General features: G+C 45.4%; 2 protein-coding genes across 19 annotated transcripts in view; both read left to right on the plus strand.

Moving 5' to 3' along the window:
- Positions 1 to 4,246, plus strand: part of LOC103650987 (GABA transporter 1) — a 5,404-nt gene extending 1,158 nt beyond the window's left edge. The window contains exons 2-6 of the mRNA XM_008676585.4: positions 864 to 1,094; positions 2,519 to 2,616; positions 2,749 to 2,935; positions 3,012 to 3,142; positions 3,264 to 4,246. Coding sequence (XP_008674807.1) covers positions 864 to 1,094; positions 2,519 to 2,616; positions 2,749 to 2,935; positions 3,012 to 3,142; positions 3,264 to 3,878 — 1,262 coding nt within the window. The 3' untranslated portion in view covers positions 3,879 to 4,246. The remainder of the gene's footprint in view (positions 1 to 863; positions 1,095 to 2,518; positions 2,617 to 2,748; positions 2,936 to 3,011; positions 3,143 to 3,263) is intronic.
- Positions 4,247 to 41,594: 37,348 nt separating this feature from the next.
- On the plus strand, positions 41,595 to 54,067 carry LOC100384169 (putative 3-deoxy-D-manno-octulosonic acid transferase mitochondrial). 18 transcript variants are annotated; one of them, XR_004857010.1, is made up of 14 exons: positions 41,601 to 41,981; positions 42,075 to 42,117; positions 42,535 to 42,657; positions 42,865 to 42,984; positions 43,064 to 43,142; positions 43,292 to 43,408; positions 44,184 to 44,281; positions 49,212 to 49,302; positions 49,695 to 49,814; positions 49,907 to 49,977; positions 51,045 to 51,262; positions 51,344 to 51,414; positions 51,774 to 51,864; positions 53,799 to 54,067. XR_004857010.1 is itself a non-coding variant. In NM_001366860.1 (12 exons), the coding sequence occupies exons 1-11, from the start codon at positions 41,677 to 41,679 to the stop codon at positions 51,228 to 51,230; spliced, it is 1,353 nt and encodes a 450-aa protein (NP_001353789.1). In that variant the 5' UTR covers positions 41,595 to 41,676; the 3' UTR covers positions 51,231 to 51,262; positions 51,344 to 51,520. The 18 variants fall into 18 exon arrangements, 6 of the variants coding, with proteins under 6 accessions (NP_001353789.1, XP_035821905.1, XP_035821906.1 ...); XR_004857003.1 differs by having other exon boundaries at positions 51,024 to 51,262; positions 51,344 to 51,421; positions 51,774 to 51,872; positions 53,799 to 53,840; XR_004857005.1 differs by having other exon boundaries at positions 51,024 to 51,262; positions 51,774 to 51,872; positions 53,799 to 53,840.
- The last annotated feature ends 18,022 nt before the right edge of the window (positions 54,068 to 72,089 follow it).

Consider the following 72,089-nt stretch of genomic DNA (forward strand, 5'->3'; position numbering starts at 1 on the left):
TTATTTAGACCGCTCTTTTTTTTATCCTCGTACAATTAGCCAGCAAATAATTAACTAGCAACAATTAACCATGGTACGTTTAGAGCCTTAGCTAATAGATGTCTTTTTTTATTTATATGATCTATTAGTATCTATTAGCAAGATCAAATGCAAGCAATTTGTTAGCCTTCCGGCTAACAATTAACCAATTTATTAGTCAGTCTATTCGAAAGTTAAGTTGCTAAAATTAGTCGGTAAACTGTTTGTCACATAGATCCAACCATGCCCTTAAAAACACGAGGACCATCAGCCTCGTTGACTTGTAAGCATCATGCGCCCATGTTGCACACACACTCGACGAGCAATAATTGTGGCAGAAAATAGGTCGGGAGCCCAGGAGGAGGTTGGCAATATGCGTTAGGCCCGCTCATCAGCGCTTAATCATGCTCGCTGCACTTCGAAGAGGAAAATCTTTAAGAGCGAATCAAGTGCAGATATGCACAGGTCGAGTTGCTTGCCGCGACGATGAGGTATACACTTGACGAAGCAGGTTTCCATTTCCCCCGAAGTCTCATCTTTTGACTAGGCGCGTCACCGATTCGGTATCTGCTGCTTTTCTGGATCTTGACGAGTCCTGGTAAGGGGTGACGTGCACATTTGGAAATCAGGCGCACGTGTCGGTTCAAAGATGATTTTTTTTTCATATGTAATTATGCATACGCTTTTTTATGCGGTATATGTGTATACACGTCTGGACGTGTGATAGGCTGATAGCAGTATAGCACACGCGTACTTGACGGAAGCACCATCCAGATATTCATACGGGGGTGGGGAGGATTTTTTGAATTTTTATGCAGTGGTTAAAATTTGAAGCTTTGGTGCAGGTTCGTGGCTGCACTGCGGGTACCACTTGACGACGTCGATCGTGGCCCCGGCGCTGCTGAGCCTGCCGTTCGCGTTCGCGTCGCTGGGGTGGGCGGCGGGGACGATCTGCCTCGTCATCGCCGCGGCCGTCACCTTCTACTCCTACAACCTCATCTCGCTCGTCCTGGAGCACCACGCGCGGCAGGGCCGCCGGCAGCTCCGCTTCAGGGACATGGCCACGGACATACTAGGTCAGCTTTTTAACTCTACTACTTCTATCTACTACCACTGCATGCCCAGAATGCCACTTCTCCGTGTCGCACATCGGATTCAATTCGAGTATTGTAACAGGCAGCTGCATGAAGCCTGTCAATGGAAGCCGTTAATTGAGTGACAAGTACGGGTTGGGACGAATAATGTATGATCACGAGACTGCGATAGACTGACCGTAGACTGTCATTGTCGCCGCGCCCATTGGCGGCCAGAATTCTAGGGTCCAGCTAAGATGCAAATTGACAGTCACAAGATAGCATTGGTCGTTGATAGTTGCACTTAGCGACGTGCCGACCAAAGGACGAATGCGGCATCAAGGAGCGAGTAGCAAAATTGCACACACACAAAAGCGAGTAGCATTGGGCTAGTTTGGAAACCCCAATTTCTCACGGGATTCTCATTTTCCCAAGAGAAATTAGTTCATTTTTCCTTGGGAAAATGAGAATCCCGTGGGAAATTGGGGTTTCCAAACTAGGCCTAATAAGCTAGCAGATAGGGCAACGGTGCTCGTAGCCGACTAGACTACAGTTCATGCATACACAGTACAGGGAGGCGCAGACTTTCTATACGAGGCACTCACGCAGCAGCGCTAAATACGTAGTGCATCTCTAGATCCGTTTCTTACTACCAATCGTCCTGCCCCGTGATACTTCCAAGCACGTGGTCAACGACTAGGACAGCAGTTCGGTCAAGGAAAGGTAGAGGCGGCAGTCTCCTGTCGGCACAGCGGCTTCCAATAATTGACGAGCCTAGTAGATGTGGCCAGCAAGCCAAAATACTAGTAGTACGTACGTAGATAAACGCCAGGACGTGGACATCACAGAAAACTCAAACTGTTTCCACGAGACAGGGGCACGTTCTATGGGCGCATGGAACGTAGTAGGCCAAAGCTTCTCTACTGACAGTTTTGTCCGGGGTCCCATGGAACGTACCACTTCAGAGCTGAGATCTTCAGTCGTTGGAGGATGAGAGATTTGCAGCGGAAAACCAGCACTGACTTGACTTTTTCAAACCTGGAAGCATCTCTACGTGCCATCAGATAGGACGACCAGTCAGTAGTGCCAGATATACGTGTTGGGAGAAGAAAAAATATCACCAGTCGATCGCCAGAAATCAAACACGTAGGGGGTGTTAATCACTCCATCAAAAATGTGGTGGTGCATCATGGATCCATTCCTTAAATTTGGTGGGATGACCTCATTCCTCATATTAATACTAACTAACTATAAGAAATGAGGTGATGATGGATCAACTCATTCCATTCCACAAACCAAACAAAAAAAAGTGAGGAGTAAGAAGATGATGGACTAGCTCATTCCTCAAACCAAACAGTCTAGTAAGCTTTTCGGCGAAACCCGTTCAGTCACTGACATCCGATGAACTCTAATTATGCTGAATGAAGGTCCTGGATGGGGCAAATACTATATTGGGCCGATCCAGTTCCTGGTGTGTTTCGGAGCAGTCGTCGGGTGCACTCTCCTGGCCGGACAGAGCATGAAGGTACGTACCGCTCCAACTCTACTCACGTCGTCACAGCAAGCTCTGGAGAATGGGGTGAACATCCACAGAGCACGTACGTGATCGAGCATGACTCATCCGCGTCGTCATGCGTTCCTGCTGCTCCAATTCCAGGCAATCTACCTGCTAGCCAACCCCGGCGGCACGATCAAGCTGTACGTGTTCGTGGCCATCTTCGGCGTCTTCATGATGATCCTGGCGCAGCTGCCGTCCTTCCACTCGCTCCGCCACGTCAACCTCGTCTCCCTGCTGCTCTGCCTCGCCTACAGCTTCTGCGCCGTCGCCGGCTCCATATACCTAGGTACTGATAGTTCCCGGACCAGCAGTTCATCAGCTAGACCAAAGGACTACTCCATCTCAGGTAACATGCATGACAGGAAACTCCGATAAGGCGCCCCCAAAGGACTACTCCATCTCAGGTGACGCCCAGAACCGTGTGTTCGGCGTCTTCAACGCCATCGCTATCATCGCCACCACGTATGGCAACGGCATCATCCCAGAGATACAGGTGCCCATGCCCTGATCATCCCTAGCTATATAGCCTCTGGTCGCAGTCGTAACAGCTTTCGGTAACGATGGTCGACTTTGCCATGTAAAAATTAATTGTAATGTGTGCCCTGCCCCCTCAGGCAACAGTGGCGGCGCCGGTGACGGGGAAGATGTTCCGGGGGCTGTGCCTGTGCTACGCGGTGGTGGTCACGACCTTCTTCAGCGTGGCCATCTCGGGGTACTGGGCGGTCGGCAACCAGGCGCAGGGCATCCTGCTGAGCAACTTCATGGTGGACGGCGCGGCCGTGATCCCCAAGGGCCTCCTCCTCGTCACCCAGCTCTTCACGCTGCTGCAGCTCTCGGCGGTGGGCGTGGTGTACCTGCAGCCCACCAACGAGGTCCTGGAGGGCCTCTTCTCGGACGCCAAGCAGGGTCAGTACGCGGCGCGGAACGTGGTGCCGCGCCTCGTGTCGCGCACGGTGGCCGTCGCGCTGGCCACCACCGTCGCGGCCATGCTGCCCTTCTTCGGGGACATGAACTCGCTCATCGGCGCCTTCGGTTTCCTGCCGCTCGACTTCGCCGTGCCAGCTCTCTTCTACAACGTCACCTTCAAGCCGTCCAAGAAGGGATTCGTGTTCTGGCTCAACAAGACTATCGCCGTCGTCTTCTCGGGGCTCGCCGTCATCGCGTCCGTCGCGGCGGTGCGGCAGATTGCCTTGGACGCCAAAACTTACAAGCTTTTCGCCAACGTGTGAGGAGAGCCCAAACTCAAGCAACTACAAACGCCCTAGATGTTTTTGTGGTGAGCGTTTTGTGGTGGTGTACGATCTACGATGGTACGAACACGCGAAAAAAAGTGTTTTCCTGCTTGGCTAAGTAAGCTAAGAACTAGTATAATACCCCGACGGCATACGAATCATATTTCTAAAAAAATCTATATATTAAAGCTGGGCGCTAAGGGTATGTTTGTTTCCGCTTATAGATTATATAATCTGGATTATAATCTAAATTATATAATATAGATTATAATCTAGATATATTATAATCTATATGTAGTTGTTTGGTAGTTTAGATTATATAAATGTAGATTATTTATAAAGACAACAATATCCTTGTTTATTTATTTGAGGTGAGAAAAGAAGGATGTCATATATTGTAATTTATATTTATATAACCATGGGTAGTGGGTCTTTTGCCAAAATAATCTCAAATAAGCTAGACTTGAGGAGATTATGAGATTATCATAATCTGGACTTTATATTATATAATCTGAACCCATAATCTAGTTGTTTGTTTACCTATTGAATTATTTGCGCTGGATTATATAATCCGAAACAAACAGGGCCTAAGGGCCTGGCCTGTTTGTTTACCCCCAGATTATATAATCTGGATTAAATAATCCTAAGAGGCAAACAGTCCAGCTTATTTGCCGAGATTATATAATCTAACCCCTTGGATTATGATAATCCATAAGCAAGTGAGGAGGTGCTTATTTCAGATTATTTTTTTCCCACTTCCCCACTACCCTTTCAAGTTTCCTAGAAATTACCCACCATTGCCATTATAATCCACCGAATCGTTTTTGCGCCTATTGGATCGGAGAAGCCCGCCGCCCAACAGAAACACGCCGCCCAGCCCCCACCCTCCGCGCGATCCCGCCCGCGGCACAGGATCTCGCCGCCTAGCACTGCCCGCGGCACAGAATCCCGCCCGCCGCTCCGACGCAGACCCGCGCGGTCGACGTACGACGGGGGCAGCCGAATCCGCCGCAAATCAGGGCGTCATGCAGGGTGAGGGCTCCCATGCGCCGCCCGGTGGTCAGATCAGGGGCGCCATGCACGGTGAGGGCTCCCATGCGCCGTGCGGGTCAGCATCACGAGATCAAGGACGCGCAAGTCAGGAACTGGACAACGCAGCGCAGGGACGCGCCGGTCGTGGCACTAGTTCTGTGAAATGTGGTGTGAAACGTGGTGTGATATGCGGTAGTATGTGATTTCGACATGAGGTTCACTTTTATTGTTGCGGGATGGCCGGGTTCTGCACATGATATGAGGGTGTTCAATAATGCTCTAACAAAATATGCCACTATTTTTCCACATCCTCCACCAGGTATCATATTGTTTATTATATAATTTTAATTTATAAATTATTATGGTCTACTCTCATATGTCGGTGTATTTTTAGGTAAATATTATCTTGTTGACTCAGGATACCCTAATCGATCTGGATATCTAGCACCATACAAATGAACAAAATATCATTTACCTGAGTATCGAGTGGGTCCCCGACCTAGCGAAAAAAGGAGACATTTAACTATTTGCATTCATTTCTGCGTAATGTGATTGAACGCTCATTTGGTGTTTTGAAGATGAAGCGGAGAATTCTGTTACACCTACCCAGTTATCCTAAGGCCAAACAATCCAAAATAATACATGCATGTATGGCTCTTCATAATTTTATTTGTGACAGTTCTTTGGCAGATAAAGAATTTGACCGTTGTGATGAAGATGAAGATTATATGCCAATGCCATCATCTCAGCCTAGTACTAGTCAATTTGGGGATGAAGAAGGTGACATGAATGCCTTCCGTGATAATATAGCTAATGCAATATTTGCCAATGTCAATTGAATTATTTTTTTTTCAAATTATTTATGTAATAAATTATGAATACTCAGAAACGTTTGTTACATTGTTCATCTCATATATGAGTTTCAACCTAGTACAAATATAGAGGGTATTCTTGTCTTCCTCATACAAAAGAATCTTATTAACAACTCAAATAATCTGGGTAAACAAACAGGACTACTCAGATTATATAATCCAGATTATATAATCCTCCAAAAATAATCCAGATTATATATGGGGTTCACTTTTATTGTTGCGGGATGCACGGTGAGGGCTCCCATGCGCCGTGCGGGTCAGCATCACGAGATCAAGGATGCGCAAGTCAGGAACTGGACAACGCAGCGCAGGGACGCGCCGGTCGTGGCACTAGTTCTGTGAAACGTGGTGTGAAATGTGGTGTGATATGCGGTAGTATGTGATTTCGACATGAGGTTCACTTTTATTGTTGCGGGATGGCCGGGTTCTGCACATGATATGAGGGTGTTCAATAATGCTCTAACAAAATATAGTCTGAGTAGTCCTGTATGTTTACCCAGATTATTAGCACTGACATTCCTTTCGCCTCACCGAACAGCCGCGAGAGTTCTAGACGTCAAACGAGCATGCGGTGGGGACAATGAATAGAGAGAGGGCAGTGCGTCACAGGATGGGTGCAGGGGCGAGGCTATGCGCGATGGCACGAGTGAGGGTGACGCTGCGCGTGATGGCACGAGCGAGTTGCGCGTGAGAACAGACCGACAGAGCAGGCGAGGACGCAAGGGCGAGGCTGCGCCTACGACCTACACGCGAGCGAGCTGTGGACATCGAGTTTATTGCTATTTTAGTATTCGTTTTATTGGGCTTCTCTCTTCTAATACTCACACTATTATCTTCTCTATAATAGTATTCATAAGCAATCTTATCCTTCTAAATAGTACTAGTACACTTCCCGTGCGTTGCAACGACACATAAACTATTCAATAAAATGTTAGTATATAATATTGCTTAGGCAAAAATCTCATAAACAAGTAATAAAGAAACCATATGTGTAGAAACAACACTATACCATGAAAAGAACAATTCTACATTGACAACCCTTATATTGTTTTGTCACTTCATCTCGAGAAAACCATATTGATTCTAGGATCAAGTCGACCATTAACCAGTTCCATTTAGAGCGGTAGCTTTACTGGACTTCAGGTACTATTGGCACTGTCAATGTCTAGTGTCCACTCGCACACCCGGGGTACCCTCGTGGTGCTTTTGGGTAGGACGGTGTCTGTTGGAGACTTGTTCTCAAATGCTATGAATTAAGAACAAGACAACACAAAATGTTAAAGGTTAAAGCCCTTCGTCCTTCGAAGCATTATTTCTCTTAGGATATAATGATCTTCAGACGAAGGTCACGAAGGATATACCTTCATCATCGCATATATGATAATGAAAGAAGAAGAAGCATGTAAAATATAAGAGACAATATGAATAATCATATAACATTATTAACTCATCCTTTATTATATTGTCATGGATAAACAGAAATAATATAGAATTACATTTATACCTTCGGCTTGATAGAAGGAGAAAAAACAAGCGTGATGCACGAGTGAGTACAAATCAGCGTGAACAGTACGGGGGTACTGTTCATCTATTTATAAGCACAGGACGCAACATGTATGAAATTACATATATACCCTTTACAATCGATTACAATCATGACACAAACTATCATGGGTCAATCTGTCTTTTCATCTTTAAGTCGGTGCAACCCTTCGTCTTAAGGCATGTCGTTATGCCGAAGTTCCCTAGAAGGTAGCTTCGGCATTATTTCTGTGCTGATCTTCTGAAGGTGTTTCTTCTTACAGGACCTTCGGCTACGAAGCAGACCACCAACAGTAGCCCCTTCGCGGTGCCAGATCGTTTTTCGTAACGAGCTTGATCCGTGAAAAATTGTCCTATGCTTCGGAATGCCGAAGGTCCGAAAACACCTTCCCTGAGCTCGTTGCCGAGAAACGATTAAAATAATCCTAGCGCGAGATGGCCCCACCATGCAGCGGGTACACGCGATCTGGCGATTCATCTCTCACGCACTGTGGTCCACCGTTTAGTGGGTGCGGGTGACTGTTGAGCGGATACGGGCGACTTGACGATTCACCTTCACACCTGCAGCACTATATAAACAGACGGGTAGGTGTGAAGTTACCACAGCATTCATTACCATTGCACTGTTGTGCTGCTAAAAAATTTAACCATAGCCGAAGCTTTCTCATCACATTCTCAAGCAAAGCATCATTTTGATCTAGCTTCGTCATAAGAGGGAGCTTCGTCAAAAGCATAAAAATCATCAACATTTGTAAGAACTGCAAGGAATTCAACACATGATGGCTAGAGTACGTTCAACTGCTAGGGTGACCCGCGACGGAGAAGAGGCTGAAACCACAGAGACTGCTCCGATCTCTGAAGTGATGAAACAATCGGGACTGGTTATGACAGAGGGGGCTACTGATGAAGGTGCACCTACTGCTGAAGCTGAACAGGCTGACATCGAAGATGATGCTGATGAAGAAGAAGAAGATTACATCACTCTCATGCCATCCAAACCCAGTCACTTGGACTTTCGAAAATCTACCGTTTTCTGAGGCTGACATGCCCATGATGATAAAGCTGGGCTACTTCGAAGAGGCTAAGAAGAAGCTAATTCGCTTCGCCAGGGAAGAAACCACTCCGACACTGGAAAATGATGAGGTGGTAGTTTTTAGGAGTTTCTTCAGAGCGGGATTGAGTTTTCTTTTGAACGAAATGATTGGGGAAGTTTTGGAAAATTACGAAGTCTATCTTCACCAGCTGACTCCTAACGCTATCGTTAGGCTCAGCGTCTTCATTTGGGCCCTCCGAAGCCAAGGAACGGGTCCAAATGTCGAAGCCTTCTGCCGAGTACATGAGCTGCATTATCAGACGAAGGCCAGAGAAGATGGGCTTCATGAGAATTTTGGTTGTTACAACTTTGCTTACCACAAAGATATGAAGTCTCCGGTGGTTAGCTATCGCACCAAGTGGCCAACCGGTTGGAAAAATGAGTGGTTTTATGTTAAAGTCGATGAGAAGAAGAGGGAGAAGCTGAAGACGTTGGTACTGAGCCCACTGAGTTTGAGCTACGGGTTGACTAGGCCAATGTGCCGTATGGTGCCGGGGTCACCATGCCGACAAGCTGTGTCAGAATTCAGGGTGGTAGCCGAGCAGATTGGGACCAGAGACCTAGTCCAATAATATCTGGCCTATAAGGTGTTCCCGACGCTAAGTGAATCGAATATGCCGAAGCTAAAGGTGACAAAGGAGAAGAATGAACTTGTGCGACTACCTTATAGGTTCAAATTCGAGAAACAGTCAAAGGGCCATGTCAAGAATGGTTAGAAATGATTGAAACCATGTGCAACAAAATTTTGGGTAATTACACTAAAAAAGAAGATCAACTAATGACCGCAGCCTTCGGCACCCGACCGAAGCGAAGGTTGAATCGGGTGATGGATGTGAGAGCACCTAGAGGGGGTGTGTGGGGGGACATATATCCCCCGGGTCCACCAGAAGGATAAAAGACCTCACGAAAGGCCCGTGGGCCAAATAATTTGCGAAATCATCCCTTCGTGGGCCTGGGAAAGAACGCCTAGTGAAGTGGATCGATGCAAGATCAGATCGACGCAAGCCCAGACGACCCGATGAATTCGAGCAGTGATCACAACAGTGACCCGACCTTCCCGCGCAGGAGCCCCGTACATTAGAACCGAGCGAGGATGGGTCGGCTGAATTATAGGAAGATAGACTCAGTCAGTTCACTATTACTTAGGCGCACGTTGTTATCATATCCACATGTAACACCCCACGGTCGAGTATATAAGTGAAAGGGAATTAGGCTTACACCTTTTTCCTAATTGATTTTGGTGGTTGAATTGCCCAACACAAATAATTGGACTAACTAGTTTGCTCCAGTCTGTAAGTTCTACAGGTGCCAAGGTTCACAACAAACCAATAAAAAGACCAAGAAAGGGTTCAAACAAAGAGAGCAAAAGACATCCCAAAGGCACCCTGGTCTGGCGCACCAGACTGTCCGGTGCACCACCGGACAGTGTCTGGTGCACCACCGGACAATGTTCGGTGCACTAGGGCACTCGACGCTGAACTCGCTACCTTTGGGAAAATCAAAGGGCGCTCCGCTATAATTCACCGGACTGTCCGGTGAAGCACCGGACAGTGTCCGGTGTCACACCGAACTGTCCGGTGTGCCAGCGGAGCAATGGCCACTTCGCGCGCAATGGTCGACTGCAACCGCATTCAATGCGCTACAGTGCGCGCCAGAGTCAGAGCACACACAGTTGGCGCACCGGACAGTCTACAGGACCTGTCCGGTGCACCACCGGACAGCCTAGAGGCCCCACAAGTCAGAGCTCCAACGGTCGAACCCCAACGGTCTGCTGACGTGGCTGGCGCACCGGACAGTGTCCGGTGGCGCACCAGACTGTCCGGTGCGCCATGCGACAGCAGCCTTCCAACGGCCATTTTTGGTGGTTGGGGCTATAAATACCCCAACCACCCCCACATTCAATGGCATCCAAGTTCTCCACCTTCAACACATTACAATAGCTATAGCATTCAATTCTAGACACTCCAAAGAGATCAAATCCTCTCCCAAGTCTGAAATCACTCCAAATCAAATAGTGACTAGAGAGAGCGACATTTGTGTTCATTTGAGCTATTGCGCTTGGATCGCTTCTTTTCTTTCTCATTCTTCTTGTGATCAAACTCAATTGTAACCAAGGCAAGAGACACCAATTGTGTGGTGGTCCTTGCGGGAACTTCGTGTTCCGTTTGATTGAGAAGAGAAGCTCACTCGGTCTAAGTGACCGTTTGAGAGAGGGAAAGGGTTGAAAGAGACCCGGTCTTTGTGACCACCTCAACGGGGAGTAGGTTTGCAAGAACCGAACCTCGGTAAAACAAATCATCGTGTCTCGCTCTTTATTTGCTCACGATTTGTTTTGCACCCTCTCTCTCGGACTCGTTTATATTTCTAACGCTAACCCGGCTTGTAGTTGTGCTTAAGTTTACAAATTTCAGATTCGCCCTATTCACCCCCCCTCTAGGCGACTTTCAATAAGGCCTAGGGGCGCCCCTTCAAGACGATCTACCTCATTACTTAGCCATCCACCTGGCTCTCTACGTCTCCAACACTAGAGAACCTCCTTGTAACCCACCACATAAAGTACTCACGCCAGGACATAGGGTGTTACGCATCTCAAAGCGGCCCGAACCTGTACACAACTGTGCACTGCTTCTCGTGCATCCAGCACGAACCATTGAGCTACAGTCGATAACACCGTCCTGCTCCAAAAAGCACCTTGAGGGGCAACCCCGAGTGCGCGGTCAGACCCAAAACACCGACAGCTGGCGCACCAGGTAGGGGGTGTGTCATCGATCCAAGCTAGCTCAATGGCCGTTGTGACGGAACCTCCTAAGTAATTAGGCCCACCTACAGTTGTCCTTGTCCAACGGACCTCAGACAACCCTGTAGGTGCCCCTGAACTACTTGACAAGCTCGGTATCTTTCCTTACCTCACCAGGAACGTTTCACCCGTCTTGCAGACATTACAGAACATCGGAGATAAAGAAATGCGGAAGCGAATTACATAAACTTTACATTTATTTCAAAAGCAAGCTTGAGTTATGTTATTACAGACCAGACTAAAAGTGAGTGCAGAGTAGTAATATTATACAAGTCAAGGAAGGCACAAACTCCTCCTGATAAGTTTAATAAACAAAAGATCCTAAGTGGAGGACCGAGTCCTCCCGCACTTCAGTCTTGTTTGTCTTCTTTTGGAACCACCTTGGCACAGAAGCAGCAAAAGTCTGCTACTTCCTCACCTAAAAACAACGAAGGGATAAACCCTGAGTATGGGATACTCAGCAAGTCTTACCCGACTAAAGAAAAGACTCTCAAAGGTATGCTGGTTATATGGGAGTCAAGGTAAGGCTTTTCAATCATCAATGACTCTGTTTTTTGCAGAAATGCTTACTAAAGTGGATCCTTAAAAATCCAATTTTATTTGTCAAGTTAGGTAAAATTACCTGCACTAGAGTTCTTTCTACCCTAGTTCAATCACTGGTCCTGCACTAGCCAATTTCTTAACAAAAGCCCATCGTCTTTAGTGGAATGCTACGTGTAGGGTAGTGACCAAGTCTTCATAACCGCGAAGGTACGGCGATCCGAATCGATTATACTCAGCTGAGGATCTCCAATCACACGACATATGTAGCACTTAACCCTTGCATATGTCAACCCGCCACCGGGGTTCTTAAGACCGGATCAGGTTCACGCAGACCGAGAGCACAGATACACCACCGTCCAGCCTCTTGCCACGGAGGGTACACGCTACTCTCGCCACCGCTCCACGCCCATCTCGTGTTGTCTTATTCCGGCCTTAGTCTGCCCGAGGCAAGGCTTACCCATGACGAGGCATGTGACCAGTTAAAGGGTCCTCGATCAATAAGCCTACATCGACAAGGTCCTTAATCGACTCAGACGGAGACACTACACCGAGACTCTCTTCTCGTGCAAGTCACCCGCCCGGTCTCAGCTTAATCATTTCAAACCCAAAGTTTGGTACCTGGCAGAGGTACATCTTTTCCGATGTTGAACCTATCAAGGCCTTTGATAGATCCATCATCAAGTTTTATTTTCGAAAAACATCCCACCCACCTTTGCCACATCATATTTTGTAAAAACAAAACCTTTTGTTTTTCTAAAGCAAAGCTAAGCATCAAAAAGCTTTTGTAAAACAGGTGATCAAGGAAGGTAATCAAATTCAAGGAAGGTAATGCAGGAATGGTTTTATCAAGCAACTCCTATCACCTAATGCAGCAATCAAGTGAGAAAGATTTTGAAATAGCAAGGGAGGTGGCAAATGCACCGGGGCTTGCCTTCGTTCACAGGTGAATCAGGCTCAGATCCACAGATGTCAAAGTAGAAATGATTCCCGGCCTGAGGCTCCGAAGGTGGTGGTGTCTCCTCTTCGGTAACTTCGATTCCTTCCTCACGTTCTAATCATAACCATACATATGTATAAGAATGGATGCTATGGGATGCTCATGAGGATGCAAAGATAGCATAAACTTATTATTTATGTCTTGAATACAACTTTCCTTCACGGAGTTCCGGGAACTTAGGGTTTCCGGAGTCGGTAAAGGAGTTCATAGGGCAGGGGGGGGTGTTTTGGGGTTTGGTGATCAAACAAGGTCCAAATCAATTCAAACTTTACCCAAGGCTTCTAAATATTATATAACACTCATATAAAAATTTTGGGCATTTTAGGAATTACCATTTGTTTTCTAAAAATCTATAACCAACATTTTTAACCACTTTAAATACCCTAAAATTTCTTACTTACACTAAAAATCCCAAACTTATTTTTACTAAATTCTAAGGAAAATAACAAGCCTAGGAAAATTAGTTTCACAATTTTAGCATTTTTCTACATTTTTCTACACATTTCTAAAGTTTTCCTGAAAAAGAAAAGGAAAAGGGTTAAACAGAACTGGGCCGGATTCAGCCCAGCGGCCCAGGTCCAGGGAGGAAAAAGGCGCCCGCGCGCCCCGCGCCCTGGCGGTTTTGCAGAACGACCCCCGGGTCTTTATCTAACAGCGAACGAGCCCTTTCACTATTCCTGTGTGTCGCTGACCGATCACAAAAAGGCCCCTGCGTTTCTTCCTATTCCCGATTGGAAGTCCTCGACGGCGCTCGCGCACTGCCGTGCTCCGACGAGCAAGCAGACCGGCCAGAAGGGGCAACGGCTATGGTTTTTGAGCAGCAGACACCAAATTCAAGTCCTAAGGACTCTTTCCCCCCAATCAATTTCATACTTGGTGATCTGCCAAGCTCTGCCCGCGAGGACAGTGCACAGCGCGGATAGGTGTTCGTGTTCCAATCAATTCATGGCAGTTAAATTCAATTGGATGGTTTGGAAAGCATCAAGGACACACGAGAATGTTAGAACAAGCAACAGAGCAACATGAACTGACCTAATTTGGGCTGGCCACGGTGAGACTTGTTTCACGGTGGCGGAGAGCGAGGTTGGGGGAAATTCCGAATTCGAGCAGATGAGTGGATGATTGTGGCTGATTAGCGGTGGTTAGCTAGCGAACTACCCCACAGAGCTGGACACGGGCTCAATTTATAGGAAGGATGGGCGGTGGTTGCGAATTTGGACGAGACACGCGGCGGTCGGAGGTGAAGAAGAAGCACTGGCCGCGTGAGTTCGTGGCCAACGGCGTGGTAGTAACTCCGGTGAGCCACGGAGACTTCAGAGGAGGTCACGGCGACACGGTAAAAGAGTTGAGCCACGCGGCGCACGGCCGGGAGGCGGCGGTCGACGGTGAACATATCCACATCCGCCGCGGTAACGATGGTACGGTGGCCGGAGTTGTTTAATGGATGAAGTTTATCCCCGGCGGTGACCTCCAAGCGTTATCCACACGGTCCGCACGAATCACAGCAACGGATCGACCACCGGCGACGACTTACCAGCGACGAGCCCGCCGCGCTGGCAACCTGATCCACTCGGGTCTACTGTACCATGGCAATCCTCATTCAGAGCACCTGACAGCCGGAGTTGAGGGTCGATTTTCTCCAAATTTCACTTGGCGACTCACCCAAGTATCTGCATCAAAGTTGTAGTGCTACTTACCAACTACAATTCGACTATAGGGGCTACACTTATTTGAGCACTGGATCAAGGTCAAACTGGCTCTCAAACTTGGGTCTAGGCCACTGTTAGTCTGAAATTCAGACAATACTAGCCTGACAGTCCAACTTAGGTTGAGATTTTCTTCAACTTTTCCTTAACAACAATGCCCACACCTTTAAGCAAAGTTGTCCTCCTATGTTTGGCCTTCAACTTTGATGTGGTGACCTAGGGCAAAAACCCTATGCTTTTGAAAGTTACAAGGGCTCAAAGTTGTGCTCACAACACTGATTTCAGACTTAGGCTATATAGAGGTCAAGTGGTACTTTTTTGCAAATAAACCCAAAACTTAGGGTTTTGCTTTCAAGTCCACATATTTGTGAACCAAAGGACTTAAGTACTTATTTGGCTTGGTTTTTGCACTTTAGTCCAAAAGTGGACTAATTTTGCACATAAGCCCCTAGGGTTTGGTTTCAGGGTTTTCCAGGGTTCCAATTAGGGTTTCTGGTATCCCAGGGGTATAAAAGTGATTCAAGTTTATTCTTAGGGTCATTTTATGACTTTTACCCTAAAGTCTTTGGGTCTTCTTAACTTGGGTTAGGTTTTACCCCTATAATCCCTATTTAGGGTTAAGTTCCTTAACCAGGGTTCTATTTGCAAAACACTTAAAACAATACAACTTGTTTGAAATTTTTGCCTAGTGAATGCACTCTAGGTGTGTCAAACATATGCAATGCCAATGCTTATGATGCCATGCTCAAGTTTTAGTTATAGTAACACCAGGGGTGTTACAGCCGTCACCTTCCAGCACAAGATCATCCTCCGTCTCGGGTCCGTGTACTGCTTTGGAACTATCTCGTCTGTAGCGGATGAGGAGGGAACTCTGCATCGCATCGTGGATCCATCGGAGAAAAAGTCTTCCTCAAAGATCTCCAAGAAAATCGGAGCAAAGCAGGGAAAAGCACAACCTCCAGCGCTCCGAGAAAAGATCACCTTCAGCAAGCAAGGAGCCGAGGGTCCGTCTACCCGGAGAGCACCGCTGTCCACCTCTCTGACGGAAAAATGGACACGGATCACAAGGAGAAAAGAAGCGAATGAGGCCAAGGGTCGTCAAGCTGCTCTTTCTGTGCCTCCGTCCTCAAAGGAGGATAGAAAGAAGATCGTCGCGATAGCTACTCCATTCTACCCCGACGTCCTCTTCATCGGGGGAAGAGTGGAATCGAATCCTATCTCCGACAATGAACCAACTGCACCAGGAGAAGAACCTCTTCATCGGGAATCTCGCCAGCGGAGGAACAGACACCGAAATATTCGGCGACATCACAAGGCCGAAGAACGAGATTTGGCGCAGCCCGTATCACGAGACGAGGTCTCAGAAGTGGGAGAAACTCTGGAAGAACGGGTCCTCAGAGAAAGAAGGAACTCTCGACGACGTGACCGTCGGCACGCTCAAGAACAGACCGAGCAGGAAACGAGGCAACATCGGGAAAATCCACTCTTCGGACGCAACCTGAACCCCGACTTCGCCTGAGCCATGAACACGCCGAGTGAAGTCAGTGGAGTGTTGGCTCGGATAGCTGATGGCCTCCCTCGGACTCCCGACGTCGAGGGCTATTGGCGGCTGTTCACTCAAGCAGCCAACCACCTTCTACCCCTCGCTCATCCATCGAATGATCTACGACACGCCATCAACAGCCGGCGGGACGCACGGAGCTCCATCAACGCTTCGCGTGAACGACGACACGAGAACGAGATTTGTCATCGGGAAGAGTACGACCGAGATCACGGCATCCCAGCACGGAGTCAGGCCACCAGGACCGAGTCGGCCACGGCTTCAACTGGTGGCACCACCCGGGGACGGTCGAGGCACCATGACAACCACTCCCTTCCCCGGGAAAGACATCATCACCGACGACAAGAAGACAGCTCTGGAGTATCGGCGCTTACTCCATGCCTCAGGGCCATTCAATGGCCCCTAACTTCAAGGTCTCCAACGTCGACAAATGTGAACCTAAGCAGGATCCGGGAGGCTGGCTGGCCGTATACACCACCGCTGCCTGAGCCGCAGGGGCAACCGAGGATGTGATGATCGCGTACTTGCCTATTGTCCTTGGGCAAGACGTGCTGCAATGGCTGCGACACATACCCCGACACTGCATCGATGACTGGAGCAAGTTCAGTCGGTGCTTCACCGCCAACTTCCAATCCCTCTCCGACAAACCGGAGCAACCATGGGACCTCAAATCCATCAAGCGTTAGGGGGACAAAACTCTCCGGTCGTACCTCAAAAGATTCCAGACCATGAGAAATCGAATCCCCGAGGTCGCGGAAGCAGCAGTGATCGAGGACTTCTACCGGGGATCCAATGACTCGGCCTTCGTCCGAGCCATACTACAAAAGGCGCCGACCACTTCGGAGCAGCTATTTCGGGAAGCCGACCTCTACATCACCACCGATGAACGAGCTCTAGACCTCATCGGAGGAGCAAATCCTGCACCGACAGCACCGCGACGCGACACGAACCAGCAACCCGACAAACGCTGGGAGAAGAGGCCTCGTGAAGAGGTCCACGCCGCTGGACCGCCCGCCTCTCACGCCCGAGGAGGACCTCGTGGAGGCGAACGCACGCTGGACGACATCCTCGATGCCCAGTGCCCGTACCACAAGGACATGCGCCACACCCTCCGGAACTGCAGAGACTTCAAGCATTCCATGGGGAACGGCCGACCCTTCCAACCTCTACCTCCTCCCCCGCTGCGAGGAGGACCAGGAGAACCGCGACAACCCCAGCAACAGGAGGAGGGAGGAGGTGGAGCCTTCCCACGCGTTGACAGAGAAGTCAACGTCATCTTTGGTGGACACGGGTCACAGGAAAGCAAGAGACAACAAAAGCTCAACGATCGTCAGATACTGGTGGCGGCTACCGGTCCTCCCGCCCCGTACTGATGGTCTGAGCACCCAATCACCTTCACCCGGGCAGATCAGTGGCTCAACTTCGACCACCCAGGCAAGTACCCGCTCCTCATCGATCCGGTGATCCGAGAGAGCAGGGTAAAGAAGGTATTAGTGGATGGGGGAAGCAGCATCAACGTCACCTTCCCCCGGACGCTCCAAGGCTTGGGAGTTCCCCTCAAAGAGCTCCACGAGTCGGACACACCCTTCTTCGGCATCATGTCGACTGAAGGAGAATATCCGCTGGGCCACATCTACATGCTGGTCACCTTCGGAACTCCGGAAAACTACAGGACCGAGTTCCTGAGGTTCAAGGTGGCAAACTTCGACTGTGGATACAACGCCATCATCGGGAGGCCTGGATTGGCTAAGTTCATGGCCATTCTACATTATACATACATGATATTGAAGATGCCAGGACCACAAGGGATCATAACTTTGCGCGCTGACTTCCAAGGCGCCGCAGAATGTTTCCGAGTGGCCATTCAGGCGGCCCTCACCACCAAACCATCGGCGACTTCTTCCGTGCAGGCGAACTCAAAGCCTGAGGAAGACCTCGCGGTACCCGCGAATGAAGCTCAAGCCGTGACCTCTATACGACCGACTGAAGAAACCAAGAGAATCAATCTTGAGTTCGCTGACGAGCGCAAGACTGCTATCATCAGTTCCAGCCTGGATGACAAATAGGAAGGCGCGCTTGTCCAGTTTTTGCAAGACAATCGAGACGTATTCGCGTGGGAACCTGCGGATATGCCGGGAGTCCCGAGAGAACTGGCCGAGCACAAATTGAAGGTCTACCCCGAGTCAAGGCCGATCCGACAAAAATTACGTCACTTCACGCCCGACAAGAGAGAAGCCATCCGTGCTGAGCTGGCTCGCTTGGTTGCGGCTGGATTCATTAGAGAGGTGTTACATCCTGAGTGGTTAGCTAATCCCGTTCTTGTACTCAAAAAGAATAAAGTGGATTGGCACATGTGCGTCGAGTATACGGATCTCAACAAACACTGCCCGAAGGATCCCTTCGGACTTCCTAGAATAGACCAGGTGGTAGACTCAACCGCCGGATGTTCTGTGTTGTCTTTCTTGGATTGCTACTCTGGGTATTATCAGATTAGCTTGGCAAAAGAAGACGAGGAAAAAACAGCATTCATCACCCCGTTTGGAGCCTTCTGCTATACCTCCATGTCGTTCGGCCTCAAAAACGCTGGAGCGACTTATCAGGGAGCTATTTAGACATGCTTAGCCGACCACTGGGGCAAGCGTGTGGAAGCTTATGTGGATGATGTGGTGATCAAGACATAGAATTCAGAAAATTTCATTGAAGATTTACAGCTGGTCTTCAACAGTCTACGGCGATACCGATGGAAGCTTAATCCCGAAAAATGTGTCTTCGGAGTACCGGCAGGAAAGTTGCTCGGGTTCATTGTCAGCCACCGGGGAATTGAGGCCAATCCGGAAAAGATCGAGGCTATCATGAGAATGGAAGCACCACGATCACAGAAGAAAGTACAAAGACTTACCAGATGTATGGCAGCTCTGAGCAGATTCATATCAAGGCTGGGAGAAAAAGGCTTACCGTTCTATAAGTTGCTCAAGAAGGTAGACAAATTCCAGTGGACTTTAGAAGCACAGGAAGCTCTAGATGCGCTGAAAAAATTCTTGACAACACCACCAGTACTAAAACCGCCGCGCCGAGCCACACCGACTCAACCGGCTGAAGATCTGCTATTATACATCTCTTGCACGACTCACGTGGTGAGCACCGTGTTGGTAGTCGAGCGAGCAGAAGAAGGACATGCATACCCAGTATAGCATGCTGTCTATTTCATCAGTGAGGTTCTGGGTCCCTCGAAGAAGAAATACCCTCAAGTTCAGAAGCTATTATATGCAGTACTTCTAACTGCACGCAAGCTCCGTCACTACTTCGACGACCACAAAGTCATAGTAGTCACTGGGTTTCCGATAGGGGATATTCTCCACAATAAAGAGGCCATCGGAAGAATAGCCAAGTGGGCCTGTGAACTGGGATCTCATGACATTGAATTTCGACCTCGCACTGCCATCAAGACTCAAGCACTGGTTGACTTCGTATCAGAGTGGACCGAGCAACAGGTGCCGGATAACCCGAAAACCACAGAAGTATGGCGAATGTATTTTGATGGATCGTTAAAGCTGCAGGGAGCAGGCACAGGGATCCTCTTTATCGCGCCTGGAGGTGAACAACTCAAATATGCTCTTCAATTGTTATTTCCAGCATCCAACAATACAGCAGAATACGAAGCTCTGATTCATGGACTAAACATTGCCATATCACTGGGCATCAAGAGACTGATGGTATATGGAGATTCGTTGGTGGTCATAAGTCAGATAAACAAAGAATAGGATTGCTCGAATGATTCCATGGGAAAATACTGCACTCCTGTCCGGAAACTAGAAGACAAACTTGAAGGTCTGGAATTTCATCATGTGGAGAGAGACCGCAACGCGGCAGCTGATACATTGTCCAAGCTCGGATCCAGTCGGTCTCAGGTCCCACCTGGAGTTTTCGTCAAAGAAGTACTGCACCCGAGCATTTCGCTGGATCGGGTAGAGGAATGCAATATTCTGAGCCAACCAGAGCCAGACGACTGGAGGGAGCCGATCATCAGGTATATAAAGAATGAGGAGGAACCAGACAACAAAAATGCAGCCGAACGCATTGCGAGGCAGTCAGCTCATTACACTCTCATTGGGGAAACGCTATACAGAAGAGGCGCGTCAGGAGTCCTCATGAAATGCATTCTCTCAGCTACTGAAAAACAACTTCTGGATGAGGTCCATGCTGGGCAATGCGGGGTGCACGCAACATCCAGGACCCTGGTTGGGAAGGTCTTCAGGTCGGGTTTCTACTGGCCAACAACAAAGAGTGATGCAGCCGAGTTAGTCCAGAGGTGCGAAGCCTTCTAGTACTTGTCAAAACAGCAACATCTACCAGCGCAGCAACTGCAAACCATACCCGTAACTTGGTCGTTCGCATGCTGGGGATTGGATATGATTGGACCTTTCAAGCAAGCTCAAGGAGGATACACTCATGTACTGGTTGCTATCGACAAATTCACTAAATGGATAGAGTTCAAACCCATTGCTTCTCTAACTTCAGCTAAGGCAGTGGAATTCATACAAGACATAATATTCAGGTTTGGAATATCGAATAGCATCATAACCGACCTGGGATCCAACTTCACAAGTTCAGAGTTCTTCGATTTCTGCGAGCAAAAGAGCATTCAGATCAAATATGCCTCGGTGGCGCACCCAAGGGCCAATGGGCAGGTAGAAAGAGCCAACTCGATGATATTGGAAGCGCTCAGAAAGAAAGTCTTCGACAAGAATGAAAAGTTCGTAGGAAAGTGGATCAGAGAGCTGTCGTATGTTGTTTGGGGCCTGAGAACTCAACCTAGTCGAGCTCTGCATGGAAACACACCTTTCTTTATGGTCTATGGTTCGGAGGCAGTGCTACCCGCTGATCTCAAGTTTGGGGCACCAAGATTAACCTTTGAAAACATAGCAGAAGCTGAGGCTACTAGGCTGGAGGATGTTGATGTACTAGAAGAAGAACGATTGAATACGCTGATTCAGTCAGCCCGATATCAGCAAACTCTGAGGCGCTATCATGACAAGGCCATACGACATCGATCCTTTGTAGTGGGAGACCTCGTCCTCCGCCGAATTCTAACGGGGGAGGGACGACACAAATTGTCGCCAATATGGGAAGGACCGTTCATAGTAGCAGAAGTCACTCGGCCTGGATCATATCGTCTCACTCAAATGGATGGCACGGAAATTGGGAACTCATGGAACATAGAACATCTCAGGAAGTTTTACCCCTAGCTATATCTCAAAAGCTATTGGGACGACAATGTATTCCGTAAACTGGGAAATATGTCATCAATAAAAAGACTTCAAAGGCACTCAAATTGTTCACTGTCAACCTGCATGCTTACTTAACTCGGGGTGACCACTATACCCTACTAACCGAGCAATCGGCTTAAGTCGGCAATGACTTAAGGCGGTGCGACATGCTCACGTTTACTTAACTCGGGGTGACCATTATACCCTACTAACCGAGCAATCGGCTTAAGTCGGCAATGACTTAAGGCGGTGCGACATGCTCACTTCTACTTAACTCGGGGTGACCACTATACCCTACTAACGGAGCAATCGGCTTAAGTCGGCAATGACTTAAGGCGGTGCGACATGCTCACGCTTACTTAACTCGGGGTGACCACTATACCCTACTAGCAGAGCAATCGGCTTAAGTCGGCAATGACTTAAGGTGGTGCGACATGCTCACGCTTACTTAACTCGGGGTGACCACTATACCCTACTAACGGAGCAATCGGCTTAAGTCGGCAACGGCTTAAGGTGGTGCGACATGCTCATGCTCATTTAACCCAGGGTGACTACTATACCCTACCAACATAGCAGTCGATTTAAGTTGGCAATGACTTAAATCGACGCAGTACACTCGCGCCTACTCGATCCAACGCAAACATGTTTGCAATCACTCATCCAAGGGCGACCTCTAAGCCTCGCAAAAATGCGAAGAGACTTCAAAACCATCGCACTGAAATTACTTCTGTAATTGTAGATACCGTTGGATTCTAACAACGGAAAAACAATAACGGCATTCAGTACTGAAAAATATTTTCTAACGGAATATCCAAGCACACTAACCATGTATACAAAATATTCAGTGTTTCTATTTGGTAATGTTCTTCTCAGGAGCGACCGACGAAGAAGGGCGACTCGAGGAATCTGGAGCGGCATTCACGTCAGCCACTATGTCATCAGGAACAACCACGCCGGGTCTCCTCATCAAGATCCGCCCCGCGCGAATAGCTTTGTCCATAGCTTTGTCGCGCTGGGCCCTCTGAGTAGCAGAAGTCTCTTCAGCAGCCTTGACAGCCAACCGAGCGACTTCTAGCTCCTGGACGACTGACCTCTTGGAGGCGCGCAGATCCTTGATGATAGTATCCTTGCTCAACACCAATTGCCTAAGGCGAATCATATCATCAAGGGACTCTTGTAGCTTATAACGATGGTTATCCAAGTCTTCCATGGTGAAACGATGGTTCCTCTCCAAGATGGTCAACGAGTTGCTGGCGTCGCGGTATAACTTGTCAAGGTTGTCGCGAGAAGTGGCAAGGGCACGTTTTTCCTCCTGCAGACAAGAATCAGTTTCTCCAATGTCAAGCAAGCACTAAGAACACAACAGATAAGGCCAAGTAAAGCTTAATTCATTGGTCACCTTTTCAGAGTCGAGCTGAGCATGAAGAGTGGAGTTCACCGTGTTGGCATCATTCAGAGAAGCAGAAACCCGAGCCAATTCAGTCTGACCTTGAGAATATTTTTCTTCAAGATCAGAATACCGCCGTACCATATCTATCAAGAAACAGTCAGGCAAGGGTGTTCAGCCAAAGAGCAGGTCAGTCAAGCAGCCAAAGAAGAAGTAAAGGGCACTAACCAGCATTGGCCATCTCCAAATCAGATACCCGCTGCCGAAGCAGCACTGGATTCCAACATGTCAGAGACAAAGCTCCTTCTGGGACAGAGGCACCCTGCAATCTCAGCTGACCAGCCATCTCGTCAACCAATGCTTGACATTAAAAACAGATGAGTATAAGAATAGTAGTCTACCTGGAGTAAAGTCAGACCAGAAGAAACCAAATTACCTGGAGGTTGGAGAAGAACGAAGGAACTCCCAAGTCGTGGGAAGTCAATTGATGGATCGATGAAGGATCACCAACCGGAACAACCCGCAATACACCAGTGGCGACCAAGTCAGTGTCATCAGCAGAAGTCAAAACTCTGTCATCAGGAGCGCTGGCCTCTAAGGCGACTCCCTGACCTGAAGCTTGAGCTATTGCCATGCAACCAGAATGTGGAGGAGAAGACCCTACGTGAACATCCATGGAAGTATGAGAGGGAGAACCCACTCGGACACCCTCAGGGGCTGGGTCATAGCTCGCGCTACCCATCCGAGCCGGATCATCTCCGGCAACACCCTTGGGGGCTGGGCAAGCGCTTGCGCAATCCTTGAGGGTCGAGCCCTCTGTAACAGCCACCTCTAAGGCTGAAGGACCTTCAACCACTTCCATGGGAGCAGAGCAATCCAGACCAGCCTCCTGACCCTTAAGACCGCGCTCCAAGGTCGATGAGGCACGGGACGCTGCTCGGGATAACTCCAACCCGGCATCTAGCACATCAGCGCAAACTTCCATCATTCCACCATCTGCCGACTCTGACAACAGATCTTCTGGGACCATGTCTTCAAGAGTCTGATCAAAGTTTGCCAGAGACAATTCTTACAGACCAATGAGGGCAGACAAAGCTGGAGAAGGAACACCACTACTCTCCCCGTTGGCTATGTAGCGTCGGCTGTTTTTCCGAATTAGAGGGATTTCATCCTCCTCTTCCTCATCTTCATCAACAATGCGGACGGTACACCCATTGGGGTCAGCTTTGGCCGGATTACACCCATTGGGTTCAGCATCATCTAGGTCACACCCATTGGGGTCAGCATCAGTCGGGTCACACCCATTGGGATCAGCTTCAGCAAAAACTGGTACTGGCACTTCCTCAGCAGCAGGAGCAGAAGGACCGGCATCCTAATCCAAGCATGATACCCGGCGAAGACGTCTCTTTTTCTTTTTCTTCCCCTCAGCAGGAGAAGTTGGTTGATTGGCTCGGCGAGGATGCTTCGGGCGAACACTATCAGACCTCTGAATATCCAAAGCTTTGCCAGCCTTTAGGATGGGTGCTACAGCCAGTGTTTCAGCAGGGGCTGCATCAGAGGAATCTTCAGCCAACATATCCAGCATGGCACTTATCTCTGCATCACTTTGATTCAAAGGTACCTCGAAATGAACCTGCCTCTCGTCGTCAGGGATTTCGCCAAGTGAGGCAACTAAAGCACTAACCTCTTCGGGAGAGGGTCGCACTCTAAAGCCCAAACCGCTATCACCAGCAGGAGGATTTGACACAAAACTGGTAAAGGCCTTGGAAGGAGGCAGATTCCAGGCTGAGTATGCAACAGGAGCTCCGATGTTCGACACCTTGCCTCTGAGTATCATCTCGAGCCGGCTCACCAAATCCACAGCAGGAATCCTTCTGTTGGTAACACGGGTTGAATCAGCGAGGCACAATTACACTAATCACACGCACTAATCAACAAACACATATACCACTAATACATTAATGAACCACATATACCACATATGTCTTCCCTAAACATATAACACATATACAATATGCCTCGAACTAAACAATAATATTAATCAAACGCACTAATCAACAAACACAATTACAACAATATACTAATTTCGGCGGCAATTAAATAAAAGGCCACCGAAAATACAAAATAAAATACGCAAAAAATAACCTTAATAGAGCCAAGGTCGACGGGAGCCGAGGACGACGGCGGACGTGACCAGCGGCGCGTCGGTGGCTTGCGGGCGGCGCGCGCAGGAGTGGGCGCGCGCGGGCTGCGGCGGCGCTGCTGGGCGGCGCTTCGTGGGGTCGGCGACGGCGCGACGGCTATCGAGCGCATGAGTGGAGAGCGAGCGAGAGAGAGAACAGAGAAGGATCTGACGATCGGTTTTAAAAACTCTATTTTCGGTGGCCGCTGCCATAGCCGCCGAAAATAGCGTTATTTTCGGCGACTTTGTCAGTGGCTGCCGAAAATAGCAGTATTTTCGGCGGCCTCTGACACAGCCGCCGAAAATAGCGCTATTTTCAGCGGTATGCTCGGGCCGCCGAAAATAATACTGGCCACCGAAAATGGCATGCAATGCTGTTGTGCCAGCTCCTTGGGGAGGGAGCAACCTTCAGGGGGGCGGGCGTGGACCTCCGGCCTGCGTAAGCTCGGAGGGCCACACGGGGGTGCGGGGGCGGCGATGTCGGTGTCGGCTACTCGGCTTGACGGACGCAATGGGGGCAGGGGCGGTCAACGCAAGGGCACGAGGCGCGGGTGAGGGCGTGGGTGTGGACGGGTTCTTAATAGGAGTAGTATAGATTTCCTGTTCAATACTTAGCAAACTTGTTAGACCTTTAAATGTGTTGTTATCCAAATCACCAAAAATCATAAAAGAGATTAATGCACTTTCACTCATTCGCCTTGTATATCACTCAGGGGGCCTCGGCAACACGCGGGGGAGAGGGACCAGTGCGGTGCCTCCTGTGCAGTTGTCGTCAAGAGCCGCCAGCCAAAGATCTCCTATAGCCCTTCAGTGGGGTGCCACCTGTGCAGTAGCCATCAGGAGCCGCCAACCGGAGATCTCCTCCAACCCTTCTGTAGTGGGATGGAGGCTAGAGCTAGATGTGCCTGCGTCTGGCGCAAGATTTTTCGCTGTGGGATTCGCTTGGGTACTTGCCCAGGTGGTGCCGGTAGAACCCACGGTGGTCAGGCTGCCCCTTACGTTATGCGCACCTACAACAAGGGCAGACCGAGAGGGGGGGCAAAGTGGGCCATGGCCCCCTCAATTTTCTCTCTTATATATCTAATGTTCATTTAGTGTTAGTATAGAGAAAAATTAAAGTTTTAGGTCAGTTGAAGTTTTTCTGTTTGTATAAGTATAACACTGTCTCTAGCAGTTAGTGTAGAATAGGAGACGCAGAATTGTAGATGACACTGTTTATAGAGTAAAGTTTAAAATAGAGGATAAGATAGGGAATCTCATAGAGATAGTCTAAAGTTTCAATGGTAGAATGAGATGATATTAGACTGGTGTTAGGTTGTTATTGAAATTTTAGAACACGACCCTTGACCCTATAGAATTGACCTGAGATCATCGGCCCATTAGACTCAACATATCAAATTCATAATATTCCCGTCCCATAGATGTATACTTCCCTTTTTGAAGTGTCGACCCACGATCATATCAAATTCATAATATTCTCGTCCCATAGATGTATACTTCCCTTTTTAAAGTGTCGACCCACGACCCATGACCCTGCTCCTCAATTCAATCAACCTTGGAACATTTTTACTATGGCCCAGTCCCATTTTTATCGACATCGCCTGATCCGGCCAGTCCGCTTCGATGTCTCGTTCCTTATGTCGCGACAATGCACAACCCTAGTCCTTCCCGGTGCTCGTGCCTCGCTCGTCATCCTCATGATGCTATCTCACTCGATGGGTCCGGTCTCGTTCGTCGCGATGATGTGACCTGTCCTTGGAGGTCAGCGAGCTTGTCAAACCAACAAGCCCTATCTCTCAGGTAGAGACGTCCCTTGACCCACCCCTTTCTCGGCACACCTGCCCATCGAAAGGATCAATATTCGACAAGGTACACCCAATTTTTATTAGGCTAGTAAGAACTTAACAGTATGTTTACTTCTTTTGTTCATTTATTTTTTCTTTGAATTTATATCGTGTATTGATATAAAACTTGAATTCAATGCAATGCTGGTTTTTACGATCTTTTGCTTGATTTGTCATGTGGTTTTTTTGGCCCCCCATGAATTCTCGTCCTGCGTCCGCCACTGACCTATAGACCCCCGAGCCTATAGTGTCCGGCGCTACCGCGCCCGCTATTGCCTTTGTTGCTGCGACCGTTGTCATGGAAGCCTCCGCTGTGGCACCCTCCATCGTCGCAAGCGCCGTCGTGGTTGCTTCCGCCATTATGCCATCAGTCGCAGTGGCCTCTTTCGTTGGCGCCTTGGTTGCAGGTGACATCGGGAGCAACTCCGATGGGGTCCGGAACCCCAGAAGTATCCCCAACAGTCCCCTGCTTCTGGGGGTTGGACCCACCAGTTAGGCTAACCCTAGGCATGGCAGAGCCTAGGGATGGCAACAGATCAGATTCAGATCGGATATTGCAAATATCTGTCCGCAACCATATCCGCGGTTGCAACCAATATCCGCCCGCTACCATATCCACGGGTAGAAATTTATATCCATGCCCGTGCCCATTGGATTTCGGACGAGTTTCGGATATCCGTCGAATATGACAGACACAATCATCTATTTAACAATTCAATAGCATAGTTAGTGAAAGGGAATTAGGCTTTCACCTAGTCCCTAATTAATTTTGGTGGTTGAATTGCCCAACACAAATAATTGGACTAACTAGTTTGCTCTAGTGTACAAGTTATACAGGTGCTAAAGGTTCACACTTAGCCAATAAAAAGACCAAGTATTGGGTTCAAACAAAGGAGCAAGGGACAACCGAAGGCACCTCTGGTCTGGCGCACCGGACTGTCCGGAGTGCCACCGGACATGTCCGGTGCACCAGAGGACTCCGACTTCAAACTCGTCACCTTCGGGAAATTCCAGAGGCGACTCCGCTAAAATTCACCGGACTGTCCGGTGTACACCGGACAGTGTCCGGTGCTCCAAGGAAGAGCGGCCTCCGGAACTCGCCAGCCTCGGGAATTCATTTCAACTGCTCCGCTATAATTCACCGGACTGTCCGGTGTAACAGCGGGGCAACGGCTATTTCGGCGCCAACGGCTACCTGCGACGCATTAAATGCGCGCGCTGTGCGCGCAGAGGTCAGGCATGCCCATGCTGGTGCACCGGACAATCTACAGTGCATGTCCGGTGCGCCACCGGACATCCAGGCGGGCCCAGAAGACAGAACTCCAACGGTCGAACCCAACGGCTTTTGGTGACGTGGCTGTCGCACCGGACATGTCCGGTGTGCACCGGACTGTCCGGTGCGCCATCGAACAGACAGCCTCACCAAACGGCTAGTTTGGTGGTTGGGGCTATAAATACCCCCAACCACCCACCATTCATGGATCCAAGTTTTTCCACTTCTCAACTACTTACAAGAGCTCTTGCATTCAATTCTAGACACACCAAAGAGATCAAATCCTCTCCAAATTCCACACAACGCCCTAGTGATTAGAGAGAGAGATTTGCTTGTGTTCTTTCGTGCTCTTGCGCTTGGATTGCTTTCTTCTTTCTTGATTCTTTCATTGCGATCAAACTCACTTGTAATTGAGGCAAGAGACACCAATCTTGTGGTGGTCCTTGTGGGAACTTTGTGTTCCAAGTGATTGAGAAGAGAAAGCTCACTCGGTCCGAGGGACCGTTTGAGAGAGGGTAAGGGTTGAAAGAGACCCGGCCTTTGTGGCCTCCTCAACGGGGAGTAGGTTTGCGAGAACCGAACCTCGGTAAAACAAATCCACGTGTCTCACTCTTTATTCGCTTGCGATTTGTTTTGCACCCTCTCTCGCGGACTCTATTATATTTCTAACGCTAACCCGGCTTGTAGTTGTGATTACTTTTGAGAATTTCAGTTTCGCCCTATTCACCCCCCCTCTAGGCGACTTTCAATTGGTATCAGAACCCGGTGCTTCATTAGAGCCTAACCGCTCGAAGTGATGTCGGGAGATCACACCAAGAGGGAGATGGAGACCGGCGATAAGCCCACTACGAGCCACGGGAGCACTTCATCGGAAGAGTCCCGCACCAAGAGGAAGGAGATGAAGAAGGACTCCTCCAAACGGAAGGAGAAAAGATCTTCTTCTTCTCACCACAAAGAGAAGAAGGAAAAATCTTCTTCCCACAAGTCGCATCGGAAAGGCGACAAGCACAAGAGGATGAGGAAGGTGGTCTACTACGAGACCGACACTTCATCAACATCGACCTCCGACTCCGATGCGCCGTCCGTAACTTCTAAGCGCCAAGAGCGCAAGAAGTTTAGTAAGATCCCCTTACACTATCCTCGTACATCTAGACCTACTCCATTACTTTCCGTTCCATTAGGCAAACCGCCAACCTTTGATGGCGAAGATTATGCTAGGTGGAGTGATTTAATGAAATTTCATCTAACCTCACTCCACAAAAGTATATGGAATGTTGTTGAGTTTGGAGCACAGGTACCATCAGTAGGGGATGAAGACTATGATACGGACGAAGTGGCCCAAATCGAGCACTTCAACTCTCAAGCTACACCATACTCCTAGCCTCTCTAAGCAAGGAGGAATACAACAAGGTGCAAGGGTTGAATAATGCAAAGGAGATTTGGGACCTACTCAAGACCGCGCACGAGGGTGATGAACTCACCAAGATCACCAAGCGGGAAACGATCGAGGGGGAGCTCGGTCGCTTCCGTCTTCGCCAAGGGGAGGAGCCACAAGATATGTACAACCGGCTCAAAACCTTGGTGAACCAAGTGCGCAACCTTGGGAGCAAGAAATGGGATGACCACGAGGTGGTTAAGGTTATTTTGAGATCACTTATTTTCCTTAACCCTACTCAAGTTCAATTAATTCGTGGTAATCCTAGATACACACTAATGACTCCCGAGGAAGTAATCGGGAATTTTGTGAGCTTTGAATGTATGATTAAAGGCTCAAAGAAAATCAACGAGCTTGATGAACCCTCCACGTCCGAAGCACAACCGGTGGCATTCAAGGCGACGGAGGAGAAGGAGGAGTCTACACCAAGTAGACAACCTATTGACGCCTCCAAGCTCGACAATTAGGAGATGGCTTTAATCATTAAAAGCTTTCGCCAAATCCTCAAGCAACGGAGGGGGAAGGACTACAAACCCCGCTCCAAGAAAGTGTGCTACAAATGTGGTAAGCCCGGTCATTTCATTGCAAAATGTCCTATATCTAGTGACAGTGACAGGGGCGACGACAAGAAGGGAAAGAGGAGAGAAAAGAAGACGTACTACAAGAAGAAGGGCGGCGATGCCCATGTTTGCCGGGAGTGGGACTCCGACGAGAGCTCCACCGAGTCCTCCTCCGACGAGGACGCCGCCAACATCGCCGTCACCAAGGGACTCCTCTTCCCCAACGTCGGCCACAAGTGCCTCATGGCAAAGGACGACAAAAGGAAGAAGGTTAAATCTAAATCCTCCACTAGATATGAGTCCTCTAGTGATGATAATGCTAGTGATGAGGAAAATAATTTGTGTACCCTTTTTGCCGACCTAAACATGCAACAAAAAGAAAAATTAAATGAATTGATTAGTGCTATTCATGAGAAGGATGATCTCTTGGACTCTCAAGAGGACTTCCTTGTTAAGGAGAACAAAAAGCATGTTAAGGTCAAAAATGCTTATGCTCTACAAGTTGAAAAATGTGAAAAATTGTCTAGTGAGCTAAGCACTTGCCATGGGACTATTGACAACCTTAGAAATGAAAATGCTAGTTTAATTGCTAAGGTTGATTCTCATGTTTGTGATGTTTCAATTCCCAATCTTAGAAATGATAATGATGATTTGCTTGCTAAGATTGAAGAATTAAACATCTCTCTTGCTAGCCTTAGGATTGAAAATGAAAAATTAATTGCTAAGGCTAAAGATTTTGATGTTTGCAATACTACCATTTCCGACCTTAGAACCAAGAATGATATGTTGGATGCTAAGGTTGTTGAATTAAAATCTTGCAAACCCTCTACATCTACCGTTGAGCACACTTCTATTTGTACTAGATGTAGAGATGTTGATATCAATGCTATTCATGATCACATGGCTTTAATTAAACAACAAAATGATCATATAGCAATATTAGATGCTAAAATTGCCGAGCATAACTTAGAAAATGAAAAGTTTAAATTTGCTAGAAGTATGCTCTATAATGGGAGACGCCCTGGCATCAAGGATGGCATTGGCTTCCAAAGGGAAGACAATGTCAAACTTAATGCCCCTCCTAAAAACTTGTCTAACTTTGTTAAGGGCAAGGCTCCCATGTCTCAGGATAACGAGGGTTACATTTTGTACCCTGCCGGTTATCCCGAGAGCAAAATTAAGAAAATTCATTCTAGGAAGTCTCACTCTTGCCCTAACCATGCTTTTATGTATAAGGGTGAGACATCTAGCTCTAGGCAACCAACCCATGCTAAGTTGCCTAGAAAGAAAACTCCTAGTGCATCAAATGATCATGACATTTCATTTAAGACTTTTGATGCATCTTATGTGCTTACTAACAAATCCGGCAAGGTAGTTGCCAAGTTTGTTGGGGGTAAACACAAGGGCTCCAAGACTTGTGTTTGGGTACCCAAAGTTCTTGTTTCTAATGCCAAAGGACCCAAAACCATTTGGGTACCTAAAGTCAAGAACTAAAACTGTTTTGTAGGTGTATGCATCCGGGGGCTCAAGTTGGATACTCGACAGCGGGTGCACAAACCACATGACAGGGGAGAAGAAGATGTTCTCCTCATATGAGAAAAACCAAGATCCCCAACGAGCTATCACATTCGGGGATGGAAATCAAGGTTTGGTCAAAGGATTGGGTAAAATTGCTATATCACCTGACCATACTATTTCCAATGTTTTTCTTGTAGATTCTTTAGATTACAATTTGCTTTCAGTATCTCAATTATGTCAAATGGGCTACAACTGTCTCTTTACTGATGTAGGTGTCACTGTCTTTAGAAGAAGTGATGATTCAATAGCATTTAAGGGTGTGTTAGAGGGTCAGCTATACTTGGTAGATTTTGATAGAGCTGAACTCAACACATGCTTAATTGCTAAGACTAACATGGGTTGGCTCTGGCACCGCCGACTAGCCCATGTTGGGATGAAGAATCTTCATAAGCTTCTAAAGGGAGAACACATTTTAGGACTAACAAATGTTCATTTTGAGAAAGACAGGATTTGTAGCGCATGCCAAGCAGGAAAGCAAGTTGGTGCCAATCATCCACACAAGAACATCATGACGACCGACAGGCCGCTTGAGCTACTCCACATGGATCTATTCGGCCCGATTGCTTACATAAGCATCGGCGGGAGTAAGTATTGTCTTGTAATAGTGGATGATTATTCTCGCTTCACTTGGGTGTTCTTTTTGCAGGAAAAATCTCAAACCCAAGAAACCTTAAAGGGATTCTTGAGACGGGCTCAAAATGAGTTCGGCTTAAGGATCAAGAAAATTAGAAGCGACAACGGGATGGAGTTCAAGAACTCTCAAATTGAAGGCTTCCTTGAGGAGGAGGGCATCAAGCATGAGTTCTCTTCTCCCTACACCCCACAACAAAATGGTGTAGTGGAGAGGAAGAATCGAACTCTATTGGACATGGCAAGAACCATGCTTGATGAGTACAAGACACCGAATCGGTTTTGGGCCGAGGCGGTCAACACCGCTTGCTACGCCATCAACCGGTTATATCTACACCGAATCCTCAAGAAGACATCCTATGAACTTCTAACCGGTAAAAAGCCCAATATTTCATATTTTAGAGTTTTTGGTAGCAAATGCTTTATTCTTGTTAAAAGAGGTAGAAAATCTAAATTTGCTCCTAAAACTGTAGAAGGCTTTTTACTAGGATATGACTCAAACACAAGGGCATATAGAGTCTTTAACAAGTCCTCAGGACTTGTTGAAGTTTCTTGTGATGTTGTGTTTGATGAGACTAACGGCTCTCAAGTAGAGCATGTTGATCTTGATGAGATAGGTGAAGAACAGGCTCCGTGCATCGCGCTAAGGAACATGTCTATTGGGGATGTGTGTCCAAAAGAATCCGAAGAGCCTCCAAGTGCACAAGATCAACCATCCTCCTCCACTCAAGCATTCCCACCAACTCAAAATGAGGACGAGGCTCAAGTTGATGAAGGAGAAGATCAAAGAAATGAGCCACCTCAAGATGACAACAATGATCAAGGGGGAGATGCCAATGATGAAGACAAGGAGGATGAAGAACCAAGGCCGCCACACCCAAGAGTCCACCAAGCAATACAACGAGATCATCCCGTCGACACCATCCTCGGCGACATTCATAAGGGGGTAACTACTAGATCTCGTGTTACACATTTTTGTGAGCATTACTCTTTTGTTTCCTCTATTGAGCCTCACAGGGTAGAGGAAGCACTCAAAGATTCGGATTGGGTGGTGGCAATGCAAGAGGAGCTCAACAACTTCACGAGAAATGAGGTATGGCATTTGGTTCCACGTCCTAATCAAAATGTTGTAGGAACCAAATGGGTCTTCCGCAACAAGCAAGATGAGCATGGTGTGGTGACAAGGAACAAAGCTCGACTTGTGGCCAAGGGATACTCCCAAGTCGAAGGTTTGGATTTCGGTGAAACTTATGCACCCGTAGCTAGGCTTGAGTCAATTCGTATATTATTGGCCTATGCTACTTACCATGGCTTCAAGCTTTATCAAATAGACGTGAAGAGTGCCTTCCTCAATGGACCAATCAAGGAAGAAGTCTATGTTGAGCAACCTCCCGGCTTTGAAGATAGTGAGTACCCTAACCATGTTTATAAGCTCTCTAAGGCGCTTTATGGGCTCAAGCAAGCCCCAAGAGCATGGTATGAATGCCTTAGAGATTTCCTTATCGCTAATGGTTTCAAAGTCGGAAAGGCCGATCCTACTTTATTCACTAAAACTCTTGACAAAGATTTGTTTGTATGCCAAATTTATGTTGATGATATTATATTTGGGTCTACTAACGAATCTACATGTGAAGAATTTAGTAGGATCATGACACAGAAATTCGAGATGTCTATGATGGGGGAGTTGAAGTATTTTCTAGGATTTCAAGTTAAGCAACTCCAAGAGGGCACTTTCATTAGCCAAACGAAGTACACTCAAGACATTCTAACTAAGTTTGGAATGAAGGATGCCAAGCCCATCAAGACACCCATGGGAACTAATGGGCATCTCGACCTCGATACGGGAGGTAAATCCGTCGATCAAAAGGTATACCGGTCGATGATTGGTTCATTGCTTTATTTATGTGCATCTCGACCGAACATTATGCTTTTCGTTTGCATGTGTGCAAGATTTCAATCCGACCCTAAGGAATCCCACCTTACGGCCGTAAAACGAATCTTGAGATATTTGTCTTATACTCCTAAGTTTGGGCTTTGGTACCCTCGGGGATCCACATTTGATTTGATTGGTTATTCGGATGCCGATTGGGCGGGGTGTAAGATTAATAGGAAGAGCACATCGGGGACTTGCCAGTTCTTGGGAAGATTCTTGGTGTCTTGGGCTTCAAAGAAGCAAAATTCGGTCGCTCTTTCTACCGCCGAAGCCGAGTATATTGCCGCAGGACATTGTTGCGCACAATTGCTTTGGATGAGGCAAACCCTGCGGGACTACGGTTACAAATTAACCAAGGTCCCTTTGCTATGTGATAATGAGAGTGCAATCAAAATGGCGGATAATCCCGTTGAGCATAGCCGCACTAAACACATAGCCATTCGGTATCATTTTCTTAGGGATCACCAACAAAAAGGGGATATCGAGATTGCATACATTAATACTAAAGATCAATTAGCCGATATCTTTACCAAGCCACTTGATGAACAATCTTTTTCCAAACTTAGGCATGAGCTCAATATTCTTGATTCTAGGAACTTCTTTTGCTAATTTGCACACATAGCTCATAAGTATACCTTTGATCATGTCTCTTTTATATATGCTATGACTAATGTGTTTTCAAGTGTATTTCAAACCAAGTCATAGGTATATTGAAAGGGAATTGGAGTCTTCGGCGAAAACAAGGCTTCCACTCCACTCTACTACTCATCCTTCACCGTCGCTACGCGTCACTCTCCATCTTTGGTATAATCTTCACTCATATGTTTTACTTGCCAAAGAGGAGAAAGTAGTCTTCAAGGGCTTATTTCTCACTCAAAGTATCCGTTTTTGGCGATTCATGCCAAAGGGGGAGAAAGTATGAGCCCAAAGCAAAAGGACCGCACCACCACCCTAATTTTAAAATTAATGGTTTTCAATTGGAAAATTTCAAATTGGTATCTCTTTGTGTTCTAAAGGGGGGAGCAAGTAGTATTTTCAAAACGTGATATCTTAAAACCCTCTTGAACACTAAGAGGAGAATTTATTTGAGGGGGAGTTTTGTTTAGTCAAAGGAAAAGCATTTGAAACAAGGGGAGAAAATTTTAAACTTGAAAATGCTTTGCAAAAATCTTATTCATCTACCTTTGACTATTTGCAAAAGAACTTTGAAAAGGATTTACAAAAAATATTTTGCAAAAACAAAACATGTGGTGCAAGCATGGTCCAATATGTTAAAAATAAAGAAACAATCCATTCATATCTTGTAAGTATTTATATTGACTCAATTCCAAGCAACCTTTGCACTTACATTATGCAAACTAGTTCAATTATGCACTTTTATATTTGCTTTGGTTTGTGTTGGCATCAATCACCAAAAAGGGAGAGATTGAAAGGGAATTAGGCTTTCACCTAGTCCCTAATTAATTTTGGTGGTTGAATTGCCCAACAAAAATAATTGGACTAACTAGTTTGCTCTAGTGTACAAGTTATACAGGTGCTAAAGGTTCACACTTAGCCAATAAAAAGACCAAGTATTGGGTTCAAACAAAGGAGCAAGGGACAACCGAAGGCACCTCTGGTCTGGCGCACCGGACATGTCCGGTGCACCAGAGGACTCCGACTTCAAACTCGTCACCTTCTAGAAATTCCAGAGGTGACTCCGCTAAAATTCACCGGACTGTCCGGTGTACACCGGATAGTGTCCGGTGCTCCAAGGAAGAGCGGCCTCCGGAACTCGCCAGCCTCGGGAATTCATTTCAACTGCTCCGCTATAATTCACCGGACTGTCCGGTGTAACAGCGGGGCAACGGCTATTTCGGCGCCAACGGCTACCTGCGACGCATTAAATGCGCGCGCTGCGCGCGCAGAGGTCAGGCACGCCCATGCTGGTGCACCGGACAATCTACAGTGCATGTCCGGTGCGCCACCGGACATCCAGGCGGGCCCAGAAGACAGAACTCCAACGGTCGAACCCAACGGCTTTTGGTGACGTGGCTGTCGCACCGGACATGTTCGGTGCGCCATCGAACAGACAGCCTCACCAAACGGCTAGTTTGGTGGTTGGGGCTATAAATACCCCCAACCACCCACCATTCATGGATCCAAGTTTTTCCACTTCTCAACTACTTACAAGAGCTCTAGCATTCAATTCTAGACACACCAAAGAGATCAAATCCTCTCCAAATTCCACACAACGCCCTAGTGATTATAGAGAGAGATTTGCTTGTGTTCTTTCGAGCTCTTGCGCTTGGATTGCTTTCTTCTTTCTTGATTTTTTCATTGCGATCAAACTCACTTGTAATTGAGGCAAGAGACACCAATCTTGTGGTGGTCCTTGTGGGAACTTTGTGTTCCAAGTCATTGAGAAGAGAAAGCTCACTCGGTCCGAGGGACCGTTTGAGAGAGGGTAAGGGTTGAAAGAGACCCGGCCTTTGTGGCCTCCTCAACGGGGAGTAGGTTTGCGAGAACCGAACCTCGGTAAAACAAATCCACGTGTCTCACTCTTTATTCGCTTGCGATTTGTTTTGCACCCTCTCTCGCGGACTCTATTATATTTCTAACGCTAACCCGGCTTGTAGTTGTGATTACTTTTGAGAATTTCAGTTTCGCCCTATTCACCCCCCCTCTAGGCGACTTTCAGTTAGTCAAATTTCTTCCCAGTTCACCATCATACACAATAAAACTTAATAAAAGAATTATTATGAGCCCGTGGCCCTCAGTTAGGGGTACTAGAGCTTGGAAGGGGCCACGGGGTACAACACAGGAAGCCAGCAAGGCTATATGGGGCGGCCAATAGTGGGAAATTGGGAGAGTTAGGCGTGGGGTTCATGGTGTTAGGGTTTGTTCTTTGCTATGTAATATGTGTTAGGCAAAAAATACACTATGGGTCGATTTCGGATAACCCACGGGTAGAATGTAATATCCTAATCCATGCCCACCTGACTTCGGGTCGGATTCGGGTCTGACCCACGGGTCAAAACATGTATCCATACCCGGCTCAGTCGGATCAGATATCCGGCGGATATCCAAATCCACGGGTCAAATTGCCATCCCTAGCAGAGCCTGCAGGAGAGCCACCGAGGCGAGGAGCCCTCGTAGACATCGATGGAGTAAGCTATCATCAACGTGAAGTTGTGACCAGGAAAAATGACAAGAAGAAAGGGGCTCTTACTTGGGCCCTTAAACTTTCCAGCAGCCTAGAAACATAGGGACCACACCTTGGGTTGTTGTTGTTGTCGCTGTTGCTGAGAGCGATCGGGCCCATACAGCAACAATAGTGTGTTGGTAGGAGGCTGTGTGCCATGGGCTTGGGGGCGCCCTGCGTCCCCACCTCCGCTGCCCTTTGGTGTTTCACGGGAGGATCTCTGACGAAAGTCCTGTCATCGCGACGCAGCCTGTGCTGCCTCTCCTCCTCCGACCCCCAGAAGCGCTAGGGCGTAGTTACTATTAGCGGGGCTCTTCGCCTTGCTCAAAGGACTGGGGGCCATGCCTCCAGGTCAAGACCCCACCTAGCATGCTAGAGATCTAGATTCCATGGTTGGCGTCACCCCCAACTGTCGGATCGCTAGCCGCTATCGTCAAGGGTCGACTGCATTGCCATGACTGTCGCCCTCAAGTTCTGATCCTCACAGAGCAGCGTGATTTTCTGGGAGAGGATTAGATTCTCAGGGATGAAGGGCTCACCTGTCATCCTGTGCATCATAAACTCCATCATTTCCTAAGCCAGGTCAGAGTTGTCTTCACGCTGAAGTCTGTTGAAATCGTTGATGTAAGTGTAGTTGCACGCCAGGCGTGACCTCTGCCACAGCGGTGCAAGCTGGAGCTTCAAGAAGTCGCCAAACATGTGCATCGACGTGAGGCCGTCCGAGGCCAGGGCATTGATCCTGTCCAGCATGGAGTTGAACCCCTCTGTAGAGATGGCTTGTCCCTCCAGCTCTTGCGGTTCAGGGTGGACCCTTCGGTCGATAGAGTAAAGCACTCGCTGGCTTCGGTGCTAACAACTAGGGCTGGGCACTTTTAAACCGAACACCGAACCGAACCAAGCCAAACCGAACCGAAATTTCAGTTTTTTCGGTTGATCGGTTCGGTGTCGATTATTGTTTGTGTGCAAATCGGTTTTTGGTGGCAGTGTCGGTTTCCAGCTTGCAAGAACCGGACACCCGAACAACCGAAGGACTACTACGATAGTGCGGTTGGCTGGTTGTTTTGCTCCAATTTGAAATTATTTGATGAATCAGCCCATGGCCCACCTTGGCCCATCAACCATCCCACGCACGTCAAGTTAGTGGACAGCACGCATGGGCCACGGTGGTGAGCAGCCAAGCATAGCGCTAGTGGGAATTTGGGATGCTAGGACATTGGTGCACTGAAGTTTGGTGGATTTTAGTATAAACCGAACACCAAACCGGAACACCGAAAACCGAAGACGTCGGTTTTTCGTTTGGCTAAGCACCAATCAGTTCTCTGTTTCTCAAAACCGAAGTTTTCTAACACCCGAAAAATCGAACTGAATATACCGAAAAACCGATTGCCCACCCCTACTAACAACCACCCACTCGCTATGCCAGTTCTCCCACCTCGCTCCAGCAAGAGAAAGGATGTACGAAACCGATGGGTCTGAGTGTCTGACCTCATCTAGAAATAGTAGGCACTAATGTCATCCCTGCACTTCCCGGATTTCACTAGCATAAAGAAGCGGCGGAAGAGGGAAGTGTAGGGGACACCCATGAACATCTCGCACAGGTGGACAAATATTGTCGCCTGGAGGATGGAGTGAGGCGTGAGGAGCTGAAGCTGAAGTTCGAAAGCATCCAACAGGAGGAAGAAGCTCGAGATTGACAGGTCAGGCCCAGAAGAAACATAGGAGGTGAAGAGGACGAACTCCCCAGGCTGTAGGGTGCCAAGGGGGAGGGAGCCTGCTCAAATCATCTTAGCACGGTCCGACATAGTCCACCCGAGCAATAGGAGCACCACGTTGAGCTCCTCTCGGCACTGGTAGCGACGAGGATGACCGAGGGAAGCCATGGTGGTGGTGGCGGCTAATAAGGGACAAGGATGCATGAAGGCAAAGGGGAACAACTATTTGGGAGAGGAAGCAAATGCCAAAAGGTAACCGCAGCATGCAGGACAAACCCTTATTTAGGTGGACTTGCCCGTGCGCCCCTGACGCGTCGCACGAAACGATGAGCTGCACCCACGCTAGTTGCAAGCGACCTTGACCATGACATGTGGGCCTGGGGCCGCCAGTTAGTTGTAGTGGAAGCTACGTGCGCGGGTGAAAGAAGGGCGAAGTCTGAACCACCGAGCAAGCAATGAGTGCTCTCCCGAGAACCGTCATGGTGGTAAAAACCTTTTTTACTACCGTAGAGGTAACGAAGAACCACACACATGACTGGGCATACCACCAGGCGTGGGGGCCGCAAGTCAGTGAGCCGATAGGATAGACATGATAGCAAACGATCTGATGTCTAGTGTGACAACAGACGTGCCCCCCGTACGTCGGTCAGAGTTGGATTGTTTGGAGCAAGATTGTCGTTGTGGCCCCACCTACAGGTTCAAAAAACTCTCCTGAGGTGGGTCTGGGGCCCACTATCGGTACCTCGTAACTGGGGTACACACTTCTACTATGCCAAGATAGAGACCCGCGTGGTTAGCCCTATCCGTGCGCTAAGGAACTGAGCAGTCGACCCCATAGGACCGGACCCGTCTGATAGCATCGTTAGCCTCGGGACCTGCTCTCAACTCAGGAGTAGGTCTGATGCTGACACGTGTCCAGGTAGGGGAAAAAGCTCACGAACTACACCAACATGTCCCGACCCGCAAAGGCGGGCCCTGGACCCGCAAGTATGTAGTACGGACCCCCATGGGCAGGATCTGGGCCTCCGTGTGTCCTGTCCGAGACCTCCTCACAGGGGTCCCGGACCTCCCCGTTTGACATCCGAACCCCTGGCAGGCGGGCCCAAGTCTTCAGGCCAGCATGTGCCCTTGGTCCTCACTCTTCGCTTAGGTAGGGGTCTGGTGACGCCAAGTAGCTCATGGGCATGGGGCAGAAGCCTTCGGCTAGAAGTAAGCTCGCCGCTCACATTCAATGTGAGCGGCTGAGGCGTGCTCCACCATGCACTAGGCATGTGCAGGCTTTTGTCAGACGGCGGAGGTGCAAATGATCGCTCCACGCATTACCGAGGCGGACAGTTGTGTGACAGTACCACTAAAAGGGCTTGCACAATGCTAGGATATCCAAACATGACCTAAAGATTGAAAGGACCAATTTGATGTCCTCGATGGTTCTGACTAGGTGCTTAGTTGTAGGGACTAAAGTTTAGCTCGTGTCACATTGGATGTTTGAATGTCTATTACAGATATTAAATATAGCCTAAGTATAAAACTAATTACATAGGACAAAACAAAAATTTAAAGCCTAATTAACCAACGATTAGCAAATGTTTACTGTAGCATCATATGGACGAAACACGAACCAATTAGACTTAATAAGTTTATCTTGTCATTTAGTTCTCATCTGTGTAATTAGTTTTATATTTAGACTATATTTAATAGTTATGATTGTATCTAAATATTCGATGTGACATGGACTAAATTTTAGCCCAGAGAACCAAACGCCCTTAGTTTTTGTCACCGACCTATCATGTCCCTTCTCTATCTATAGGCTATTCCCATCGTTGTCTCTATTGTCGTTCATAATGGTTGAAAATGTTGACATCTAAGGCCTTTTTTTTAAATATCTAAAGATAATATTTAACTACTAAAATCAGTTATAGAAATTCCAAACACCCTAGCTAATAACCTAGTTAATTGTTAACTACCACACAACTATTATGCCATGTTTGTTTACCCTCTAAATTATATAATCTAGCTTAAATATGTTGATATCTAAACAAACAACACAAATTATTAAGTAGATTATGTAATCTAGATACCTAGGTTATAATAATTCTTAAGCAGATTAATAGTGCTTATATAATACATAAGCTCGATTATATAATCCTGGAATAAAACAAACATGGCCTCAATTAATTCATTAGCTAGTTTCCTTAGCTAATAATTTATTAGATGACTAACTATTAGCTCTAGAGATTCTAAACAGAGTCTAAAAGAATATTAACTTAGACAATTTAATTTCTCTCAAAACTAAGTTATCTATTTTTCTTCTAGTTAAAAATATACAATAAATAAAATGCCTGATATGTAACTATGATTTTCAGTTTACAAAAATGACTCGTGAGTTAGTGGAGATATTCTTACCCCTTTCTATTACTCGAGGAATAACTGATATTTTATCATTCTAAACGTTTTTTTATTTTTTAATAAGTTTATAACAGATATGTCAATTTAATTTATATAGTGAAAATGTTATTAGACTATGCACAGCAACTTTCCTATTTTACTCCTTATTTCAAAATTACACTCGGTCTACCGTGTGAAAACGTGTCTTCTCCGTCCTGCGAACTGGCCTCTGCCATCCCCGTTGCCAAAACAACTCTTCCTTCGTTCAGTGTCGAACTATCGATGCGGCCGACCCGCGCGGCGTCGCGTGGGGGATGGGCGTTATACGAGCTGTACAGGACAACGAGCCGCGTGGCGGCGCCGGCAGTGCTATTGTGGCGGCGACTGCAAGGGCTGGAGCACCCGACGCGGTGGCCGGAGCGGCTAGGACGGCCGTCCGCGGCGCGGCCTCGGCCGGGCTCTCCGCTCGTGTGGTTTCATGCCGTATCCCTTGGCGAGGGAATGGCCGCGCTTCCCATTGTTCGCCACTGCGTCCGCCTCCGTCCCGGCCTCCCCGTGCTTTTCACCACCACCACCCTCTCCTCGTCGTAAGCTCCCGTTCTCAGCCACAAGTGCCATTTTCAAAATTCAAATTGCGTTGTCGTCCCCTAAATATCTACTACCATTTGGCTTGTATGCAGCGAAGTTATCATGGATCTACTCCCTGATGGTGTCATATATCAGGTGCGTTTGCAGACTGCTCATGTAGCTTCAGATCCTGTGGCTGTGCTGGATTTAGTTTAGTGGGGATGAACAGTGCGTTTTCTTCGTAGTGCTATTTGATAATTCGAATAGGTGTTGCTTTGTTCATCTGTTAATGCTTCACCATGCCTAACTAGATAACCATACATTGATACAGTACAGTTGTAATATCACTTAAAATTCACAGGATCATTGGGTATTTACCTAACTACTGCTATTGGGTTGTAATAGTAAAACTTTGAGTGAAAATTGGGAGGGAAAGTGTAGTTTGTCTAGATGCTGGGACTGGCTGCCTTAAGGATTTCGGAAGTCTACATTGGAAGCAGCTTCATGTGCAATTTTTGCATGCTGTGTTTATTTCTCCCTTCCAAGTTCCAACCTCATTTTTTATGCGTGTAGTTTGCTCCTCTTGACTGTCCTACTGCAATAGATAGTTTTATTGGATACTGGAAGCCAAGTTTGGTACTTCTTCTGGAAAGTGAACTCTGGCCAAACCTCATCATGTCTGCAGCAGCAAAAGGGGTAAGTGGCTTTCTCATAATTTTGGAAATTGGCCAGATCACTTTTCATGATCATGCTTGTTTTCTAGTTCCTAGTGTTCATCCTTCTCTTTAGTTTTCCATACTGCAATAGCAGAGCTTTATCTGGACTATTCATAGTTTCTGCACCATGCATTCATGCTGTAGGTTGTAGTTACTTATTTGTCATGAATTGTCTACTCATCTGCAGATTGCAGTGGCTCTTTTAAATGCACGCATATCATTGAAATCCTTCAACCACTGGTCGATGCCTCTAATGTTCCCATTAGTTTCTTTGATGCTCTCTAAACTATCACTTGTTGTCCCATTGGTAAGTACCCATGGCAATGCTGACGTTATTTTTATGTACATCTATTACTGCTGCCATTATTCGTTTCTTATCATTACAGAGTACTATTCAAGCTGTTCGTTTTCAGCTGCTACATACACCACCAGGAATCATACATTTTGCTGGAGATTTAAAATATGGTATACTCAAGTTTTGTCTAGTCTTTCCTGAGAATAGATTTTAAGTGATCATATGAGTGATTTAGTTTTAAAGATTGTCTTGGGAGCTTGAAAGATAACCAGGTTTACAAATCAAATGATTTATTAGATGATTCATGTAATTCACATAGCTGTTGGAGATGTTAATACCGGGGAGAATCAGGTCAAGGAAATAAAAGATTTGCAACGGCAGTTTAGCAATAGGCCCCTCTGGATGGCTGCTTCTATTCACAGAGGTGAAGAAGAAGGTAAGAACTCAGGATCTGCACCTCTTGCTGATTTCTGGACTAATAAAATGTATTATATCACTTATTCACTTCAGTTCCAGTAATCTGTAAAAATAACTGTTAGCATTTCACATTTTCATAATAACGGTTACTCCTGCTATCCCTAATCTGTGTTGACTTCTTCGAGTTCTCTAAGAACAACTTTGATTACCACTCCTGCAACCGTTGATTTCTGAAAATGGTGTTAGAATCTTATACCAAGAATAACACTTTCAATGGCAGATATATGATGTCATTACATAATGGTGAGGATTAAAAGTTTAATTTACATTTAATTAAGATAGTTAAATAGCGTATATTTATAGATTGTCATACTAATGGAATATTTGTTCAAGATATACAGGAGTACTGTATCAATTCTTCTATATCCTCAAGCTTGGAATAAATCAATACTAAAAGTGTCTTTGTTTTAGAGAATCACCTCTGTCATAGTTTCATTCATGTAGTTTTATCCCCCCCCCCCCTGAACAATATTCATGTGATTTCTTATGAATGATCTTCTGTCATATCATTATTCTGCCTCATTTCTTGTATTTCTGTTTGTACTCTGATCAGGAAAAATGGAGTGGCTTTTGTGAAAATACATCTCAGTTATTTATTAATCATTTTCACATTTTCAGTATGGAGTGACTTGGAGATATTACATTCCTGACTTATTATTCTTGCGTTCTCAACATGAAGGGAATGATTTCAGTTTTTTCACAAGCCATCTTGATTTTTTGCTTTATTTTTTCAGTCATCCTCCGCATTCATGAAGAGTTGGTCAACGTGTATCCCGTTCTACTACTAATTCTTGTGCCAAGACATCCTGAAGACTGTAAGAATATTTCCTTGGTACGATGACGGTGCCTTTCTTGCCCCTTTTAATTCATTTGAGTACTTGCTTCTTACCATTATTTTATAATATCATATCTTGCTGGGTACTCAAGTCAAAACAATTAAACACAAAGGTAAGTTACCGGTGACCGACTTCATTGTTTAGAATTTGAATTTCTTCGGCAAGAACAACAATAAAGCCTTTTTGTCCGAAGCAAGTTAGGGTAAGCTAGAGTTAAAGCTCAACAGAAACCACAAGTCAAGATTCAGGCACATAGATAGCTATTTTCCATGTGCTTCTATTCAAGGCTAAATATTTGGTTATATTTCATCCCTTCAAGTCTTCTTTTATTGTCACTTTCTATGTCAACTTCGGTCTTCCCATGCTTCTCTTCCCATTAGTATTGCGTCTTAGAATCCCACTACGCATTGGTGCCTCTGGAGGTCTTCAATGGACATGTCCAAACCATCTCAACCAGTGTTGGACATTTTTTTCTTTAATTGGTGCTACCTCTAGCCTATCACATATATTATTATTCCGAACTCGATCCCTTCTTATATGATCATAAATCCAACACAACATATGTATTTTTGCAACACTTATCTATTGTACATGTCGTCTTTTTAGGCCAATGTTCCGCACCATACAACATAGCAGGTCTTATCGCCGTCCTGTAAAATTTGCCTTTTAGCTTCTAAGGTGCCATCTTGTCATTACAGAATGCCAGATGTTTGATGCCACTTTATCCACCCTGCTTCGGTTCTATGGCTAACATCTTTATCAATATCCACGTCTCTCTGTAGCATTGATCCTAAATACCGAAAAATATCTTTCGTGGGCACTATTTGACCTTTCAAACTAACATCTTCCTTGTGTGTAGTAGTGCTGAAATCACATCTTAGGTTGTCTCCAGCAACGTTCTCTATATTCATCCTCTATATCCATCCTTTACAGTCTTCTTTAAAAGATTCCATCCTCTATATATCCTTTCTCTCCAACAACATACTCTAAATCACGTCCTCTATACGCAAATACCTATATTAGAGACATTTTTTTTATTTTTTACATACGTATTTGTCATACTCTCAAATGTATTGTACATATTTTAGTTTTGCTAAACCGGTTATTTAAAGTATTCAAATGGATAGAGGACCGTTTAGAGAAACTCTATATATAGAGAATCCAGCAGCGTCCTCTAAATTTAGAGGACCGTTTAGAGGACGCTGCTGGAGAGCATAGATGACCGTTTGGTCCTCTATATTTAGGGTAGAGGAGGCTTTAGAGACTATTGCTGGAGCCAGCCTTACATATTTGGTTTAGTTCTACTAAATCTAAAACCTTCGGACTCTAGAGTCTCCCGCCACAACTCTAGTAACCTATTTACTCTTGCACAACTTTCATCAACTAGCACTATGTCATCCACAAAAGGCATACACCAAGGGATTTCTCCTTGTATGTCCCTTGTGATCTTATCCATCACTAAGGCAAAAAGGTAAAGGCTTATTGCTGATATTTGATGTAGTCCTATTCCAATTGAGAAGGCATATGTGTCTCCACTTGTTCAAACACTAGTCACAACGTTGTTGTACGTGTCCTCAATGAGTCCAACGTATTTCATTGGAACTTTATGTTTGTTTAAAGCCTATCACATAATATTCCTCAATATTTTATTGTAAGCCTTCTCCAAGTCAATGAAAACCATGTGTAGGTCCTTCTTCAAGTCTCTATACTGCTCCATCACTTGTCTTATTAAGAAAATAGCTTACATGGTTGACCTTCTAGGCATAAAACCAAATTGGTTTGTAGAGCTTCTCGTTATTCCTCTCAAATGATGCTCGATAATTCTCTCCCATAGCTTCATAGTTAGGCTCATCAACTTAATTCTTCAGTAATTAGTACGACTTTGAATTCCTCCCTTATTCCTGTAGGTCATTACCAATCTACTTCTCCACTCATCAGGCATCTTGTTTGACCGGAAGATATGGTTGAACAACTTGGTTAGCTATACAATAGCTATGTTCCTGAGGCATCTCCATGCTTCAATAGGCCCATCTCCTTAGCCCATTTCATCCTTTTCAATGCCTTTCTAACCAGATTCTTGGATTCTACACACAAAGCTCTTATTGGTGTCGTAAAAAGAGCCATCTAACTAAAAGGTGGTGTCCCATTCACTCTATTGAACAATTTATCAAAATACTCTCGTCATCTATGTCTGATCTCATCCGCCTTCACCAAGATGTGCTCTGTTTCATCCTTAATGCACTTAACTTGGTCGAAGTCCCTTGTCTTCCTCTCATGGACCCTAACCATCCTATGTATGTCATCTCCTTTCTTCGTACTTAAATTTTGTCTCCTTTACCACACTTACAACTTGCTTTCTTGTTTTCTTTGCTACCTTATACTTCTCTATCTTATCTACCCTGCACTGCTCACCCCTCCCTCCTGAGGCTCTACAGCGCCACCTGGATCCACGCCGCCGCCACGTCCAGGGCTACCCGCCGCCCCTAGGGCTGGCCGCCGCGACCCAGAACGCCGCCGCTGGTCCAGATCCGTCGTTGCCGGTCCTCATGCCGGTTGCCCGCGCCGCCGCCTCCCATGCCGTAGGGGGCTCCTTTCCCTCGGCCGCGCTCACCCCTTCGTGCCGTCCTCTCCAGCGCCGACCACCTCTTCCATGGTGTGGCTGCCCTGCATGCCTCTCCTCTGCGCCGCCGGCATCTCCGCCCGTGCAGCCCCTCGTCATCGCGCTGGCGACCTCCTCACTGCCTGCGTTGACACCCAGCAGCGCCAATCTTTTGAGCTTTTTCTGTCGCTGGCGTCGACACCCCTTGCTAGGCCCAACGCAAGCCCCTACCCGACTGGATCCGCCCCCGTCACCCTTCCCCTTCATCGCCTTCGTTGGATCTGTCGTTGCTGCGGCCTTCCCAGCCGGATTCACCGCTGCTGCGACTTTCCCGGCTAGATCCCCCGTCCCTTTGGTCGGATCGCCGTCTTCCAGGCTGGATCCGTGGCTGTCGTGGCCTTCCCAGCTGGATCCACCGTCACCCCTTCTATTCTGCCGTGGGCGCGGCCACCATGACCGGTGTAGACACGTGCGCTGCCACCGGCCTCCATGGCAGGGCTCCTCGACGTTTAGACGATTGAAGAAGCAAGAAGGTCGTCCTGCTGGTGCTCTTTTGTTGTGTCGCCCTGTCGACCGTTGACGCTCGAACGTCGACCCCTCCTGAAGAACTGGCTACTAATGCGTGTCTCCCAACCACGACCACCTCGACTTCGGCTACCTCGGCATTCAGGGGCTATCGTCTTCTCGGAGTCCACATCGGTCTCTACTCTAGCTGCAGCATTCACACCCTCACGACGCTGCGACTGCGGGGGATTTGAACCTGTCGGCTCCTACCTTCGACTTCTACTCCAGTCTCATCGTGTGCGGTGCCCACGTTGCGACTACGGGGGGATGTTAGACTGTGTGTGTGGGTCGGCACCACCGTTGGGCTGCCGGACCATTAGGGTTATGGTTAAGTCTCTAATATATGTAACATTTTCCTATGCAATACATCAAGGGGTTTCCCACTCCAATAGGATTCTCTCTTCCTAATGAAAGTGTTAGCTATCAATAGGACAAAAGCTACCGTAAAGTCCAAGACTTCCTCTTCCTCCTAATTCCTACTACCATATCCAAAACCTTCATGAACCGCCTAAAATCATGCACTTGTTGTTCCTACATGCCCATTGAGATCTCCCATGAGAAGCTTCTCAGTAACAAGTAAGCTTTAACTATGTCATCTAGGTCTTCACAGAAATGTCTCTTAGCACTTTCATCGTGGCCTACTTGGAGGGAATACACACTAATTATGTTCAAAACCCAACACCCACGACAAGCTTGACTAAGATAATCTTATCTCCTTGTCTTCTCATATCCACCACTTTGTTTTTGAGGCTATTATCAATCAAAACGCATACTCCTTTTCTATTTGAAGTTGTCCCTATGTACCAAAGCTTGAAACCACTATTGTCCACCTCCTTTGCCCTCTGGCCATTCCATTTAGTCTCTTGGATGCATAAGACATTTACACGTTTCCTAGTCACTGTCTCAATTAACTCCCTTACCTTTAAGTGAGCCTACATTCCAACTACCAAAACGGTTCCTGGTTGGTTTGACTAACTTCTTATCATTCGCACCCATCGATGATGTGAAGGTCACATTTTTCACTACACCCGAGCGCCGATGTAGTGCGCCACTAAAAAAGTAGTGGCTCGATCCTTCCTCACTTGACATCGTGCCCAGATCGCGATAATGCCGCTTCAACAAGGGGTGCCGATCCATCCCTTGCCCATTTAACACCATACTTGGGTTTTGATATGACGCACCGCTAAGAGGGTTATGCCCCCAACGGATTTATTTCGGGTTTCATCTCTATTGGAATAGCTAGGTTTAGCGATAGGGCCTCTAGATGAGTTGGTTAGGTGGTTTGAGTAGCACTCCTCTGGTCCTGAGTTTGACTCCCTGTGAGAACGAATTTCAGGTTGTGGTTAAAAAAAATCCCCTCGCCTGCCCACGCTAAAGCATAGGTCTAAGGCCTAGTCCTGGTCGTGTTTTCACATAGGCTACAGTGCTGCCGCGCATGTGTGGGATAGGGGTTCAAGGATTTTCTTGACCTGCGTAAGGTCTTCTTCTTAATATAATGTCTGAGAGCTGTCTTACCCCCCACAGGTCGAGTTTTGAATAGCTAGGTTTAACGTTGGCTCGCTAAGCCTATCACAACTCTCCTCCTTTACCAGGGCTTGCGACTTGCTATGCTGAGACAACATAGGCGGAGTTTGAATTTCTTCATCATGAAGCGATTATCATGCATTTTTAATTTAGGATTCCAACTTTGTTCTGGTATGAGATGCTATTCGTTATGATAGGATAATATATCTGAACACATATCTTTGTGTATGTTGTTGTAGGCACTAAAGAAACAGAAGGTCAATTTTGTGCTGAGGTCAACTAGGGAAGTGGTCTCTTCAATCACTAGGGTATATATGGTTGATACTTTAGGTTTGTGAACATCTACTTCTTAAAGTTGATGTACTTCTGCAAATTATGTGTGCCATATTTTAACTCCCTAGTCCCTCCTCCATAGTCTATTCTGAAATAGTGACCATATTTTGATCAAGAAAAAGCATGCAAAATAGATTTTGGCCTTTAATTTCTCTTGTTACAATGTGTTGTCATTTGCTAAAGAATCAACACCATTGCAATAAGCACTTCAAGTCTTGAAATACAAATTTATTGATGCAAGTTTTATGTCCTAAACTTGCACATAGTTTGAACAATTGTGAATTGTTGGTCAAAGTTTGTAAAGTTTGGCCTTTTCTTGTAGACAATATGCTTATCATTCTGAGACACATGGAGCATTAGCTAACAGCATAAAATACCATGAAAAACAGGGGAATTAAGAATGCTTTACAGGGTCACCCCAATTGCAGTTGTTGGTGGTTCATTTCTACCTGGCTTAGCCGGCCATAATTTTTCTGAGGCTGCTGCCGCTGGTTGTGCTGTTATGACTGGTGAGTCAAAGGCATCGGCATACTTTATGTTTGACATTTCTTTGTGAAAAGTCACAATATTTGTTGTTCGTAAAGTGAACTCTGGCATGCAGGACCCCACGTTGGACACTTCTACCATATGCTGGTCGAAATGTGGCAAATAAATCCTTTAGCTGTCAAGCAGGTAACAAAAACATAAACTTATTTTCTGGTATTTTGCTACCACTATTCTGTGACTAGCACACCATTGGATATATGTGTGCGTGCGTGCGTGCGTGTGCGCGGGGTGGGGGTGGGGGTGGGCACAGGTTTTAGACTTCCTTGTTTTCCTACTACTTGCTGAAATTAGTTGGGCATGATAAATGTCATGTACGGCCACACATACGCCAGGCGTAGGAGAGCCCGCGATGTGCGCCGAGCTGAGCAGGCAGCAAAGGCACATGCGCAGCAGGTGAGTGGCTAGGATGGAAAGTAGTCATCTGATTGATTGCGCATGCAGCAAACATAGAAGGCGACCGCCTGATTGATTGTGCATGCAGCAAACATAGAAAGAGATTGGCTAGGAGAGAAAGTAGCTAGCTGATTAGTATCCTTCCTATTTTGATTAGATCTTCAATCAAGGAGAACCTTCTCCATTTGTGTAAGCCGCCGGCTATATATATAGCCATGTATGGTGGCACTTGGGAATCAATCAAGAATTACCTATCAAGTCTCTTCCTCTCTTCTCTAAACCGGCGACCAGGAGAACTCCTGTCGACGGGTAGCTGCCCCCACGCCGAGCTACCCGTCGACAGGAGAAGTTCTCCTGGTCGCCGGTTTAGAGAAGAGAGGAAGAGACTTGATAGGTAATTCTTGATTGATTCCCAAGTGCCACCATACATGGCTATATATATAGCCGGCGGCTTACACAAATGGAGAAGGTTCTCCTTGATTGAAGATCTAATCAAAATAGGAAGGATACTAATCAGCTAGCTACTTTCTCTCCTAGCCAATCTCCTTCTATGTTTGCTGCATGCACAATCAATCAGGCGGTCGCCTTCTATGTTTGCTGCATGCGCAATCAATCAGATGACTACTTTCCATCCTAGCCACTCACCTGCTGCGCATGTGCCTTTGCTGCCTGCTCAGCTCGGCGCACATCGCGGGCTCTCCTACGCCTGACGTATGTGTGGCCGTACATGACAATAAAATTCATGTTTAACACAGATTTGGGCTTGAAATTTCTTTCAGAGTGTTCTTTTATTCATTCAGGTGTCAGGAGAATTTGAACTGCTGCAAACACTAAAAGAACTGCTTGGTGATGCCAGCACTCTGGGAGCACGTCAAAGAGCTGCAAAAGATGCATTTTCGATTATGTCAGATGGAGTTGTGAACCGTGTATGGGATTTAGTCTGCAGGCTGGGCATTGATTCCCAAACAAATACGTTGAGCAGTTGACTTAGCTGAGGCTTATTCTTGTAATCTCTGTGGTACGCTCGTGAAACCAAAATTTCTCTGATGGTCTGATAATAAGCTTTCACGGCACATTAAGAACTAATGATTTATTGTAGGGACTGTAGGAGTGGAAATGCACAGGGAGACTGAAACCAAAAACCGGCGATTGTGGCATGCTGGCGACCTGGTGAGTGGTGAGTGGTGACAAAGGACTAAGCTCACATGATAGAACATATATCCACGTCATTTGCTCGACTTGCTCCTGTCGGAAATTTAGATATATTCCATAAAAATCCTTTGAGATGTCTGTCATCTTTTCATTTCCTTGTAGCATGGATATGATATATTTTGTCATTCCTTAGTGCCAGCCAGCAGATGATGTTTTGCAGTGCCTTTTCCTTTGTTAAATTGGCACATTCAAGGCTCCAGGAATTTCAAGGGCCATGCCAATTTTAGGGTTAGATGTGAACTGTTAAATGCATATGACATGCTTTTTCAGGCGTGATATGTGTGATTGATGTTCTTTTCTATCTTGGCAAAGTACAGTTTTGGGGATAGGAAAGCGGGAATGGGAAATGGACACAATTTCCTCGAATGTATGCCATAGGTTGGACTGCAATTTGCAAATTGACCTGAGGTAACCAGGTACCTTTTATTTCTTCCACACCTCGTTCAACAGTGCACACGTGGTAGAGAAGTAACCTCTTTATTCCAAAAGAAATGCATTTGATTACGAGTCAATTAAGACATGTTTGGTTCACTACCTAAGTTGCCACATTTTGCCTAACTTTTCTGTCTAATGTTAGTTATTCAATTCGAACGACCAACCTTAGGTAAAGTGTGACACATTTAGCCACAAACCAAACAGCCCCTTAATCTCAAATTTAACTAAATATATGCCAAATCCTGTGTGCTGTTATGCGTGTGAAGGAAAGACTACTTTGTCTCTGTCTTCTTGTGTGCGTTGCGGTAGTTATACTGCCCTGTGAATGTGGAAAAACCCACTGCCCTGTGAATGTGGAAAAACCCGAACCGCAGCCCTCTGATACTATCGAACGGTGAATACATGGCATTTTGTCTGTCTTTCCTGTTCGGCTGCCCTTTTTCAAATGGCTGTGCCGGCTGCTGCTGTTTGTTTACTAGTAGGAACAAGAGAACGTAGGAAGGTGTTGGTGTTGATTTGGGGCTAAACACTAGTAGCATACAGTCTGTCGGTGTTCTCTGTGGCGGTGTGGATGGTTCGTGGTGCTGGGTTGGATGGTTCGCGACCCTGTGGCAGGAGCAGGTCTCCTTTGGTCATGTGTTGGACGGTCCGCACTTACGCTGAGGGCCGTCTTCCTCGCGTGCCCTGGGATCGGTAGGCTACCAAGACATCATCTGTCACACCCGGTTTCAGAAGGCAAACCGAATATGAATTATGTACGTACCAGGATTAGAATTCACGTACACAGTAATTACATAAATGAACATGATTGCACAGTGCTTGAATAATAACATAAAGAGGTATTAACTTATTACAACATGATGTCAAAGACATCCACAACCATCAACTTAACAAGTAAATCAAAGTGCTAATGCGAAACATAGTAAGATAAGGCCTTCACAGGACTGGGGGTTTGTCGCTAATCCAGATCTAAAACTCATCATAGTCCTGAAACTACTGAAAATCTAAGGATTGACCTAAGGATTGACTAGCTTTGTATTACCTTGTCCTTGATTACCTTTTGGGTTACTATGGTTAGCTTCATGCTATTGTTTTACTTTAATCAATAAACATGATATGAACACTTATGATATGATGTTGTCATTATGATTATGATGTTGGACTGGTGATACTTTAGGGGGCTCGAGCGGTTTCTCGAGTGCCTCTCCGTAAGGACCTGTTCGTTGGATGACCGCCCGAGAAAACAGTGCAACCATGAGGGTGGTATGGGACGCCCTTAGCTGAATAATTAGAGGAACTAGGGTGTAGTTCGCTTCGCCGTCGTGCTGTCAATGGGGCTCGGTGTATGCGGCTCGCTCTGCCGAGGGTGGATTGCCCCTTGGGGAGGAGTGCACTACATTTAGGAAACCTAAAGGGCGGCTACAGCCTCAGGGAATATTTGTAAAGGCTTCGTAGTGAATCCCCGGCCGTTCACCTCGGGAGTGAATAAGGGTCTTGCAAGCCCGGGCTAGAGAGGGAATCACGGCTTGTGGGTAAAGTGCGCAACCTCTGCAGAGTGTTATGAAACTGATATATCAATCGTGCTCGCGGTTATGAGCAGCCAAGGGGGCTCCATTGATTAGTGACACATTGAATCATGGCTACTTTGTTTACAAATGATGATGAGAATAATGTTGGTTTCTATTGTGATTATGATTATGATTATGGTTTCTGGTATTCTTTTCGTATGAGAAGAGTATTTTTGGGTTAACAACTTGAGTTAATGTTTAAATCTGGCTGTCTATTAGTAATAATTACCTGATCAACTGCTTGACCTTAACCCCACATAAAGCTAGTCCACGATAGCCAAACGGGACATTTGTTGAATACGTTGATGTGTACTCACCCTTGCTTTTACAAAACACCAGGTTGTCTTTGGTGCAATCTATGCTCAAATAAAGAAGGTGTCAAGGCGGATCTCCAGGAGTTCCAGGACGTCGACGAGTTCGAGGATTAGGCTAGCGACCTCCCCCAATCAGCTGACTGTGGTGGGTTAATTTACGTTGGCTACGTTTCTATTATGTGCACTTTGATTTATATTATGTAAATGACTCTAGTCTTTAATATTATTACTTACTCTTTATTGTAATTCGAAGCTTTGTGCTATGCTGAGTCATTTATGTAATCGCTGTGTACATGAATTTCTGATCCTGGCACGTACATGGTCCGCATTCGGTTTACCTTCCAAAACCGGGTGTGACATCGCAGTGGATGGGGGAGCGGGTGGGCGCGGTGGGGGTCACTGTGGGCATCTTGTGTAGCCAGTCGGGTAAGCGGGTGTGGGGAGGCGGCTGTCACGGTGGGTGCGGGGGAGGAAGGTCATGGGCTACGGTCCGGGGTGCGCGCCAGCATGGCGAGATCTGTGGCGGGTGCGGGTGGGGGGGGGAGGAAGGTGACGGGCTGCGGTCGGTGGTCTCAGGGGCACTGTGGCGGGGCATGGCGAAGCACATGTGGACGCCCACAATAGCTTCATATAGAGTAGCAGTGATTATGTAATGTAGGGAAATGAATTATAAAGTGAGTATGACATAAATATGTTAGAGGACACTTGCCTTCACCGAACAGCTGTTGCTCAGGTCTTCTCCTTCAACTCCTTCGGACTCCGCAAACGGATCGTTATCTATGCGAGTGCAAACATACAATCAACATTATTGAACCAGAAAGAAACAATACACCATACAAGAAAATAAATCAATTAAATATGCACGCGACATAGAGCTCGCATTTTACGACTACACGAGAAAGGAACCTGGACGGTCGACACTACGGTCGAGGGACCTCATGATTACTCTAAGCAAATATAAATAAAATTCGCGTGATTAGTTGGATAAACACGCACGGAAAAGGGGGCTATCTCGCCTGATCTGATCTACACACGGACTGTCCGTGCTAACCCATGAACTGCCTGAGGCGTGGACCGTCCGGGCCTCATGGCCGGACCTAGAGATGGCAATGGGTATCTGTTACCCGAAACCCAGCTTGTTTTTACTCTATTACGATACGATTATGAGTCATTTTTCTTACCCACGAGTTTATTCACGGGAACAAAGTTGTACCCATCGGGTTTGTGGGTACAGGTACGTTCTTATGCTACCCAAACCTGCAAACCCGTGGATAAAATATACCCGACTCAGTTATATTGTGTGCCTCTTATATCATGATCTGCTAGTATATAATTAGGCAATAAACTTGTGATTGTGATATTCTAGTGAACCGTGGAGTTTGAAATTCAAGTTACTTGCATTGTAGTCTTACATAATTTGTTTATCTATTTTCTTATTCCAAGTTTAATCTATTAAATATTTAAAATTCTATGTGTCTAGTCATAATAATGCCAGGCGTGGGCAACCTGCGGGTACCCGTTACCCACAGAGGCATGAGTATGGGTATGATTTTGTACCTGAATGCGGGTATGGGTTTTTAGCGGCCATGTGTTTTATTCGTGGGTATGGGTATGGGATGGTAGTACCCATCGGGTATGTACCCATTGCCATCTCTAGCCAGACCGTGCAGCCTTCCCAAGTGCCACATATGGTGCTCAACGCATGCCTCCCTGCCTTTTAGGACAACTAAGCGATCCAAAAGCACCTGGTACAAGCTATCAACAACTCCATGTGAGAACATCGGTTTTTAAGCATCTTGCCAAACACTAGGATGATATCGCTTCAAGAAACGACCATTCAATGCCTTATACACTTTTTGGATGTAGATAATCAAGTCCAGAATTGGGAATTTTAATCATGATTTCTGAATGCTGTTGTTTGGTTGTCTAACGAATTCAGAGCTAGAATTAAAGCTCATTTTTAAATTGGACTTTAACTAAAAAGTGTTTCTCATAATTTAGAGCCAAGACTCTAGGTATTGGATGGAATTGTAATTCTAGATACATCCAAACAACAGATTTGTATTGAAACTCATTTCCAATACTAGACAACTTTGGTATTGGATCTAATTCAATTTTAACATCTCTAATATCTACATCCAAACGAACCCTTATTAGGTAATTCATTACCTTGCAATGTCTGCAACATGTATGCATTACCAAAGATTACTTGTGTCGGTCTCCTGAGTCAGGACAACTCCAATAACTTTATCTTCCGCCGCAATACACAACCTGAAAGACAACATGTTCTTCAATGCTTTCGACGCTGGGACTGAAGATAAATAATCATTGATAGGATCAAATGCCTACTGTTATCTACCCCTAAGTGATATCAGCATTATTTTTAACCCGGAGAATAGGAGTGAAAGCATTATTTTTTCCGACCAAGTTAGAATTAAATCTCCATAAATAATTTACCTTGCCAAGAAAAAGTTTGCATTTCAAGTTTACAAGTTGGAGCTCCCACATTCCGAATAGCTCTAATTCGGTCGGGATCTACTTCTATGTCATGCTCATGATTAATAAATCCAAACAACTTGCCCACCGACATCCCAAAGGACTATTTGCATGGGTTCATTTTTAAACCATATTGTCGCATCTTATCAAAGGCTTTACACAAATCGGCTAGATGTGAATCAAACATACACGATTTGACTACTATATCATCGATATATGCCTCCATGATGTTTCCTAATAACTCATGAAAGATCAAATTTATAGCCATCTAATAAGTGACACCAAGTTTCTTTAAACCAAATGTCATAACAACCCACTCAAATAAACTAATAAAGGTTGGACATATAAAGGTCGTTTTAGAAACATCTCCTTCGACTATAAAATTGATTATATCCAACATTACCATCAAGAAAACTAATGACTCTATTTCCTAATAAATTATTAATCAAAATATCAACTTTAGACATAGGATATTCATCTTTATGAGTTTCTCTATTCAGATTATGAAAATCAATATATGCTTTGAGCTTACCAGGACATTTCTTCTCTACCGGCACAATGTTAGAAACCCAATATGCATATTTGCAAGGCCTAATAAAGTTAGCCTCTAAGGGCTAATGGATTTCGTCCTTAATCCTAGTGACCAAGTCTGGACAAAATGATCTTGATCTTTGCTTAAATGGCCTGAAACCGGGCTTAATAGGCAGCCAATGCTCTACTAGCTCTCGACTTAAATCTGACATCTCAATATAACTCCAAGCAAAACAATCAGAGTACTCTATTAATAACCTAATCATTTCATCCCTAGGATTGGATTTTAGGTTCTCATTTACAAAAGACGACCTTGGAGTGTTACCATCTCATATGTCAACTTCCTCTAAAAGATCAGCTGATAAAAACTCCTGTCCTAACTTGTCCAAGTCCGTAAACTCTTCTATTGCGCTTATGTTAGAGGGGATTGCTGCCCTCTACGTTGCTGCGAACCGTTCGGTCATGGGGGCGGACTGCCCATGAGAGGGGCTGCACACTGCAGACCTCTCTGTTGGACTCCGGACCGTACAGCCTCACGGGCCGGATCATCCGCAAGAGGGGTTGTGAACTACAGTCTTCTCTTCTGGACTCCAGACTGTTCTCAAGAGGGACTAAATTGTAGTCCTCTCTGTTGGACTCCAGACCGTCCGGCCTCAGGGACCGGACCGTCTGCAAGAGGGGTTGCGAACTGCAGTCCTCTCTGCTAGACTTCAGACCGTCTAGCCTTAGGGGTCGGACTGTCCGCGAGAGGGGCTGTGAACTACAGTCCTATCTGCTGTTCTTAGGACAATCTGGCCTTAGGGCCTTGACCGTCCGTGATCTGACACTTTTTTTCTGGTGTATGCATCATTGATCACTTATGATTTAGCTGATTTTCCATTTGCTCTAATATAACAAGTGTGAAACCTTCCCAGCATACACTTATAAATTGGTAATCTGAAAAATCTACCACCGTCAAACATTTTGTAGTCTCATAAGTCCAAATTACAGGGGCATCGACTATAACGATGCAAGCCGATGAGTCTGCATGTATTGTTTCTACCTCACCGCCTATCCATTGTATAACATTTGATGTAAAGTAAAAGGTACACATTGATTGTCATGTATCCAATCTCTACCTAAGATAACATTGTAATTTTCTTGTACTTCAGTGACGAAGAAAGCAGCAGCGAGGGTCTTTGTCCCAATGGTTAACTCAACAGACGTGACACTCTTAGCTTCGATCGCACTGTTGCTCCCAACACCACAGAGTGTCATATAGTCCTCATCAACTTGCTGTCTTGTTTACCTAGCTTTTGGTATAAAGAATAAGGCATTAAATTGACGACATCTTCACCATCGATTAGCATCCTAGAAATTGGTGTTGCGTCGATGTGGTCGTGCCATAGAGCGGCTTCAAATGATTAGCCAATTCCTTGGTTTGTTGAAGATCATTTCTTTACGACAAAAGTCAAACTGAGCAACCACAGGTTTATCATCATTGATAATAGTATAATCAACTGAAAATGTAATTACATTAACTTCCATACCTAGGTGCTTTGGCGATGCCTCGTAGTCCACCATTTCTTCCCCCAGCAGGTCATCTCCGTCGTTATCCTGGCCCGTGGCGATGAGTACATCCTGGGAAGCTTCCTGGCGGATTACAGACGGACTGGATGTTGACGGTGGATTGTCTTCCTTGGAGCCAAACAGTATGACTGCTGAAGCTGGATGGTTCGCGATACCTGTAGGGACTTGTACACTAGGTGTTGTGTCTTGATTTTTCATGGCCACTTGTTCTTTTGTGTTAATCTCGGCGGTTTTAGGTCTCCATTTTTTTGTGTGGTGATGGGTATTGTGGATGTGTATCATTAAATATCTTTTCCACCCCTTTTCTCTATTTTACTTTGCTCTCAAGCGTTGTAATTTGTGCTTTTGAGAGTGTGTTAGTCCCGATGGACACCATCGAGGCATGGTGTGCTTTGTGATAGACATTTTGTTGGTAGTAACTTTTCCCTTTTCCTCATTTGTTTCGGCCAACTCACCAAGGATCATTGGCTCCTTATTATTGCCTTTTATGATGGCATCCGTTGTGCCTATCTTAAATCTTAATAACATCTCCAATTGTTGTTCTTTTGGCATTGATATCTATAATTGTGGGCATTTTCTACCAATGCCCCTTACTGAATTGGTCGACCTTTGTGGTCGAGTATTACGACAATCTTGCTGGACATGTATCTGATGACCGGATCGAGGAGGATTCCATCAGCCTTGTACTGGTGGCGCTAATCTATCAAACACAAAGGTTTGGGGTGCCCCCAAGCCGGGTGTTGTGGCATCCCATAAGGATATGGCAGCATTCCCCACATTTGATTTGGCGCATATGGTGGGGTGGGTGTGCATATGTAGGTGGATAAATTGGTGAATATATATACATATATTGAGATGGAGGTGTCCATGCTGTTGTGTTTGGTACTAGTTGGACAATGTTTTAGGCCGATTTATCCTGCCTTGTTTTTTGAGATGACCCAATTGCTTTCACCTGTCTCTCCTAGGTAGACGAGCGAGGTCACTTTGTTGGCTGGTCGTGAGACTGGCCCTTTTGTTGACATATTTGGATAACAATTGATCAAAGTTGGACCGTTTTTAATCAGCCGACTAGGTGCTTTTGCTGAATTTTGCTTCCATGTACCTATTTTGGTTCGTCGTGGCCTGAAGGTACGTAGTCGTCTAGCCAAACCATCCGCTTGAGCTGCCCGGACCGTACAACGAAGATCTGGACCGTCCGCGCTGTCCAGCCGGACTGTTCGCGATGCACAAAACAGGTGGCTGAGTCCGGCCGCCCACCTGTATCTGCCCTAGGTGCCTCATAATGTATTTTAAATCTTTCTGGCCTTCTAGGACTGAAACGTGCTCGTCCCACATGTTTGTAGAGTCGTGCCATGATTTTGAGGAGTCATAGGTGGTAGGGAGAAGTTTTGCTGGGGTGGGCAGAAGGATTGATGGTAATTACCTATGTCATGTTCTACGTGCTCTATGTCGAATGGTCCGGTGTGGTACGTGGACAGTCCAGATGCATACTCGGGTAGTCTGCACGCATAGCTCGACGGTTCGAGCATGTCTGTTAGCCCTTGCATAGGGTGTGGTGATCCTAGCGTGGAGCTCGGTAGCACATCACGAAGTATTGAGCTAGCCACCGCTGGGCTAGTGTCACATCTGTTTCCAAGGGGCAGAGCCGGGTGCATCGCATATGTGTGCCAGGATCTATTTCCACACATATGTTGACGTCACAAGTGTAATATATCAAAAGAACAATGCATAAGAGCGTAAATAACGATTATATTAACATATTACACTTTGAACAGACATAATGTATTAATCTTTATTCATCAAAGTACAGCGAAACATGGACATCCATCCACAGGAAGATGACCGGGGTATCACTAGACTAGCATTCATGGAGCTCAGCATCATAACTTCATCTGCAAACTTCTAATCAAAATTTAAGCAAGGGTGAGCTCACTTATGGTCGGGGCTCAGCAAGTGGGGGAAAAATTAATGCAAGTTTAACAAGGTGAGGCTAAGGTTGAGCAGTAAGCATTTTAGTTGGTCAACATTTTATTAACAACACATGTCTTACTAATAAGTGTGAATCCCAAGTATTCCCATTAAACAAAGGTATAAGAGTATATCAAAAACACTTAAGTGAAACCACTTAAGCAAACCATTGGCAGATCATCGGATCTTGATTTATTTCCATCTTCAAGTTCAATTATCATGTGAGGAGTCCAGGCTGCTCATAACCGTGAGCACGGCTGATATATCAGTTTTACACTCTGCAGAGGTGGCACATCTTTACCCATGAATCACGATTCCCTTCTAGCCCGGGTTAGCTAGACTCGTATTCACTTCCGAGGTGAATGGCTAGGGTGTCACTACGAGGCTTTTCCCTAGAGTCCTCATTATGCAAATGCTGGAAATGGTCAACTGCGTAAGGTACACCAAATGTAACCATCTTATAGTCCAGACTACAGGGTAAAGCTTTGGGAACTATGCCCGTATCCAATCTACTTGAGACAGAACTATAAGCGCTTGCCAGATGCCCCCGTTTCGGTCGACCACGACCAGCACACAACATAAGACTTTCCTAGTTATTTAGCCAAGGGCGTCCCATACCACCCTCATGGTAGCACTGTTTTCTCGGGTGGTCACTCCATGTTCCAATTAATATGCAATAATCTTTCTTAATCGTCGGATTAGCAACAATAAAGTAAACTTACCATTTGGAACATTAATATCGTAAACAAGAGTGACTGCATAAATTTAAAGTTGTAGCAATAGCATAGCTACTTGATTAGATCATAATCCCAGGTTAAACAAGGAGTAAGGTTGGAAAGGTTAGGGGTATCTAAATAGGTAACCCATCAAATTATGCATATATATCGAAGAATAAACTTTATTAAATGTATTGTTTGGGATCAAACAGAGTATGCAGAGGGAGAAATCCACTTGCCTTGCTTATTGAAAACTTGAGGTTCTTCCACAGATAGGAATAGATCTTGATTCTTAACTACTAGATCAACCACTGAATATCACACAAACAAACAAGAAGAAACAAACACCACTCAATAACATACAACATTCACCATACGTAAAGCTAAAAGAAATCCTAACGAAAAGAGCGTTCATTTTTCAAAAACATCGCAAGTAATGGTTATAATAAGAGGGTATTCTTTTAAAAAAATGTGTGATCTATACTTTATAAAACAAGACATGAGCTTAAAAATATCTTAATTAAAATATACAAATATTAGGTTCACCAATTTAATCTTTTATAAAACGTCATAACAATATTAAACCTTTTTAACCTTTTAGAGAAGATATATGTTATATATCTAAGGTTAATGTGTTATGAAATATATTATTAATTTTAGAAGCATTATGGAACGTATTATAATTCATTGTTAAACCTTCACTTATGATAAACTAAGATATAAGTCTAAATAGGTTTTATGTGAAAAGATCATTATTATTAAACACCTATTTTATAAAAAACTAGGTTATAGGCCTTAAGTGGATTTTCATGCAAAAGATAATGAACCAATAACTATCTTTTAATTTCATTAGAAAACACATAGCCTATATTATTATATTCGAAGTCAATATATATAAAGTAAAATTTTAATTTATAAAAATAACTGAAACTCTTATTACCTTATTTTATCCTTTAGGAAAAGCTAAGTGATTCGTATATAATGTGGACTAAATTCTATGAAATCATTAATCATGCCATAAATCTAGTTAAAAACAATCTGACTATAGGTTTGATTAATAAATTATGATAAAGGATAATTAATTTATTAATTATCTTTAATTCTATTGTAGAAATAAATGATCTAATTCATTAGAAAGAATTATGTATAAACTATCATTTTAGTTTATTAAAGCAATGACCCTTGTTATCTTTTAATTAAGAAAATATAAATAATCTATTAATTGGACATATATTTATCTTTTATTTATTGAGAAACATATGGTTTACATATTCTTTTAAGTTTCTATTTAGTATGGATATACTTAAACATCTATAGTGAACCTTATTAAATCAAAAACATGATATCTATTAAAAAGGTCATTTTAAAATTAGAAATAAATTATCTATCTCATTAGTAAGAAACCTATGTTTAACAACATAGCTATCAATTTCTTTATTAGAAAAGTATGAGTGTCTAATTAGGTCATTTTAACATTATTATAAATTCTACTCTTTCCTTTCTTTTCTAAATAGAATTTATGCGTATACTAAAAATTGTTTATTTATAATTCTTCTGACATTAATATACTAAAAATTAATTGTAAATTACTAATTGGACTTTTAATAACATATTCATGGTTATTATGACACAAATAAATATTTTACTAATTCTAAGTAATTAAGTGCTATACTTATGAATACATTTATTATGAATAGTAACAATCTATATCTTCATTTGACCGAGAATACGTGGCCTAGTATTTCTTCTATTTTTCTTATATCAATAAAATTATACCTATATCAATACTAACCAATTATCGCTCTACACACTAAAGCTAAATCAAATTTGTAAACGTTTTTTAGTATGAAAATCACCGCGGTAGTGAATAGTGACCGTACTCATTTTTAAAATTATAAAATCATACACATATTCAAAGCATTGTCGCGGGGTTCGATTTTGGCTACACGTGTACATCGAAATTTCTTTTCACAATCTATAAACTGAAAATCCCAAAATTAATTCAATTTACAAAACATGGACTAAACTGAAAAATCGTCTTCTTCTACCTTGGACTTGCTCGTGTGCAGGGGGGCTTGACGGGGGCGTTTCGAACGTGGTGCTCCGACGTCAGGAGCGGTCGTGGCGTGAGGATGGTCATGATGCAGGTAAGGATCATTAGCACATCAGGAAGTCCCGGCGACGGTGCATCATGACGTGGCTCGACAAGGCAGCAACACGCGCGAGAGAGCAGCAAGCGGTCACGACAACCATCAGCGAGCAAGGCACGAGCAGGGCGAGTGGGTAGGGGCGAGGAGAGATGAGGCTTGGAGCTTGCCGAAATCGCGCTCCGGTGACCGCAACGTGCGGCCACACGGCTGTCACATGGACAGAGAGTAAGAGGCACGCAAGGAGAAAGTGGAGGTTGTGAACGACACAATGGAGCTTGGGTTCGTGATTTGTAGCGACGAGGGAGAGCAAACGGCGGCCGGCCATTGATGGCATTCATCAACGGAGGGAGGTAATGGGGAAGAAACGGCGACATTGAAGTTTCTTTACGCCGAGGGAAGAAAAGTTCGCGGCTGGGCACGGTGCGTCGCGGGCTACGTCGGGTGTCGCGTTGTGCTCGGCGCGGTCGGCGACTGGCGCGACTCTAGGGCGCGGGGTCGGGCTTCAGGTGAGGCGGCGTCGTGGCTTGAGGCGCGGTTCCTGGCGCGCTAGGCGGCAGGGGCGTCGAGGTTGATGGGCGCAGGGGTGCCTGGGCGGTCGGGTCGTGGCTGCGGGTCGGCGGCGTCCCTGGCGGCGCGGTCGGGGTTGCGGGGCGGTCCTCCTAGTGGCTGCGCAGCTGGGAAGGGGAGAGGAGCGGCGACTAGGTCAGGGGAGGGAGCAGGGCGCGCTAATGGGCCCTTGGTGAGCCAAACGACGGCTAGGGTTTTCTTTAGGTTTTTTTTCCTATTTCCTTTTCTAAATTCAAAATCATATTTTAAATAACCCTAAAATTCATAATAATTATACAAAATTATTTATAAATAAAGTATTTATTTTGGACTAATAATTATTATATTATTTATGTGAATTTTCATTTCAGAGGAAATGCTATTCAATATCCAAAATCAATTATGAACAATCAAAAATCATTCCAAATGCAAATAAATAACAAACACTTAAAAGAAAATTTATTACCATAAATACCATTAATAACTAAATGCCTTATTTGTATTTGATGATTTTTATAGTGTGTTGGGACCATGCTTCGTCGCCGAAGGTCCTGCAAAAAGAAACAGCTTCAGCTGAAGCTGCTTGAACATGATGCCGAAGACACCATTCACGAAGCTCCGGAACTACAACATATCCGAAGCTGTAGGGTCGAACCGACTTAAAGATAGAATGACCTTTTAGCCCATAAGGGTCTGAGTCATTGTTGTAAACTTTTATAAGGGGCATAATTGTAATTCCTCATGAGTTGTGTCCTGTGCCTATAAATAGTGTACAGTATTCCTTTACTGTTCACGCATTCCTATAATTGCTAACGCAACACTCAGGAATTATTGTTTGTCAAGGCAAAGGTATAAATGTACCTAAATGTTGTATTCAAATATCTTAATTCATATAATAAGATATGTGAGTGATGTCGTTTATTTCCAATGTATTTAACTTTTCATGCTTTATTTTGTTTTGTATTATTTTCATAAGTTCATTTACGAAGGTAAAAACCTTCGTAACATTTTACTCGTGACCTTCGTCCGAGGATCATTAAATCCTTGTGGAAATAATGTTCCAGTGGACGAAGGACTTTGATATTTAATATTTTATGTTGCCTTGTTCTTAATTCATAGCATTTGAGAACAAGTCCCCAACATTGGCGCCCACCTCCGGTGAACTCACTTCCACTTTTTTGAGCTGATGGCTTCGTTCAACATTCAAGCTGGAGCTGCTTCGGCTCCGAAGTTGGTACTCCCGATAACAGGCGGTTCATGCTCAGAGCCAGCCAACAAGAAGCAGAAGAAGGAGGCACAGAGAAGGGTACAGCACGTCGGGGTGCAAGGACCCTTCATCAAGTCAAGATGGTCCCACATTCCTATCACCTTCTCCCAAGAGGATCTTCAACTCAAGGATTACCCACACAACGATGCTATGGTTATCTCTTGTGTGATCAAAGGATTTCTGGTCCATAATGTTTTGGTTGATACAGGCAGTGCAGCTGATATCATATTTGCTAAGGCCTTTAGACAGATGCAAGAGCCCGAAGACAAAATTCATGATGCCACACATCCCCTTTGCGGCTTCGGAGGAAGACAGATTGTAGCACTCGGCAAAATCTCAATGCCAGTGACCTTCGGATTTATCAACAACACAAGGACTGAACAAGTTGTGTTTGATATTGTTGACATGGAATACCCTTACAATGCAATCATTGGTCGTGGTACTCTCAATGCCTTCGAAGCAATTCTCCATCCAGCTTATCTTTGCATGAAGATACCTTCGGACCAAGGGCCCATTGCTATTCATGGAAGTCAGGAAGCTGCCAGAAGGGCCGAAGGAAATTGGACAGACTCAAAAGCAATCCATAATATAGATGGAGCTGAAGCTTGTGAGCAATACAAGTTCAGAAGGGAAAAAGCTGCTTCGGCTGATCAGCCGAAGCCCATGCTCTTATGTGAGGACATAGCAGAACAGAAGGTGCTATTGGGATCTCAACTGTGTGAAGAACAGGAGAAAACCTTGATAAGGTTTTTGTTCAACAACAAAGATGTTTTTGCTTGGTCAGCCAATGATCTTTGCGGAGTTAACAGGGATGTTATTGAGCATTCGCTCAATGTTGATCCATCCTTGAGACCAAGAAAGCAAAGGCTTCGGAAGATGTCTGATGACAAGGCCGAAGGTGCTCGGAACGAAGTGAAAAGACTCCTCAGTGCCGGAGTTATCAGAGAGGTAAAATATCCAGAATGGTTAGCTAACACTGTTATGGTAAAGAAGACCAATGGTAAATGGAGAATGTGTATCGATTTTACTGATCTCAATAAGGCCTGTCCGAAGGACGAGTTTCCATTGCCAAGGATAGATTCCTTAGTCGATGCAGCAGCTTCATCAGAGCTTATGAGTCTGCTGGAGTGCTATTCAGGCTATCACCAAATCTGGATGAAGAAGGAGGATGAACCGAAAACCAGCTTCATAACCCCCAGTGGAACATATTGTTACCTTCGGATGCCTGAGGGGCTTAAGAATGCCGGAGGAAGTTTCAGCAGAATGACAGCGAAGGTCCTCCATTCTCAGATAGGCAGGAATGTGCTAACTTATGTTGATGATATTATTGTAAAAAGCACGAAGCAAGATAATCACATTGCTGATCTGCAGGAGACCTTCGCTAATTTTAGACAGGCTGGTTTAAAGCTGAATCCAGAAAAATGTGTCTTCAGAGTGAAGAAGGGGAAATTTCTTGGTTGCCTAGTTTCAACAAAGGGAATTGAGGCTAATCCAAGCAAAATCGAAGCTATACTTCGAATGGAACCACCAAGTACAAAGAAGGGGGCTCAAAGATTGACAGGAAGGCTGGCATCTCTCAACAGATTCATATCTAGATCAGTAGAGAGAAATTTACCATTTTTCGAAGTGCTGAAGTCAGCCGAAGTTTTTCAATGGGGACCAGTCCAGCAGAGAGCCTTCGAAGAGCTGAAGCAGTATTTGATAGATCTAACAACACTAACTCCACTAACGCCAGGGGCTCCTTTGTTATTATATGTGGCAGCTTCGCACTCAGCGGTAAGTGCAGCACTTGTCCAAGAGAAGCTTGAAGGCCAAGTCAAGAAACAGGCCCCAATATATTTTGTATCCGAAGTTCTTAGTTTATCAAAGAAAAATTATACAGAATTGGAGAAAGTACTGTATGCTGTTTTGATGGCCTCCAGGAAGCTTCGGCATTATTTTCAAGCTTACAACATAATTGTTCCTTCTTCACAACCTTTGAAGGATATTATGAGAAACCGAGAAGCTACTGGAAGGATTGGAAAATGGGCTACAGAGCTCAATGAATTTTGTATTGATTATGTCCATAGATCTTCGATTCAGTCCCAAGCGTTGGTAGACTTCATTGCTGACTGGACGCCAGGGGCTCAGGAGGAAGAAACGAATAAAGATGCCGAAGCATGGACAATGTTTTGCGATGGGTCTTGGGGAACCTTCGGAGCAGGAGCAGCTGCTGTGTTGGTTTCACCTTCCAAAGTTAAAACTTGTTATGCGGCAAGACTTGATTTCAGTTGTACAAACAATATTGCTGAATACGAAGCTCTGCTCTTGGGTCTTCGGAAGTTAAAGGCAATGGGGATCAGAAGGGCCATTCTTAAAACTGATTCCCAAGTTATTTCTGGCCATGTTGACAAAAGCTATAAAGCAAGAGATTCGAAGCTTGAAAAATATCTAGATACAGTCCGAAGGATCGAGACTTCCTTTGAAGGATTCTCTGTTAAAAATATTCCTCGTGGAGAAAATGAATATGCTGATCTATTGGCCAAGTCAGCAGCACAGGGGCTGCCTTTACCTTCGGAAGTATTTTTCGAAACAATAAAAGCACCTTCGGTCGAGCTTCTTGAAAGAGCGGTCCTCAATATATCCCCTGTCTATAGTGAAGATTGGAGAACTAAAATCATCTCTTTTCTTCAGGGTAATTTTCTTTCAGACGACGAAGCTTACAACAAAAGAATAGAAGCAAGAGCTCGACCATATGTCATAATAGAAGGGGAGTTGTACAAGCGTGGGGTCTGTTCTCCATTGCTCAAGTGTTTATCGAGATCCGAAGGTATAGAATTAATGAAGGAAATACACGCAGGCCTGTGTGGGTCTCACATTGGATCTAGGCCTTTGCTTGGGAAAGTTTTTCGTCAAGGATTTTATTGGCCAAAGGCAGCTTCGGATGCAGCGGATTTAGTCCAAAAGTGCGAAGGTTGTCAGAAATGTGCAAGAGATCAAAAACAACCTTCGTCTTTAACTCAATTAATACAACCCACTTGGCCGTTGCAAAGCTGGGGCCTTGATTTACTAGGTCCATTACCACCAGCACAGGGAAACTTAAGATATGTTGTAGTGGCAGTGGAATATTTTTCCAAGTGGATTGAGGCAAAGCCTCTAGCCACAATAACTTCGGTTACTATTCAAAAGTTTTTCTGGCAAAATATTGTTTGTCGCTTCGGAGTGCCGAAGGCCATAACTGTGGATAATGGGACACAGTTTGATTCTGAAGTTTTCAGAGAATTTTGTGATCAAATTGGTATGAAGATCCATTTTGCATCAGTTCGTCATCCGGAGTCAAACGGACTTGTCGAACGAGCTAACGGGATCATAATGACAGGAATAATGAAGTCAATCTTCAATCAGCCCAGGGGAAAGTGGCCAGACGAGTTAATGAAAGTGGTGTGGAGCCATAATACAACCATGTCAAGATCAACAGGCTTTACGCCTTTCAAACTATTGTTTGGGGATGAAGCAATAACCCCGGAAGAGGCCAAAGCAGGATCAATAAGAACGGTAGCTTTGGCAGAAGGTGAAGACGAAGCTGATTGCTCTGTGGAAAAAGATGCTATAGAAGGGATCAGACTTCAGGCTGTGGAAAACATCAATAAATATCAAGCCGAAACAATAAAATGGCGTAACAGAAAGGTTAAGCTGAAGAACATTGAACCAGGACATCTGGTGCTTCGAAGGGTAGCTAACCCTGAGACAGTGGGCAAACTACAGCTGAAGTGGGAAGGACCTTTTTTAGTAGTATCTTCGTCAAGACCCGGTTCCTATAGATTGAAGGATATGGACGGCAACGACATTCCTAGGTCATGGAATGCGGATGAGCTTCGGCGATATTATGTTTAATTTGATGTAATTTTTTCTATTCTTCTTTGTGGCACCCTTTTCCTTTCAAAAGGGGGAGAAAGGTTTTTAATGGGGCCACAACATGTAATTTTTCTTTTCCTTATTTCGATTCTATAAAAGTGATATCCCCCAAAAAATGTAAATGTAAATGCCAAGGGAAAAGAAAAGAGAACAGGGAGAAGCTCAAAAGTCGTTCCTAAGGGAATGCATAGCTTACAGCGAAAAGTCAACGCTGATTCCGCTGAAAGTAAAAGGCGAAGAAGCTCCTAAGGGAGGCTTACAGCAAAAAGTCAACGCTGATTCCGCTGAAAGTAAAAGGCGAAGAAGCTCCTAAGGGAGGCTTACAGCGAAAAGTCAACGCTGATACACTGAAAAGTAAACAATGAAGCTGAAAAGTGAAAAGATTTGAATCATTCCCAATATTCATCTCCACAATACATTTCATCATGTCATTTGCATTCATAAACATTCATTTAGACATATATAGAATCATAATCATATCGCACAAAAAAGATAGGCGCTCCGGCAATGAGGAAAGACTTCGAAAAAGGAAAATTTTTATGCTTCGTTATGTACGAAAAGAAGGAAAGGTGTTTTTCGCCTTCGGCTCAAAAAAGAAGTTTCGTCCACAACAAAGCAGATTGTACACAAATAGCGGAAACAAAATATATTACAAGGTATGTACAAATTTACATGAGTTTTTACATAATAATATTACAAAAGTCTCTCCAGAATTTTTGCAGGAAAGAATATTGTAGCAACTATCAAGCTTCAGCTTCGTCAGACTTCAGCTTTGTCATACTTCAGCTTCGTTATACTTCAGCTTCGTCATCCTACGAGTATTAAAGAATAGAATAAGAAAGGTGCAAATTTCAAGGAGAAGGTAAAAGTAACAAATATGATGATGATAAGCTGAAGTTGGGCCTATTAACAATTTTTCCATGCGTGCAGCCAGCCTTCAGAAAAGCGGTAGCTGTGCCCCGAGAAGCTACCAGGGCGCAGAAGTCAGCATGACCACCAATAACTTCGTCAAGAGCTTCAACCTCGCCTTCAATATATTCTAATGTGCTGGGCAAGTTTTCAGCTGAAGGTGTAAATTTTTCAGAGCTGGCTCCAATAGAATGAAACACATCCTTCAGCCGCTGCACGCATCGGCTGCCGAAGTTTAGGCATTTCTCTTGAAGCTCCTTCAAGGATTTTTGCAAATTTGAATTCTTTTCCATCTCAGTTTTAAGACTTGCTTCAAGGTGTTTCTTTTCCTGCTTAGATTTTTCTAGTTGTTTGAGCAATTCATTCTTTAAACTGTTATTCTCGGCTTGGACCTCAGCCAAGGAGCCTTCCATAGACTGAATAATAAAGTCTTTCTTTTCTAATGCACCTTCGTGTTCTTTAGTCATGATTTCAAGGTCCTGGATGGTGAAGTCCTTCTTTTTCAGAACAGCTTCGTAATTTTCAACTTTTTCTTCCAAATCTTGTTGCATTTTTAGAACCTTACTCAATAGTATACTCTGCCAAAACAATCTTCGTCAGAAAATGACATAAAAAATAAATAAAATAATAGTAATAAAATTTGTTACCTTAAAATTAGCATAGAGCAGGCTTCCGGCGATATGGTGTGGTTGATACCTGCAGAGGTCTGCTTCTAGTTTCGGCAGGCCAACGCTTTTGGAGAGGGTTCTAACAACTTTGGCCTCGGTGCGGTTCTGAAGGCATCTTAGCTTCCCTTCGTTGACCCCACCAAATAGCGTAGCCCCTGGCTTATACCCGCAAGATATGGCATATTTTTTCAACTCTTCTTTTTCGGCGCCTGTTAGTTCTTGTCCAATCAAATCTTGAAAGTTAAAACTTTCTTCTTCTAAAGTGTCATCGATCTGCTCTTTTCCCTTTCCAGTTGTCGTGGTTACCGCAGCCACAACAGCTTCTTCCTCAGCCATTTTCAGAAGAATATTATCAATAACTTCAAGGGTGGTTTCCAGATTCGAACCTTCCGTGGTCCCAGCTTCGGCCCCAGTAGCTTCGGCGTCGCCGGTTTCAGCTTCGGTGGTGACCACTCTAGAAGCTTCGGCTGCGGCGCCTTCGGCTTCAGCGGTCTCGGCAAAAGAAATTTTTGACACTGTCGCCGGTGGCGGCGTCTGATGAATCACATCTGCTATTTGGATAATTCTTCATTTTTTCGGCAGTGTAGGACTGTCTTCTGCCGAAGCTGTTTTGTCCTTCTGAAAAAACTTCGTCAGTTCCGGTGCCAGCGGACTTAGCTTGACAGGCAAGGGTTCAGTCATTACCTTCAGAATCTCTTCTACTTCGGCAGCAGAAGGTGTCACAGGAGTGTCTTCTTCTTGAACCAACGTTTTTGGTTCTGGGGATGCAGTTTTCCTTTTTCTTGCAGCAACCACCTCCGGCTCAGGGCTCAACTTTTCAGGGCTCAGCTTTTCAGAAGCCTCCTTTTTCATTTTGGTCACTTTGGTGCCCTCTTCGTCAACGGCGCTGGCAATTCTTTTTCTCTTCGGGCCTCCAGCATCTCCGCTCAGTCGCCCATAATCAGGATATTCAAAGCCTATAGCATCAAGTACTCTGTTTAGCCTTCGTTTCGGCCGGGTGCCGAAGGCTGCTGTCATCAATTGGTCCTCTTTTTTAGAGTAATTTCCAAGAATTTCAGTACTCATTGTTTCGAGCCATTCTTGGCAGGGTGCCTTGAAATATTTCTTGAATTTATAATGATAGGGTAGTCGGACAAGCTCCCCCTCTTTCTTCTCTCCTTTAAGCTTCGGCATAGCCCATTCCTTCATAGTTGGAAATACTTTGAAAGCCAGAAATTCCTGCACCAAATCCCTAGTGCCAATGTGCTCTGCAACAATTCTGAATTCAGCCAACGCCGTTTCGGTTGGACCTTCTGGTGTCATGCGGCACTGAGGTCGGGTTTCTCCGAAGATTAGTTCAAGCGGACTCTGTACAAGCTTCTCCTTGTCGTCATCAACCTTGACGTAGAACCATTCCGATTTCCAGCCTGCCGGCCACTTGCTTCGATAGCTGATCACAGGAAATTTTGTAGTTTTCCGATATGCGAAATTGTAACAACCAAAATTTTCATGTAGCCCATCCTTTCTGGCCTTAGTTTGGTAGTGTAGCTCGTGTACTCGGCAGAAACCTTCGGCAAATGGCTCCACCCCCTGGCTTCGGAGAGCCCAGATATAAGCACTAAG

Source organism: Zea mays, chromosome 3, assembly GCF_902167145.1.
Source record: "Zea mays cultivar B73 chromosome 3, Zm-B73-REFERENCE-NAM-5.0, whole genome shotgun sequence".
In the NCBI taxonomy this organism is placed as follows: domain Eukaryota; kingdom Viridiplantae; phylum Streptophyta; class Magnoliopsida; order Poales; family Poaceae; genus Zea; species Zea mays.

Bases quoted from the DNA above. Each gene is read 5' to 3' on its own strand.
- LOC100384169 (XM_035966012.1), top strand. From the start codon at position 41,677: ATGCGGCCGACCCGCGCGGCGTCGCGTGGGGGATGGGCGTTATACGAG. The intron at 42,118-42,534 runs GTGCGTTTGCAG...TTATGCGTGTAG, and splicing joins CTGATGGTGTCATATATCAG to TTTGCTCCTCTTGACTGTCC. The intron at 43,143-43,291 runs GTATACTCAAGT...TAATTCACATAG, and splicing joins TGCTGGAGATTTAAAATATG to CTGTTGGAGATGTTAATACC.